At 45.9% G+C, this 71,493-nt stretch overlaps 1 protein-coding gene across 5 annotated transcripts; it reads right to left on the bottom strand.

The window, feature by feature from the left end:
- Window positions 1-30,792: 30,792 nt before the first annotated feature.
- Window positions 30,793-51,139, bottom strand: Gata3 (GATA binding protein 3). 5 transcript variants are annotated; one of them, XM_051194837.1, is made up of 6 exons: window positions 50,953-51,139; window positions 49,896-50,219; window positions 47,027-47,563; window positions 41,386-41,531; window positions 36,036-36,161; window positions 30,793-31,602 (listed from the first exon to the last, which is right to left on the bottom strand). In XM_051194837.1, the coding sequence occupies exons 2-6, from the start codon at window positions 50,131-50,133 to the stop codon at window positions 31,318-31,320; spliced, it is 1,332 nt and encodes a 443-aa protein (XP_051050794.1). In that variant the 5' UTR covers window positions 50,134-50,219; window positions 50,953-51,139; the 3' UTR covers window positions 30,793-31,317. The 5 variants fall into 5 exon arrangements, with proteins under 5 accessions (XP_051050794.1, XP_051050793.1, XP_051050795.1 ...); XM_051194836.1 differs by lacking the exon at window positions 50,953-51,139 and having other exon boundaries at window positions 49,896-50,315; XM_051194838.1 differs by lacking the exon at window positions 50,953-51,139 and having other exon boundaries at window positions 41,386-41,528; window positions 49,896-50,315.
- Window positions 51,140-71,493: the final 20,354 nt, after the last annotated feature.

Here is a 71,493-nt window from a genome sequence, read left to right as displayed (position 1 = left end):
CAGAAAATGACTAAATACTTTCCTGGCAGCATTTGCTGCATGCATGGTGGGAGAGGAAGCAGCAATATTCAAAGGACTTGAGATGCTGGTGCTTTGTCACTTAAATCTAATGGCAAACCCACTAAACACCTAGCACACACCCCATAACACTCTCCCAAAGCTTCACCTGCCATGGGATTTCCACATCACATGCCTCCCACCATAGACAAAAAGATCTGCATGCCATTCTTTGAAGCCTCTCTAATACCTGGGACTTTGGAAAACATACCTAAGAAAGTACAAAACTCTATGATGAGCTGGTGGCATGGGTCTGAAATCCCATCCACTTGGAGGCTGAGATTGGCAGACCACAAGCTTAAGACCATCCCAGGCTGCAGAGTGAGTTCAAGGCAACTGAGGGCAGCTTAGTAGACCCTGTCTCAAGATAAGAAGTGAAAACAGGCCTGTCAGGTGTAGCTCAGTGGTAAAGCATTAGGCGAGCATACATCAGGCCCTAGTTTCAATTCCCAGTCCTAGAAATAAAAATAAAATAAAGACTTAAATGATAAGGTATAGTTGTTTGTTTCACAATCATCCTCAAACATGGGAGAGGTACGAGAGAAGATTGCTCAGGTTCCTGTTCAAAGCCAGGAGCAACAAGAAGGGCTGGTGTTTGCTGTTCTGCAAGTGGGTGTTTTTCCTAGAGAAAACAAATCTAGAGCAGCCAAAGCTACCAAGACAACCGGACATCTGAAAGCTGTCACTCAAAACGAGCAACTTTCATCTCAGCTTTGCTTCTTCACAAGCCACATCTGAGTGGGAGGAACTGAAGGAGTTATCTCCCAAGGTCAGAGTTGGGGTCCACTGCTAGCAGCCCCCTTTCCTCTGTGATGGTGCAGACCCAAGACTGGAGAGAAAGACATTGAGATGGGGAGCAGTGGCTGCCTTTGCTAATGAAAAGCCCAACTGCCCATTCAGCACAGTGATAAATTCCCAGAGCAGTATGGGGAATGCCCCAAGTCATTCTCAGGGGAGTCAGCCCAAGATGCCCCTTGCCAGCATCAGATAACAGATAGATGATAACTTGCAGGTACCTGGGCTGGAGCCGCATGCTGTATTTGATCCTGGTGAGGCATCTGATGCCTTCCTAATGTAAGTTCTCTTTGATGTCTGAGATTCTGAGGTGGATAAGGCAGAGTCTTCAGAGGTGACTCCTCGCTCCTCGCCAGCTTTGTACCCAGCCTGGTTCCTTTGGGACAGACTCTCTTGCAGCTCACAGGACTTCCTCCTACCCTGGAAGCCCCAGTCTCAAGCAGCCTCCTGCCCAGGATCCACACCAGTTTTTAGAACAAGCACCCCATGGAGGCCTTTCTCTCTGTGTGTTAAGAAGATGAGTCTTTGGCCACAAATAAAAGTTTGTCATTGTTTCTGCTGTTGTTGCTCTGAGTCTCCTATAGCCCAAGCTAGCATCAGACTCACTACATTTCCTGAGATGATTTCGAACCCATGGTTCTCTTGCCTCTACTTCCCAACTTTCCAAGTTTTGGATTGCAAGCATGTGGTGGTACCCTGATATGAATGCACAAATCACCAAGTTTGTCAGGTGCTGGTGATCGAACCCAGGCCTTACAACTCTACCAATTGAACTACCTCCCTAACATGCTTTGTTGTTATTGATCTTTTTAGAGGTACTGGAAACCAAACCCAGGGTCTTACAGCTGCTAGTGAGTGTGTTACTATTCCCTCACCCCTTATCATTACTGTCAGCTTGAGACAATCATGCTAAGTTATTCAAACTAGCCTTGAGCTTACCATAATGGGAGTCCACACAGGCCTTGAGCTTGCAATCCCCCTGCCTCGGCCTCCCAAGTAGCTAGGACTGCAGACCGGAACCACTATGCTCAACAAGAGTCTTTTTTAGGTGATAGATTGAGAAGGTGAGACACAGGGTTGTGTAGGTCAGGCTCAACTTGAGCCTGCAATGAAGCTGAGGCTGGCCTTAAATACCTGATGATTCTCCTGCTTCTACCTCCCCAGGGCTGGAATTACAGCTGTGCCCACCAAGCATGGCTGAGAAGGACTTCATGTTTTAAGAAGACAAAGGTGCAATGTGGTGAAGACTCTGGCTTCTAGAAGCTTCTTTGGATTCTCCCTCTTCTCTTCGCTGAACAGGATGTCTATTCCTCAAGTGGCTTTCACTAACTAATTCAGCATTGTGTGGTTTAGGCTGTAAACTCGATATCCTATTTAGTATTCAATCACAAATATTTATGAGTTGGCCCGCCCAGGAGCTCCTTTTCCATTGCTAGCAGATAACTGGGAGCTGGCCAAGTCTCTTAAGAAGGGGAAGGAGGTTGGCGGAATTCGGGGCTGCAGAACTAAGCCTGGCCTCTTCCTTGTGGAGTCACTGAAAATCCCCAAACTTTCAGCACAGGGTGGGAAACTCAAGAACAAATACTCTTAAACTTCTGGTCCTCCTGCTTCCACCTCCTGATCTACAGGTGTCCCCACCACACCCTGTTTCTTCAGGGCTGGAGATGGAACGCCTGGCCTTGTGAATATTAACCAAGTGCTCTCTCTACCAAAGGATTACATGCTCTGCCCTGATCCCTTTGAATGCACAGCTACTGTTACAGCTGCTGTTAGAGGGAATGTGGTTAACTCTAAGTGTCCAACTCTTAGACTAAAAAAATTAGCTTCTACAGTAATCATATTTACATGTATGCACCCAACACACACACACACACACACACACACACACACACACACACAAAGAACAACTGATAGCTTGAATCTGAAAATAAGATCATTTAACTGAGTCTGATAAACCAGTGTGGGCTAAACTGCTTAGATTGGGCATCAGATACCAGGTGTAAGTCGTGCAGCATCCCTGGGCATTCCTAACCACCATAATAGAAATGAGGGATTTTTGTCAGCCTGGTGACCCATTTTTTCCCTAGCAGGTAGGTCAGGAAGTTTAGATGGGCCAAACTAGATGAATCCTCTCTTTTTTCCTGTTCTAGAGTGATGGCTCAGTGGTTAAGGTTACTGACTGCTCTAACAGAGCACCCAGGTTCAATTCCCAGCACCCACATGACAGCTAACAGCTGTCTGTAACTCCAAAATCTGAGACTCTCACACGTATATACATGCAGGCAAAACACCAATGCAAATAAAATAATGCAAATAAAAAGGCTTCCTTTCTTGAAGAATGACATTATTCTCAGGACACTGTTTAAAGCAAAGACAACTGCAACAACCAAGACATTCCAGACCAGCAACTGGAGATAAAGGCGGTAGTAAAGTAACTGCCTAGCATGAGTGAGATCCTTGGTTCAATCCCTGACACTGGAAGATAAAAAAAAAAAAAAAAAAAAAAAAAAAAAGTCTTGAATATCTGAGTATGGTTGTTATCACAACATGGACATCTTGGCTACCCAGCAAGTTTGAGGCCACCCTGGGCTACATGACACTCTGACTCAAATGAGAAAAACATCCTGGAAGAGTTTCCCCAGGGAAATAGTTAGCACCCTAAGGTCTCTACGCCACTTCTTTAAACCTTGGCAAACATCTTTCGGTTCCCAGCTCCCTTCCTGGGGCGGGCATGCAGCGGCTCGAGATAGCCCCTCCCTCCTGCTTCTGGGGGGTGAAGCCGTCCCAGCAGGTGTCTCTGGCTTTTCTCCTGAGGCAAGACACAAATGCAGGTGCTCTGGCCTCTCCCTTCTTTCTCCAAGTGGGAGTGGGTGGCTAGGGAGGTGCCCAGACACTCCCTTCTGCCCCCCAGGCCTGGTGGCCTCAGGAGAACCCTCTGCTAACAGCTCTTAGAGCAGAAGCCTGGAGTCCAGAACGCAAGCTGTGCCCTCCTTGCTGCCTTCCCCAAACCCCATTTTGATGAGAAGAATCATCCTTGCGACCTCTCAGGAATTTCCTAGAAAATTAAAATGCTCCCTTAGATGTGGAAGTCTCTGAATTCTTTCCACACTTTAGCAGCTAAGTACCCAGGCCAGTTGATGTTCCTCCTGCAGTTGACCACAGAGGTCCATGTCCAGCACCCAGCTGGACTAGGACAGTACCAACACAGGCAGGGACAGCCTTGGTCTCCTGGAGCTGGCAGCCTGACTCTGGAAGTTTGTGCCAACTTGAAAAACTCTCAGAGCCTTAGCCAATCAGAACCACAGTAACACTTTGGGAGAGCAAATGCCTTCCTTTCCAAAACCGGGATGGAGCAGAAAATCAAGTTCTCCAAGGACCTTCAGAGACGTGGAGGAGGGTGGCAAACAGAGTTCTCCTCAATGAAAAGAAGAACTTCAGCAGCTAGGCATGGTGGCTTTTAATCCCTCCACCCAGAAGGCTGAGACAAGAATATTTCCAGGAGTTCAAGGCCAGCTTTAACTACACAGCAAAACCCTCTCTCGGTAGAAAATAAATACAGACCAGGAAGATGGCTCAGCAGGTAAAAGTGCTCATCTCTCAGCCTAATGAGCTGAGTCCAATCTCTAGAACACACTCTAAAGTTTTCCTGAAGTTCATATGTGCACTGTAGTGAACACACACACACACACACACACACACACACACACATACACACTGTCATTTGTAAGTAAATAAATAAGTAAATAAAAGAGTTTTCTATCTAGAATCTTCCTCAAGTGGCAGCAGAAGAATAAGCTAACATAAAAACCAGGGAGCCCCTCAGGAAATCGCTACTGTAGATGTCCTTAGACTCTTACCTTTTTTTTTTTTTTTTTTTTTTTTTTTTTTTGTTTGTTTATTTAACAATATCAAAAACAAGCCAGGAGTGGTTACTCACACTTGTAATTTTAGCACTCAGGAGGTGAAGTCAGGGGGATCAGGAATTTAAGTCCACTCACTCTCAGCTACCCAGTATAAAGCCAGCGTGCATTTACACAATATGCTACCCAAATAAATAAATAAATAACAACTAAATGTATAAACAAACCCAAGCCACATCAGGTGCACTGAGGTAAATGCACTACAGGCCTCTCTACCACTTCAAACCTAGGCCCTCTGGAAATGCCCATGGCCCTGGGATACAGTATGTTCCCTTACCAGGAAACATCTGGACATAACAGGGACAAAATGTTTGAACGAGAATCCCAGAGAGTCAAAGCTCCTACCTTTGCCTTGGAAACCTGGAGGAAAGGGAGATGGGGGACAAAGAGAGTGGGGGGAAAGTCCAGGTAAAAAGGTGAGAGTCAGGCTTCCTGGCAGGTTGGGAGGCTGAAGCAGTAATGTGCACATTCAAGGTTTCCTGGAGCTACACAGTAAGATGGTGAGTTCAAAGCAAGATTACACAAGGTAGGAAGACCTTGCCTCAAAATAGAAGGTCTTACAAGAAAAACTAGGGATAGAACTCTGTGACAGAGCCCTTGCATAGCAGTGTGCCTAGTCCTCAGCTCAATGCCAGCAATGAAAAATAAGGAACCGGGGAGGAGCTTGGGGTGTGGCTCTGTGGTAGAGTGTTCGAGGAGCACAGTCAAGGGCCTAGGTTCAACTCCATCTGCAACACCAAACCAGAAGCAAAGAAAACAGCAAGGCTAAGAAGACTGAGCGGCAACAACAAAATGACCCAACTAAGTACATCTGTCCCCAAAAAAGGATACTAAAGCTTAATTTGCACTCTTCTTTCTTTCTTTCTTTCTTTCTTTCTTTTTTTTTTTTTTTTTTTTTTTTTTTGGTGGGGGGGGTGGGTAGATCTTTTCTAAATAAGCAATTATAATTGTGGTGAGGAGCGGATGTGCACACACATGAAGACATCAGATGTCTGAGTCAGGCTCTCACTGAACCTGAAGCTCACCAGTCTGTTTAAGACAGAGCATCACTGTGTAGTCCTGACTGGACTCGAATTCTATGTAGATCAGGGTGACCTTAAAGTCACAGAGGTCTACCTAACTCTGTCTCCCAAGTGTTGGAATTAAAGGGGTACACTTCTGTACCCAGAACAAATAGTTGATTTTAATCCTGATTAGTGACTTGTGGTCTCTGAGGCTGGGATGAAATTTAAGCAGGCTGTTGGAGCAGTGAAGTGACTGAGCAGGTAAAGGGCAAAAGCAACTGCTGCCAAATCTGATGATCTGAGTTCAATCCCGGGGACCTACACGGTCAAAAGAGAAAACCAACTCCCCACACTTATCCTATGCCCCAAAGTACACACACACACACACACACACACACACACACACACACACACACACACACAACTAAATTAAAATAAAATTACATTTTTTTTAATTGAGCCAGACCTGTTTCTTGCCTGACCAACTACACAAATTGAGAGAGGGAAAGAGAAGAGAGCCATGGGCCACAGGACTGGGGCTGAAGCACAAAGTAGGAGAGAAGGAACACGTAGAAACAGACAATGGGCATGCTCTATTTTTGCTCTGTTCTCAGTGGGGAAGAACCAACCCAGTCAGGCTGAGCTTGGCTGAAGTTCTAAAGGGCCCCAGCCACTTTCTGCAGGTATTCTGAGCACTGGATACTTGGGTAGGGGGGCATTTTGCCAGAAACCATTGATGTTGAACACTTTGGAATTATGCCTAAGAACAATCACTTTCATTAAGCCCCCAGATGCCTCCCTTCTTCTAATATCTGCCCAGCAGTTTGAATTTCTCCATGATGAAAGTGGCATCTTTTTGGCTTTTCATCTAGTGCATCTTCCCAGCACAGTTAATAATTATCTACTTTGTACAACTATTCAGACAGGCAAGTTAACAACTGACAGATGATGGTGGAAGTCGTAAAAAAGAAGATTCCTCATCTCTAGGAGACTGCATGTTCTGATATCACCAGAAACGAGGACCTAGGGAATGAAGACTTCCACTGCCCTCCAGCTCCTATAGGAAGAATGAGGATGTCTGTGATCTTTTCTCTTGGCACAATTCAGAATGAGTTTTGAATATCCTTCCTGAAAGGGTGTCACCATCAAACACTGTTATCTTGAAGGTATGTTGCTTGTTACCTCACTTCCTGTGACATTCCTTAAAAGCAATGGAACTAGATAAAATGAAATTCCAAGAGTCTTGCACAGCTTCCAAGAGGTTCTTAGCTTCTTCTACACACGAGTAAATGAGAAAAATTAGATCTAGAAAGACATTCAGAGATTCTGCTTAAGCAGGAAAACAAAGGGTATCCAAGGGCATAGAATAAACCATCTGAGAATTCCAGGCTCCTGGTTTCCAGTTCATTACCACAATCAGATAGCCCCTTGCTACTGCATTACACAGGAAAAAACTACAAGACAGTGCTTATCAACCTGACCTCATAGCTACAATCTGAGTGATTTGATACAATCAGCACTATCACCTTGAAGTAAAATAAATAAATAAATAACACTCCAAAAGTCTCAAAAAAAAAAAAACATGGAATACAATGAGGCATGCCTTTAATCTCAACACTTAGGAGGAAGAGACAAGGAGAGTTTAAGGCCAGCCTGGTCTCTATAGTAAATCCAAGGCCAACCAGGGCAACACAATGAAATGCTGTCTCAAAAACAAACAAACAAAAACAGAAAGGAAGGAAGGGAGAGGGAAGGAAGGAGGGAGGAAGGAATGAAAAAGGAAGGACAATAAAAGGAAGGAAGGAAGGATAAAGCTGGTATAGTAAACTGTGTGTGGTCGTGCATGACTTTAATTCCAGCGCTTGAAAGGCAGAGGCAGGCAGATCTCTGTGAGTTTGAGGCCAGCCTTATCTACAAATAGAGTTTTAGGACAGCCAGAGCTGTCATACAGAGAAACCCTATCACCAAACCAACCAAACAAAAATCTGGTATAGTAGCAACACCTATAATTCCAGCTTCTCTGGTGCCGCAGGCAGGAGGACTGACAAGATTTGGGGCCAATCTGCTACAGAGAGTTCCAGATCAATTTGGGCCACAAAGTGAGATTCTGTCACAATCAAACAAACATTACACTGAAGTTTATAATAACATCAGCTGTTTCGTGGTGTTGAATGCTGTAACAGCAGCAACACAAAGGCTAAGTAGGGATCACAAGTTCAAAGTCAGATTTGGCAGCATCATAAGTCTTATGTCAAGTTAAAAGATAAGATAAAAGCAAAACAAACAAAACCAAATGCAGATACACTTTCTTCCCACAAAGAATTCTACCCTGTTGAATTGGTGCTGCATTTTGTGATGATAAGATTTGCATGCACTAGGGAGCAACTGCAAGCAAGGAATCCTTTGGATTAGCAAGGAGTCTTTTCACAGAGCCGGTAATTCCTTCTGCTGTTCATGAATCAGTCATACTCAAACTGCAACATGTATGGGTCCTGAAAATGCCTATTATCACAAGCTCAGCTCAGAGTCTGCAAAGGATCTAGGAAAGCAGCTGGAAGAGAAAGCATCAGAGTTGGGAAAATCCCAGAGATGATCAATCTGCTTCCTTCCTTGAGTCTCCTGTCTTCATCCATGTTACTCATTACCAGGACACAGCCCCAAGCACAAACTAAGATCTTATAGGAGAAAACCAATGGCTAGCAGGGTACATAAGGAAACCTGTCCTAGCGAAGAATGGGTGGTATCTACCAGGGATGTAGTCCAGTGGCAGAGCACTTGCCCAGTATGCACAATGCCATGGGTTTGCTCTACAACACTACAAGGAAAGAAATAAAAAAAAAAAAAAAAAAAAAAAAAAAAAAAACCAAAAAAAAAGAAACCAGAGGAACAAAACAGAACTAGTCACTAATTTTCATATATGTCAACAAAAAACAACATTAAACACAGGAGAATGAACCCAAGATAGACTCATGGAAGGTGGAAAAGGAATTATAAACACTTAGTTTCTCACTCTTTCCCAAAACTGCTGTGAGGAATCCCATGAGCTTTAAAAGGCTAAGGTTACAATAGAATTTTCTCCCAAGTCTATGGTTACTGAGGCAATCCATTTTCTTTACAGGGAATTTGACAAGGAGCACATTTAGAAATAGGAACCGGCATTGCCCCCACCACACAGGGCACAGAGTAGAGGTCCTTGTTCTCCAAAGTGGTACACAAGAGAGCCTATTCAGGGGCAGAACACCTCACTTCCGGTTCAAGAAAGCCAGGGCGCTCCACTAGTTCCTGCCATGTAAGACGTTGCATTCCATGTAGCGAGATGACTAAAGCCAGCACAGTGACCTGGAAAATAATAGCACACTCCCAGGGCCCCTTCCTGCAGAGGAACTAGGTCCTCCCCCTGGGAGCTGCAGCCCGGCTCAGGCTCCTCCTGGACTTACTGCAGTGAGTGACACCCTGTCCAGGTGAGGGTGGAGTACTCAGTACTGACAAATGGGAAAGCATCACCCTGGGGCACTCAGCTCCCAAATGGAGTTCTCGTTCAGGGAGGAAAAAAAAAAACCTGAGAGGAATTTTCCACTGCCCCATTAATCAAGAGAGCAGCAAGCATGGAGCAGGAAACTCCAGGACCCACATCCCAGGTCTTCTGACCCACCCAGGCCACTGTTCATTGCCCTTTCCTCAGTAGAATCACCTGGTGTGAGCCCTCATGGTTGTTCCTATGTATAATAGCTTAGACGTTCTTAAAACCCAACACATAAGCTGGATAGCAGGCTGGGTGACCTTGTCTCCACAGTGTTTCAGTAGAAGAAATAACCAGACCATTAGAGGTAGGGACTTCTGACCAAACCCCCTCCCCATCATTTCTTGGGGTGGACAGACAGACACTCCTGAGACTCCATTCTGATGAAGCCTTTTTCTGCCTATGTTTCTCTTTTGGAACAGCCCTGAAGAAGGGGTAAAAGGTCACTTGACCATGCAAACAACTTAACCTCTTTACAGGTTGTCTGTAATGAATATATTTTCCCTATAAAGTTGTTATGAAGATTAAGTGAGATAAAATATTTGCAGAACCTGGCACATTCAGAGTGAATGTAGTTACTCAAGTCCAACAGTCATTCATTCAGCAATTATCAGCAATTACCTTTTTTTTTTTTTTTTTTTTTTTTTTTTTGAGACAGGGTCTCCTATAGCTCAAGTTAGCCTTGAACCCTCATTGCAACCAAGGCAACCTTGGTTACTCCAAGATCTGTGCCACCAAACCTTCAGTGCTGGTGATCAATTTCAGGGCCTAATGCACTCTAGACATTCTGACAACAGAGATATATCCACAGCCTGATTCAACAGTTGTATTGATGACCACATGCCTCCTGGGACATGTGCTTTCTACCTTCAAGGCCATCCAGTGGGAGAAACAAATCCTAAAAACAATGATTATGTTGTAAAGTGTACATGACAATCACCCTTTTGCAAATTATCTTTGAATCATCCAGGCAATGTGACTTGGTAAATATTGGTGTGCCCAGTTTATAGTTGATGCTTCTGAGTTCTAGAGGTCATCTGGTAGACTTCAACTTGGATCTTTTGAGCCCAATCATAGTGATATCTTGTTTTTGTTTGTTTGTTTGTTTGCTTGCTTGCTTGCTTTGTTTTATTTTATGTTTTATTGAGATAGGGCCATACTAGGTAGCCCAGGCTAGCCTCAACCTCTTACTGTTATTATTAAAATAACAGCAGTTCCTATCTTAAAAGATATAAATAGCCTAAGCTGGTCTCAAACTCCCATGGAGCTGAGGCTGCCGTCAAACTTCTGATGTGGTTGCCTCAGACTCTCCAGTGCTGGGATCACAGTGTTACCAGGAGAGGCCTCAAGAATGTTGCTCTTAATTCAGATCTCACCAGCCCATCCCCTTTCTGTCTTGGGGATTCTCTCTTAAAGTATCCACCGAACCTTCTACTAGCTTCCTTGTTGTGACTCACACCACCTGCTGCTGACCACAGCCTCAAAGCTGCACATAAATGCCCTCACCTATTATGTACAGAATTGACTCTTTCAGGTTAATGTAAAATAAGCTTCATCACTCATGGCTCATGCTGCTATTAAAGCCACCCTTTGCCTTGAGAGCATTGCAACCAGAATGCTACTCTGGGACATATGGCCCAGAGTTTGAACTGCCTTGAGGCCATCGCTGCTATCAGCTGCCTCTTGCAGCTTGACAGCGATGATGAAATACTGCTTCGTAAAGGAGCCATAAGGAAGCTGGGTGTCCTGTGTGGATGGGTAGAGGGCAGCTCAAACAATGAGCTAGATATCCTTCCCTGTCAGGAGCGATAACTCACTCATCTTTCCAAGAAAGAGAAAAAAGATCACTCTACAGGAATCTAGTAGAATAGTCTAATGGGCTCTTTGGGACAATCCAGAGAAATAGGCTACACACTGACATCTGCTCACTGACATGGAGGCCCCAGGTTCCTGCCAAAAGTTAAGAAGAAACAAATGTAGTCTTTTCTTTTCTTTTTTTTTTTTAGGTATTGGGAGTTGAACCTCTGGCCTCATGTATGTTAGACTGCCACTAAGGCACATTCTCAGCCCTCTGTTTGATCTTTATTTTGAAGCACTCTACTGGGTTTCCCCAGCTGGCATTGTACTTATGATCCTCCTGCCTCGAGTCTGAAGCAGTCAGGGTTACAGGCAGGCACCACCAAGCCACACTTAAGGAATCACAGCCCTAGAATAGCTACCTCAGCATTTCAGACTAAACTATAACCTCAGTCTAATTTCTCTGTTCCAGCCCAAGACCTGTGAGCCCCAAGTTCACGAAGGCCAACATTGCTGCTTAGAAAGCCTTTGGTAGAGTTGGCCCATGTCCCATACAATTCAAAAAGAACTCTTTGACCTGCCCACCACCTCTTCCTATGGATAGCTTGACTTTCTGCCTTACTGAGGATGTGGCTCCTGCCGCAAACTCCCCCAACTTCTCTGTCCCTCTTTCTACTTCTGACTCTTCTTTCCATTTCTCTCTTCTCATGGGAAAGCTAATTCTACCTCTGTGCCCCACCCCTTCTCCCCAAGCTCCCTCTTGCATCCTATAGGCTTTCTTCCCATCCCCATCTCCTGGGCACTGTGTTATTTTGGCTTCCTTCACTTCTCTTGAGTGTCTATTCAATCAAGTTTTTTCTAGAGTAAAGATTTTTATTGTGGCCATCTTGCTCAGCTTGACACCCTACTCCTTCACAAGTTTGCAAAGCTTGGGCTTCCCTTTCTCCAACACCCCACACTTCTGCCTCAGACACTACCACAGCTACCATGACATCTACTCCACCAACTCCAAGAGCTCATGATCTCTTCTCAAGTGCGGGTATGAGAGAGAGAAAGAGAGAGAGAGAGATTTTTAATGTCTTTTTTGAGTACACTCTGCCTTATTTTTAACATGATATTTTTAATATTTTTTAAGAATTTCTTACATATATACAATGTATTTTAATCATGTTCATCTCCTTCTCCTCCCCATAACTTCTCCTATCCCTTTACACACTCCTAAATTTGTATCAGGTTTTGTTTGTTTGTTTATAGTTTTTCTTATAACTCACTGATCCCAATTTGTGCTGCCCAATATTCATGGGTGAGAAACCATCCACTGGAGCATATAACCTACCAGGGACCACATCTGTAAAAAGTGACTCTCTCCTTTAGAAGCTACCAGCTGCCAATAGCTTCTCAGCTAGGGGTGGATGCTCATGAAGCTCTCTCCCTTCTATGCTGAAATATTGAGTAGCTTGATCCAGCTTCTGTTTAGAGATCTAGCCTCTCACTAAAACTAAAAGTCACTGATTTGGCCAGGCTGACTGGCTCAGTAAGATCTGGGCCTCTGTGTGGTCTCTGCAACCCCAGAGCTGAGGTTACTATTGCCCTTGTCATTTACATAGGTTCCAGAGATCTGAACCCAGGTCCTCACATTTGTGCAGCAGGCACTTTACTGTCTCAAAAAGTGGCCCTCAACCTGAAGGTCAAGACCCCTTTGGGGCTCAAATGACCCTTTCACAGGAGTCAAATATCAGATATCCTGCATATCAGATACGTATATTACAGTTCAAAACAGTAGCAAAATTACAATTGTGAAGTAGCAACAAAAGTAATTTCCTGGTTTGGGGTCACCACACATGAGGAACTGTATTAAAGGGTCCCAGCATTAGGAAGGTTGAGAACTACTGGTCTAAACCATTTCCCCAGTATTCTCTTCTCAGTCTTTAATCTTAATTTTACAACATTGTACTTCCTTTTACAGTGCTATGTATCAAACTCAGGGCCCCATCTATGCTAGGTAAACACTCACTCAACCATTGGAATATATCCCCAGCCATTCAGTCTCTCTCCCTTGGCTTCCAGGAGGTGGCCTCCCAAATGGCCTTTGCCACCTGCCTCTCCAGCCCCTGCTCCTTCTGTCTTCCATCTTCCAACCTGGGTCCTCATTTGTGAGTCAGGATTCGCCACCCTCATGCTTTGTCTTTGGATTCTTCTAGCCTTGACATGATTGCTAGGATTCTGCCGAGACAACCCCACCTGCTTGTCTTGCCTAACTTCCATCATCACCTGTTCAACACTGTGACTGGAACAATCCACCAACAATCCAGGATGTGTCATAGTAGCTTTATTATCTTTTCTTCAGATGTTGCCCCCTGCCACCTCCCATGTCTTTCCAAGAGGCATTTGGGAAAACAGAACAACCAGAAAGTTTAGGCCATTTTCATTGTCACCTGACACTTGCTTGGTTCTAGCTTAACCCCTTTCATCTTCCTAGTTTCTAGAGTCTATGTTTTTGGTTTTTGTTGTTGTTTTGTTTTGTTTTGTTTTGTTTTTCAAAATATCTTTCTATCCATCTCCATCTCTCCAAGTCAGTACCTTCTTTAAGTGCCTTCTGTTAGCCCCTGCCTGTACTCCTGTTGTGCCCCCCAATTGTTCCTCATTCTGTCCCCTAGCCCTCCCAATATCTATTGCCAAACATATGGCTGTGACTCCCTTTCATATTAGTTACTGAAGAAAACCCCAAATGTTTAACTGCTGTTATAATCTGGCCCCAAACTCTCAGCCCAGCTTCTCTGTCCATGTGGTCTGCACTCGATATTCTCATAACATTAGGTCAGGGGCTCCTTCATTACCACCTCCAGGCTACAACCTTGTCCTTTACTCTCATGCAAAGTCCTTGTTCTTCATGTCACACTCCCCAGCAAAACTCTGCTGAGTAAGCTAAAGGTGAAGCTCGCTCGTCAACTACTTTTCCTAGCATGCAAAAAAGCCCTGGGTTTGGTTCCCAGCCATGAAAAAAGAAGTTCTTCTTGCTAAAATACAAGTCAAATAGAGTCTTCCTGATCTTCCATGTTCTCTCTCCTCTTGACCCTATTAGTAGTGGTATTTGTGTGTGTGTGTGTGTGTGTGTGTATGAGCACACTGGGTGTCAGAAGACATGGCTCTCCCATGGAGGTCAGAGGACAACTTACAGAAGTCATTTTTTTTTTTCCTTCTACCATGCATGTCCCAAGAACTGAACTCAGGTTGTCACACCATTCATTTTTCCTGGTGGATTCTGAGCCTTCCGAAGGCAAGGGTTAGGCCTCTCACTTCTGAGAACACTGCCTGTAGTTTGGCATTATGTCTGCCATGATCAGACTCTTTGTCCTCTTGTTGATTCTACAGCTAGAGGGTATTTGACCATTAAGTGCACCCACAAAGCCATTGACTTAAGTGTCTCTGGTTACATGCATCTTTATCTTAAAGAAGTATACAGAGCAACATCATTTTCTTTTCTATTTATTTATTCACTTTGAAGTGGGGTAAGCATACATGCTAAATATCTCCACTGTGCCTCACCCTAAGTCTTCATGTCTAATTTGCATGGGCATCTCCAAGTGGCAGAGAAGAAGGGGTATGTCCTACCATCTGAGAACAAAGAAGGGATCTACGTACTCCTTCAGTGCCTATGCACTCTTCATTAAGCTCCGGCAGCAAAGGGAGTTAAATAGCAGTTAGCCTTGGTGCCTAACCTTAAGAATATCTGAGTCAGCCAGGTGGTGGTGGAGTACACCTTTGATCTCAGCACTTGGGAGGCAGAAGCATGTGGATCTCTGAGTTCAAGGCCAGCCTGGTGTACAGCTAACGCTACACAGAGAAACCCTGTCTGAAAAACAAAACACAAAACCCCAAAAGGAAAGACTCTGAGTCTACACAGCCACTGGCTCCTCATGAAGAGGCACTTGTGTGGCCTTTGCTGCTGTTATAAATCATCTGTAGCCACAAGTCAGTCTAGCAGGGGAGAAGAGAAGCAGTCAGACCTGTTTGTCCTAATGCATCTGAATCACTTCGTGCTCGGTGTTGGAAGATTTATGTATCATTCCTGTCACCACAAAGGGCACAGCACAAACAGTGACTGCATTGCACAGGGTGGGCATTTATACTTCCCTCTTAGGGTACAACTGAACAATTTTATATACCCAGCTGTAATACATAACCACATGTTTGCCCAACTCACATGGAATACATCTTCAAAGCGTGGTATACTTTTTTGTCTTCTATAGGATTCTGAGTCTTCCTCTTGGTCCAGGCCCCAAGGGGTCATGCTCCATAAGAAGCATGAGGCCAGCAGCTCTGCAATCAGAAACCTACGTGCAGAGAGCACAGCACACCCCTTCTGCCTGCCTCAGTGACTGAGAACAGCTTAGTCTTTATCAAGGCTGACCCCATTCCACACTCCAGAGACTCAGAATGGGTCTCACTGCCCCTTCTCCCCAATGACTTCAACCCTAGTTAAACAGAAGGCAACCTAAAAAGCCATTCTCTTTCCCATTCAAATATTGCACTTTGAGAATTTTTCTTTTTGTTCACTTGCTATTATTATTTAACCTTTTTGGTTTTTATCACTATGTGTTTTGTTTTATTTTATATTTTGGTGGTGATCTGTAACTCAGGTTTGGCCTCACTGTGTAGAACAGGCTTGTCTCAGTATGAGCCGACATACCTATCCTGCTGTGTATTTTGTCTGTTTTGGAATGGGGCTGTATATAGCCCAGGCTAGCCTTAAACTGTCTGCATAGCCAAAGATGGACCTTGAACACTTGAGCTTCCTGCCTTTAGTCCTCAGTGCTGGAATTACAGGCTTGCTGTACCATGCTTAGTTTATGTGATGCTGGGAATAAAACCCAAGAGGTTTTGCATTCTGTGAATTGAGTTTAATCCCCAGGTTAATTTTTTGTTTTGTTTTGTTTTTATCTTTTTGAGATAGAATCTTGCTATATAGCCCTGGCTGCCTTAAATTGTTGAGCCTCCTACCTCAGCTTCCCAAATGCTAAAATTGCAGATATGCACCACTACTTTAATATCTGCTCTGATAGAAGAGGAAAAACTCGTGATATTTCAAGATAATAATGAACCTCAACTCATTTGCATGAGGACTTGGCATGTCAGAATGAATGTACAAGTGTGGAAACATGGACACATCAGTCGAGAAAGATGTAGACATCCACACTCCCAGGGGTAGACAATCACTTTTCTGACTGTCCTCCATTACATTTGACTGGAGGTAACACTCTGATTTGTTATGTTTTGTGTTTTCCTTTTCTGGGGACCCCCTGAACATACCTGAGGCTTGTATCCAAGCTCAGGTCCACACAGGCAACATTTGTCCTGACTGTCAAGAGTGCCTTTGAACCCCAGGTCAAAGATCACATTGTGTTATAACAGTTTTCTATGTGGTCCAACTCTTTGACCTCATCCTGCGCTAGTTGCAACCCTTGGGAAAAAAAAAAACAAAATAAGCCACAGTGGAGCTGACAACACTTTCCAATCACTCCACCCTTCACCAAAGGACCTGGAAGCCATAAATCCGATGATATCTTATGGCCTTGAAATGAGGAAACTGGGACCAAAGGAGACTGAACCCCCTGCCTCTATCATGTGACAAGTGAAAGCTAAGGCAAAGGCTTAGGCTCTCTAGCACTCTGCATATTTTTCAACATGTCTATCAGAGACCTAGTAATTTCAAGAGGAAGAAATAAGAAGTTGAAGGATCAAGTCCAAGCCCTTGGCAGATATCTACTTCTCATAATTTAATTTTTTCCTTCTTGCCTTTTTATAGCACCAGAGAGAGAGGTACAAATGAAAATCTGACTTGTGTTTACCATAGCTATATCAGTTCTTAGAAATGCCTGTAATCCCAGAACTTGGTAGGCAGAAGCAGGAAAGTATCAAGTTTAAGGTCAGCCTAGTTTACACAGTAAGTTCCAGACAAGCCAGGGCCACATAAGAAGATGCCATATTAAAAAAAATAAACAAACAAACAACAACACATACACTGAAACATAAGAACTTTAGGGGCTTAAAAATGAATTTCAGTGTGAGAATAAGTGACTATGGAGTATAGAACCTCAGATGGGACATCTACATCACACCCTCTCCCTGCAGCCCATGCCTCATCTTAGAGTACGGGGCAGAAAGATTCTAAGAACCAGAAGCTGAGAAGGACTAGAGTGAAGCAGTGTCTTGTGGACATAACAGATCCTCTGCATTCATAACCTCACAGCAACTGTGGGTGGTTGCAGAAGACCTGCACAAGACTGAGCCAGTCAGCATCCTATCCTGGAGTAAGAAAGGGATTCATGGGTAGTTGATGGCTTCTTGAGGAGAAAGTCAATTTTCTTGAAGAGTATGGCTCTAGTTAGGTCTATCACACTCCAGTGCATGGCTCCACACCCAGAAGTATATCAACAGCACAAATTGGAGCTAATGCCATTTCTAATGACATGGCATTGAAAGGTCAATTCTGGGAATTGAACACAAGACCTCATACTTGCAAGGCAAGCATTCTTTCAACATCACCCAACCCTAGAACTGACAGACTAAAGACATAGTTGCAAACATAATTCTGAGGACACTGCCAAAAACATTTTACTTGATATTTGAAATTATATATATGTGTGTGTGTGTGTGTGTGTGTGTGTATGCCTCACCTCAGATGAAACAATGAAGCCTGGACAGGTTGATTAGTCACTGATGGAGCTAGCATTTGCATGCATGCCTCTTGATTCAGAGTATATATTCATTTTTACCATGCTACAGCCAGAGGTAAAAAAAAGAAGTTGAATGATTGCTCCATAGCCATCCCCAACCTTGACACTTTCAGTTTTCAGATCCAGTAGGTCTACTGGGCCTCCCTCATCTTCCATTTGATAGGTAGCTCTGGCAACATCGCCCCCAAAACCCATAATGTGAAGATGAAGCTTGTTATGTTACTTCTTTTTGAAAATTAAGAGCTAGGAGTGGTTGTATACATCTGTAATCCCAGCACCTAGAAAGTGGAAGAAAGCTGATGAGGTCATCATCAGTTACAAAAGCCGAGGCCAACCTAAGCTATATGAGACTTCATGTCAAAAACCCGAAGTGAAAAAGCCAGAAAGAGGAAAATTGGCCACATGCATGCTGGGCCCGCCCCATCAACTTCATTATCTTTGCCAAGTCAATAGCATCTATGATCTGTGTGTGTAAGAGCCCATTTCAAACTCTAGCCCAAACAGCCTCTAAGCTGAGTACAGCAAGCTTGATTTAGTAACAAAACACATGTAGCAGTGAAGTATGAAATATGAAAAGCCTTAAGGTAAAAACAGCCTTCTAAATTTCCATCTACCCATTAACTCTTTCCAACCCCCCAATGAAGAAAGGAATTGTGTCAAGCCCCCCACCTCCACCCTCTTACACCCCTACTCCTATAGGACAGAAAAACCAACATTCAATCCCCCAACAAAAGACAAACAAACCCTTTTCAGACCCATATGTATAGTTTAGTTTCAACAGGTCCAAATGATATTAATTAACAGTAGCCAGTCTCTCAGATCTGGGATGAAAGGCAAGAGGCCATGAAGTGTACCACTATTAATAATAATATTATTATTATAATTATATTTTATGGCCACTCTCTTAACCTCTACTGCTCAACCCTGGTTAATTTCTCCATTATGAGAAGAGGGTATTTTTATTGGATGGAGTGTTTGGTGATTAGTTTGGTTGAATTTTACCAGCCTAGATATAATTAAGGACAGCAAGTCCCCACATGGTGTCTGGAGTTCCGTTATATCTCAAGTGTGAGGCAAGCAAGCAATGGGGAGGAAAGGGATCATTCTCCAGAGGCTGCCCAGGAGGCAAACGTACCCTCCTTCAATCCTGGAAGGGAACCAATCTCCTTTATTTCTTCACTTGCCTCTTCTCAGAGCTCAGGATTGAACTCTGGGACTTTATTCGTGCTAGGCAAGTGCTGGATCACTGATCTATAGCTGCCCTGTCATCCCATTTTACTACTTCAATTTTAAGGTAGAGTCCCTGAATATACTCTATCCCAAGTGTCTTGGATTGTGACCATTCTGCTTCAGCTTCCCAAACCAGACATGTACCATGCAGCTTCAACTCTCTCTCTCTCTCTCTCTCTCTCTCTCTCTCTCTCTCTCTCTCTCTCTCTCTCTCTCTGTGGTGTGTGTGTGTGTGTGTGTGTGTGTGTGTGTCTGTCTGTCTGTCTGTCTCTCTGTCTCTCTATCATCTATCATCTATCTCTGTGTGTCTCATACACAAGAATCTTGCTGGGTATTCCTGGTTGACCTGGAGTTCAAATTCACTACATAAAACAGGCTAGCCTCAAACTCACAGAGGAGGTCTACTTGCCTTTACTTCCCAAGTGCTAGGCTGACAGCCATGCACCACCATTCCCCACTCAGGAATGGATTTTCTAGCCACAGTGTCGAAGTGGGAGATTAAACTGTGCTCCTGAAAATTGCTGATGACCACCAAGAAATCAAGTCTAAACATAACCCACCTCTGCCACGAACACTCCCTAAGGGACACACAGCCCTGAGCACTACACTTAGTTGTCAACCCAGCCTTGACCTTTGCCTGCCATGAGATGTTGGACAAGTAACTTAACCTTTTTTGGGAGGTGGGGGTTAAATGGTGATGTTACCTTATGAGGGAGAAACTGTACAACAGTCATTCATCAGAAAGAGCCATGGAGAAGCTGCCTAAGGAGAAGAACTGGAAAACCAGGGATGTAGGACTCAGAGTCCTTCCTCTTGCTTCTTGGCTTTGGCTTTTTAAAACAGAATCTTACTGTGTATCTCAAGCTGGTCCTGAAGTCATGGTCCTGCCTCACCCTCCCTTGTGCTGGGATTACCAGTATGCGCAACCACACCCAACTTGGCTTCTTTTTCTGACTGAGGCACAGCCTGAAAGTATAAGGTAGCCACACACAGTTCTGGGGTTGAAAGTGGAGCTAACAGCCTCTCCAAGCCTCCCGGTTCCCTGGATAAATCTGGGGTGAAATTAATGCATCACGGGACAGGCTGGGGAGTGGAGTGAGATACTATGTCTGTGTAAAGCACACACTAAATTCTCAATATTCAGGGTGGCCAGAGAGAGGGGTCCACAAATGGCTTACTAATATTAATTTCCTGCTACGGTTAAAAACTGTTTCCAGATCCTTTGTCACCCCACACACAACTGGTCAAATTATTACTTAACAAACTTCTTTGTGCCAACACACACCCATAATCTCAGCATTTAGGAAGCTGAGACAGGAGGATCATGAATTAGTAGTCAATGTGTGCTATATAGTAACACTCTTTCCCAAAATACCAGAGTAGTAAGATGGCTCAGCAGGTAAAAGCATTTGCCACCAACCTTGATGACATGAATTCAAATGTCCAAACCCACATAGAGGGAGGAGAAAAGTCATTCCTGAACATTGTCCTTTAGCCAACACACTTGTGGCACACACACACACACACACACACACACACATAATTGTGTGTGTACATTTTGGGGCTTTTGGGGCATTGGTTTTGGTTTTCAAGACAGGGTTTCTCTATGTAGCCCTGGCTGTCCTGGAACTCACTCTGTAGACCAGGCTGGCCTCAGACTCACAGAGAATCACCTGACTCTGCCTCCTCCCAAGTGCTGGGATTAAAGACATGCACCATCACTGCCCAGCTACCAGATTTCTTAAAGTGAAGAATTATAGTTCACTTTGTTCTTAGCATAAGTAGTCTTCTTTCTCTTTTCCTTCTTTCCTTCCTTGACAAGGTCTTTCCTGTGTAGCACAGGCTGACTTCTATGTAGCCAAGGATGACCTTGAACTTCTGATTCCCCACCTCCCAACTCCCAAGTGTTGAGATTATAAGTGCACATCAGTCATGCCTGGTCCCTGCAGTGCGAGATGAATTCAGGACTTCATGCATGCTAGGTAAATACTCTACCCTATGAACCCCATCCCCATGGCAGTCTGTTTGGACAGTGGAATGAGAAACACAATGGCAGAAACAAACAAAAATAAATAAATAAAACTAAAGTATCCTTGGGAACTAGTCTCCATGCAAACCTTCAGATGAGCTATGACTGACTGCCTTCTGTTCTGTCTTATTCCCTAAGACTCCTCTAAAATACTATCTAGAGGTACCAGCCAATCTTTTGACCACTTAATGCCATGCCTATCCTACAGTTACAGGCAGGGTGGTATCCACTATGAAGCTGGAGCCACAGTAATTAGAGGGCAAAAAGGTTGTGCTAGAAGGGTACATGTGGCTTCTGAATTAGACATTCCATATTTTGTGTGGACAGTTTGATCCTTTAAGCTCTGAAAACACCCAGAGGGCAAACTGTCAGCACCACGTACAAAAATTTTGCCCTCACCCAAATGACCTTTAAGTTCCTAACTGGTTTCATATTTTTTTTTTTTAGGTCTCTGTATACATATTCCTCTTTGGTCATCCCCTCACATCTTAAATGCATTTAGTTGCTGGTAGGATTTGCCCTCTCGGCCAAGAGCCACTGATTAACATCTAGTCTGCAAACCATGTAGAAACGTAATCCTTAACAAAATGGGACAAGTTTCCAGCTAGCCAACACACTGTATTGATTTGTAAGCTTCAGTCCAACTCAGGCATCCATTCTTGCCAAGTTACAGCTGTTTCCCCCCAGTGAAAATTCATGTTGGCCATTCAAAAACTGGGATCAGATTAGAATTCTCCTCTTACAGGGTGTGTGTGGAGTATGTGTGTACCTAAGCATGCATGTGTGCCCATGGGCAAATGGAGGCCAGAGGTCAACATTTGGGTGTCTTCTTAAATCATTTTCCACCTTGGTTTTTGAGACAAGAGTCTCAAATCTGGAGACTATCTGTTTAACTAGACTGACTGGCCAGCAAGTCCCAGGATCCTCCTGTCTCAGCCTCCCTTCTACTGGAATTACAAATAAATGCCACTATGCCAGCCTTTTTTTACATTGTTGCTTGAGATCCCAACTCAAACCCAACTGAGCCATCTCTCTAACCCTGTTGCCCTCCTCCCCCATTTTTGTTTTTTAGGGTTTTGCTGTTGTTGGTTTCAGTCCATGTCCTCAATAGGCAAATTCAGTGGCTGCAGCTGGGAGTGTAGTTCAGTTGGTAGAAAGCCTGCCAGCATTCAGGAAACCCTGGGTCCAATCCCTAGCACCACATAGACTAGGCATGAATACTTGTGCCTGTAGTCCTAGCACTTAGGAGACAAAGGCAGGAGGATTGGAAATTCAAGATCAACATCTGCATTGGAGATTTAAGATTAGCATGGCGTACATGAGATCCTGTCCAAAAGCCACAAAAACGTTAAGGACTGGTGGAGCAACCACAGTTCCACCATAGGGGCAGCACTGTCTCCTACTGAGATGAGAAAGCAAGGATACCAGTTCCTGGGCCATTTCTCTGTCTAGATCCTGACATCTTTTTCAGTGGTCAGCCAACTTGGGGTTTCCCTTAAGCTTAAGACTTGCACCACCGTGGATTTTTCTATTTTTTTATTGTTTAGAGCTGAGCTATACCAAAATCCCACAATCTAGGGCAGGACCCTGGAGACAGGACTTTCTGTGTCCTTGAGTAACTCAGATACATCCCCAGAGCTTCGGTTTCCCAAGTGGCAGCAGAGAGAACACAGGCCAACAGTACACCTTACAGAGCTGGGCTGATGGAAAAAGTGGATTAATGTGCACCTCTTTTTCTCTCTCCTCTCCTTTCACGTTTGCTCAGCCAGCTGGCTATGAAGGCAGACATTCCGCCAGCGCTCTTCTATCTGGGGTAATGGAAAGCAGAGACACCTTAGCCCTAAACTTCACCCTTGCCACGGCTGTAGTTTAAAACCTCCACCCTCACCCGAGCTGTGGGTGCTTAGCAAAGCGGGCCCACATGGACACTGAGGCCTTTAAAACCATCCTTACCTTCTGTAGATATGCTTGGGAGCTAGGAAGTGGTCTGGCTCTGGAATCCAGGAGACAAAGCTAAGGATGCAAAGGGCCTATCTAATCCACAAAGTGGATCATTGATTTCTGATAGGACAGAGGGTATGGTGTGCTGGGTGAGGGCAGCAATAACATGAAGGAAGCTCCCAACACAGTCTTGTCAACCACTTTCAAGTCTAAATGGCAACTTGGGACCCTCTGATCCAATTTTAGAGGCATGAACCTACTGCCCTCTCTGTAAAGTCAGGGTAGAGTGTCCAGACTTGCTCAAGTAGTGAGCCAGAGGATCATTCACAAGTTGATTGTTCCCAGGCACATATTGTTACCCAACAAGATAGTAACAACTTAAGGGAAGGCTAACACCAAGTGGGTTGGATTAGAGGCTTGTATTTAGTTCATTGTTGAAAGCTGAAGAAGAATGTCTTTTTTTTTTCCCTTGCCTTCCCCCTCCTTCCTCCTACTGCTTCTTTTTTCCAGTGCTGGATGTGGAACCCAGGGCCTTAAATATGGTAGCTAAGTGTTCTTCATCTGCAGCCCAGAACCCTGCCTCTCACCTCCTCCTCTTGCTAGGGTCTCTGAAATTCCATTCTGCAAAAACTGCAAGCCTGACGACCTGAGTTCAATCCCCAGCACCCACTAAAAAGCTGGGCCTAGCCAAACGCCTGAATTCTCAAGGTTTGGAAGTCAGGGACAGGAAGATTCCTGGATTTTGCTTCAGTGAGAGACCATGTCTCAAAAAATAAGGAAGTAAGAAATGATTGAAGAAGACACATAACATCAACCCCTGCTCTCCACAAGTGGCCATACACATATGCATACCAACACACAAACTTTCAGTTGAGTAAAATCTTGCCATGCAAAAGTCTCTATTCCATATATACACTTTTTTTCTCTCTCTCTCCTAAGGATTGAACCCAGGGCTTCGTGCCTATAAAGCAAGCTCTCTGTCACGGAGCTACCCCAGCCACCAGCCACCACTGTAATTTTCATTTTAAGACAAGGTCTCAGAAACTTGCCCAACTTGGCCCTGAACTCTTCCCAGGAATCCTCTTGTCTCAGCCTCCCCAGCATTGAGGTTACAGAGGCACACTGCCTTGCCAGCTCCGAAGTCAGGTCCTCATGCATTCCTGCCAGGCTCTGCTATCTGTGTGGCTTTTGTGACCTGTACCTGTATGCATTTGTTGCGCAACTACACGCGTGGAACATGTGGAAGCAGAGGACAAGCTCAGATATCATCCCTCAGGCACTGTTCACATGAGGCTGCTCTTAACTGGCTAGCCAGGCCAAGGATCTCCCTAGCTGTGCCACCAGGATTGGCTTTTTTACGTTAGTTCTGGTGATCAAACTCAGGTCTTTTTGCTACAAGGCAAGGGCTTTACCTACATAAGCTATCTCCCTAGCGTGGAAACCATTGTATTTGGTGGGTAATCTGGATGTCTCCTCTGGGAAAAGGAGGTAGAACACTAGCATTTGTATTTTTAACAAAACACAAGGAACAAGTGAGCTCTGAGCAGGCTTCAATGACTGGCATTAACACTATTGTTGAGGACAGACTCTGAGCCCAGCTGGTCCAGTTCTGTCCTCTTACACTTAACAGATGTGAGCCATTAGACAAATCATTTGCTTTTTCCGTAGAAACAAGAGCTTCACAGAGATTTTGTGGAAGAAATCAAGTGACAAAGTCCACTTGAGGGACCAACCGAACACCAGTTTCGGCACCTGAGATGTGCTGGGTGGAGGGTCAGCTACAGCCTTCCAGCAGGTCCTTATGGTGCCAGGTCTGTGTATTACCACAGAGTGTACAGCGTAGGATCAGCCTCACACCTAGTCCTGTCTGTCCCTTGTCCCTTCCACTGTGTGGTTTGAGCAATCCAAGTTTTAGCTAGTTAGTTAGTTAGTTAGTTAGTTATCTATCTATTTTGCATCCCAGCCACCATTTCTCCTCCTTCCTCTCCTCCCAGTCCCTCCCTGTAATCCAAGGTCATAAGGGATGAACGGAACAAATGATCAGTTTTCCTGTCTTTCTAGCTTTTTTATGGATTACACATCTCTCTCTCTCTCTCTTTTTCTCTCTCTCTCTCTCGTGTGTGTGCATTCATGCATGTGTGTTGGCACACATGTGCCTTAGTACCTGTGTGAAGGTCAGAGGACACAATGTGGAAGTGGACAGAAGTCCTGAGGCACTTGAAGGTGAATCCTATCAGTTGCCTATTGTAAACGTCCCTCCGAAGGAGGTGCAGGTGGCTGTAAGAGCTTACTCAGGGGGCTGTAGAGATAACTGAGTGGTTAAGAGCACTTGTTGCTCTTACAGAGGACCCAAGTTCAGCTTCCAGCACCCATGTGGTAGCCCACCCCCATCTGTCCATCATTCTAGAGGGTTCAACATCCTGTTCTTATCTTTAAGGGCACCAGGGATATACATGGTGCACATAAAAACACACACACAAAATGGGGTACACATAAAACAAAACAAGAAACACTCACTCAGCTGCAGCAAGGGACTGCTGAGGGTGTTCACTGTGATGAACAACATTCTCTTTTTCAAATTTAAGACAGGTCAAATTACAGGCTTTTATTTGACAACCCTTTCCAACTGAAATGGAGTTTTAGTAACCCTCAAATAGCAACTGCTAGGAGGCTCCCTGTGAATCCCAGGCCAGCCTGGGCTACAGAGTGAGGCCTTGTCTTAAAAATAAAATGAAGCAACTGTTATACTTAAGCCCCCACCCCCCAGGGAACAACTTATTCACAAAGGCATTTGAGGTCAGCTGTCTCAAAGACTGCCTACTTACTCCTGGCTAATTCAAAAGCAAGGGTAAGTACTGTCTCTACTCCTTTTAAAGATCATTTAATGTGCCAGGCAGTATTATCCCAGGACTCAGGAGACAGAGGCAGGCCGATCTCTGAGTTCCAGATCTGTCTGGCTACAGAGTTTCAGGACAGACAGGGCTACACAGAGAAACCCTATCTCAAAAAACAAAACAGAACAAACAAACAAACAAAAAATCTGAGGCTACACAGGGAATTCAGCTTAGAGGTGGGATACTTGATTATCATGGTGGAGGCCTTGGGTGCAACCCTCAACAATACAAGAATAAAAATAAATAATGTTTGGGGTCTTTACAAATTCAGTTCATCAGTATTAGCTAATTTTATCATCAGGGGAAAAGAGAGAGAGAGAACAAAACTTTCATTTTCTATTAGTTTCTTGTGCCCACAGGGCTTGCTTCCCTCCTTCCCCAGCCAAATAACCCAGATTAGCAGGTTCTTTGTGGCACCATTTCTATGGCTGCATCACCTTCAGAGCAAGTCCTAGAACCAGGTCACCTTTTAGGACCCACCCTGAGCTATAAAACCCACATCCCAAAGCTGCTTCCTCCTAACACAATGTCCCTTTCAGGTGTTGACACAATCTTTAGGCTCTTGCTAGTGACCAGGCCCCTCCTACAGGGCAGTGAGGCTGGTGTTTCCAAGGACATGGCTTCTGTCAGCTCCAGGCCTGTGGGTCAACAGGAGGGGTTGGGTGAGGGGGCCCACTCTCCAAATCCCCTCTCCAATGCTCAGCCTGACAAACCGTGCACACAGACATGACAGGGGATTGTCAAAATGCACCACAGACAATGTAGCTAATGTACCAGGGTCCCCTGCAAAGGAGCCAAGGGCCAGTCAGGAAGGGATGTGACCAAGGCACCCGGAAAGGAACCGCTTTTGTGAACATTAGTTTACTTCCTCTGTTTATCCCTTTCTCCAATGGGAAAGAAAGAGGGAGTGACGGCAAAAGCAAAGTTAGATGCTGGCTATACTCCTAGAACAGCCCGTAAGCCATTCAGGCAGAATTTTTTTTATAGGACGGATGAAAGAATGACGAGCCAGGCTGCCAAAATCAGCAGGGCAAGTAAGTCCTGTGTATTCAGCTCCAGAGGGGCCTGGACACAGTTCAGAAAGAGCAGAGAATCCAAAGACAGAGATGCTGACTCCTGGGTAGAACTGCCAGTCACAGAACACAAGTTAATTTATGAATTATAAGGTAGTGCACAGCACCATTGAGGGAGAAGCCAAGAGACTGTTCTGGAATCTTCTGGATCCTGTCCCTCCCAGAATTTCAAATGCCACTTTTCAAAATTCTAGACTGTACTAATAAAGAATTCTCAAAATAAGAATGGTAACTCATTCCTATTGTTAGTAGAGTGTTTTCTTAACTTCCACAAAACTCCCAGCACCATGAAAAACGGTAGCACTTGAGAAGCACAGGCGGGAAGATCAGAAGTTCACAGTCATCCTTGGCTACATAAGGAATTCCAAAACAGCCTGGGCTACATGAGACCTGGTGTCGGAGGGAAAGAACACAAAGCACTCATGATGAAGAATAACCTTTAAAAATCGTGTGTGTGTGTGTGTGTGTGTGTGTGTGTACCTGGGGACACACTCATCTGAAATCAACTTCAGCATCTGCCTATCCCCACCTCCCTATTGCTGAGATGACAACCATATGTCACCACTCTAGGCTTTTGGGAGGGAGGGAGGGGGGATGGGAGGGAGGGAGGGAGGGACTGGGGCTCTCCTCAGATTTATACAGTAGACAGCTTACTGACTGAGCTATCTCTGCAGTCCCCTAAACAATCATCTTAACCCTTAGAGAATAGATATTGACCTCAGAAGATTGGCTCTGAGTATACCCAGTCCTATTACAGCTGTCCACTGAAGGACAAACCCAGAGTGAGGCCCAGTCGTGAACTCACCACAACTTATGAAGCTCATTTTGAAGGGGAATAACAAGGTTAATGTCATAAAGTAAGAATGATAACACTAGTGTCTTAGTTCCTCTGTTTCCTGGTCTAGTTTTCTTTCTTTCTTTATTTTTCTTTTTTTCAGAATTTTGAGACAGAATCTTACACTATTACTCAGGCCAAGCTGGCCTCTAAATAAAAGCCACCACCACCTCCTTCAGTCTAGGATCACAGATGTAAACTACCATGTCTGGCTTATTTTCTCTTAAGTTTGGTTTTTTTAAAGATGGTTTTAAATCTTTTTTAAAGTTTTGTTTATTGGTTATGTGTGAGCTTGAATGTGTAGTACACAAGCACTCATCTGTGTGCATCCACATGACTCAGATGTGGAGCCCAGAGGACCACTTATTGGGTCTGTTCTTTCCTGCCCTATGCTTCCCAGTGATCCAGCTCAAAACACCAGGGTTAGCATCCTTGCATGCTGAGCCACTTCACCCAAAAGATAATTTTTAAATGAAATTCAACCTACATCCTTAATAGGTACTTGTTGAATACATAACAGAAGTTTATTTTTGTTTTGTTTGGAGGACAGAGTCTCACTTGGTTGCCCAGGCTGCTGAGGACTCACCAGGTAGCCCAGACAGGCCTCTTACTAAAGGCAGTATACCTGCCTGTGCCTCCCCAGTGCTGAGATTGGAGGCAGGTGGCCAGTACAACCTACTTCAAAGTGCTTAAATCCAGTGATATTTACTCCTTGAATTTCCCAAAGCCACTTGATGATGGTGGTGATGATGATGATGATGATGATGTCAGCATTTGAAATGTTTTAAAGAACTAACAAAGTCAGGCATGCTAGTTCATGCCCTTCACTCCAACACTGGGGTGGCTGAGTCAGGAGGATTGCTGAGAGTTTGAGACCCACCCAAGCTGTGAGTACCAACCCAACGCAGCCTACAGCTGGGACCCTGTTAAAAATTCACTTAAACCAAATCACTGAGTCTTGCCTTCTCCCAAGCCCTGTACTATGTCTCAAATATTCTTCTGTGGCAAAGCTGATACAGTTATCTTGAAAACTACAGTTTATTCAACACTTCAGCAGTTTCCTGGTTCTTGTCCTGTTTTTCCAGATTAAATCATCCATGTTGTTCTTCTGCTTGTTCACTCTTCTTTTTACTTTTTCTCTCTCTTCCTTCCTTTCTTTCCAAAGAACAAAAACTACTAGAGCAATGGCAATGTGGTGATATTCAATGGAACCCTGAGCCATTATCATCAGCCATATATTTTATAAGGCTTCTCCATCATCTTCTAGAAACAGCTTTGAAATTAAACCAAAGCAGTGCCTTGATGAAATGACAGAGAACCAACAAGATAGCTACCTTCCCTAAAACAAAGCAAAGCTCAGGCTTGTTAGCAGGGAGATTTTCATTTTCCTGTGTCTCCTACCCCTTCTCTCTCCAGGAATGTCAAGAATTTGAATTCCTTGTTCTTAAGGTGAAAGGGCTTTAATGCAAATGGTCTTATGAAGAGAAGTAAGGAATCCTGAGATGGGGAGCCAACCTGACAATAAAATCTCCCAGGTTCAACGTGACTTCGTTCCTAGGTGCTTCAGATGTGGTTGGAAAACAGTATCTTCGTCAATCAGGAGCCAGCCAGCTCTCCACCTCCTTAACAATTCTCTTGCCTTTGATTTCAACACTCAGCTAAGAAAGCAGGGATGATCAACAGATTTCGTGTGTGCCAGGGATGCACATTGTCAGGAGGGCAAAGGGAATACAACTACAGCGGCTTTCAAGTGGATTACTTCATGTGGAGGGGATGTTCTGGACAACTCTCTGTGGTGGAGTTACTCAACAATAGCTAAGGAGGTGGGAATGCTCTGAGGAGCGCCCAATTGGCTTGCAGTGTCAAAGAGGAAACCACCCATAGGCTGCCTCACCTGGAAAGCTGTGTGGAGTAGTTGGTCTACTCCTCTTTTAAGATTTTCTCCTGGAGGTGCCAAAGGAAAGCAGGCTATTCATAGGCTGACCCTGAAGCTGTGCCTGCCCAGGGGTACCTTTCTCTAAACAGAACAACTCAGAATTCTCCCATTCAAGGACTGGATGTCTCCCGGCTGGCCCTCACATGGTCTCCTGGTGAATACCAATGTGTTTGCTTTGGGATGCTTAAAGAGAAAACAACTCTGATATCAGATAGTACTACCAAATTCTGTAAGAGCTTGGCCATCACTTTGATACAATGTTACTTTGTTGTTTTAAAATATTTTAACTTTATTATTATTTTTATAGTATTATTCCAACAGACTGTTTAAAGGCAGTGATCACTAATACAGAACACACAGGGGCTAACAGTCAGCCAGGTTGCTCTCAGGACAAGGCCTGTGGTGGCCAGGTCACTGACATGCACGTGGGTAGCTAGTACGCTGCTACCTTCATAGCTTAGGCTGCAAGAGAAGTGACGGAAAAGACAGGTACCATTGGGCCCGTGGAAGCTATTTAATAAATATCATCCAAAAAAATAGAAGGGAAAACAAACCCTCCAGAGTACATCCACCTTAGGTCAACTGAAAGCAAGCTAGTTTATTCAACCAAAAATCCGAGAAAAAGGAAAACATTAAAACCGAAAAAAAAAAAAAAAAAAAAAAAAGAAAGAAAAAGAAAAGCAGTTCTTAAAGCTAGCAGTAAATAAATTTATACAACAATTCAGTCTGTATAATATGATGAAATAAATCTACATCTTTTCTTATTTTGGTGCTTCTGAATTATACATACAAACAACAATTACAGGGACTGGTTCACAGAGCATGGAGGCCTAGACATGACATTCTTAAATCCTCACTGGCAATTGGTGAGATTTCACACTGATTGCCCAGATCTGAGATTTCCTTTGCAAAGGCTCACAGCCCGGAACAAATGATTTGCCTACAACATTTTTTTTTTCTTGGATTTTTTTCTTTTCTTTTCTTTTTTTTTTTTTTTTTTTTTTTTTTAATTTTTTTCTTTCTTTTTTTTATTTTTTATTATTATTTTTTTTAATGCATCAAACAACTAAAGGGAAACAAAACTGACAGCGTGCCCATTTGGACATCAAGACTTAGTTTCTTCTGTCTCTCCCTCCATACTTTATCCTCCCTATATTCCTTAAAATTCTTGGCATCCTTCATGCCTTTCTTACAGCTATCCAGGTACAATAAAGTCTTCCTCAAATGTACAGTATTTCTTACAATATAAGTTATATGCAATGTTCAGCAATATTTTTTTTCACAGCACTAGAGACCCTGTTAAATAGGGAATATGAGTCTGAATGGCTTATTCACAAATGGGATCCGGATTCAGTGGTTGGAACACAGACACCACCGGGAGCTCCTTTGAAAAAAGAAGCAAACATTTTGCTTTCTGCCTTCAAAAACACAGATCTGTCGCTTTCGGGCTTCATGATACTGCTCCTGCAAAAACGCAAGTAGAAGGGGTCAGAGGGATTCTTTGTAGACTTGGAAACTCCTCGTGCATACGGAGCAGGGCTCTCCCTCTCTACCCCATGGCGGTGACCATGCTGGAAGGATGGTGAGGTCCAAAGGAGAGGCCAGAGGGCGGGTGCATGGGCGTCGGTGTGGTCAGCATGTGGCTGGAGTGGCTGAACGGGGAGATGTGACTCAAGGATGACATGTGTCTGGAGAGGGCAGCCGGGTTGAAGGAGCTGCTCTTGGGGAAGTCCTCCAGAGCGTCATGCACCTTTTTGCACTTTTTGGATTTGCTAGACATCTTCCGGTTTCGGGTCTGGATGCCTTCCTTCTTCATAGTCAGGGGTCTGTTAATCTAAACAAAGATCAATTTTTTTTTTTTTTTTTTACTTTTTGCTGCCTTTGAAATGGTACAGGCTTTTTGCACAGTGGCATGGGGCCCTGCCACCTGCCTTAGGCCAGGGGGGTGTTTTTCAAGGGACTATAGTGCTCCTGTAAGGGGCTTCCCACTCAGCTGCCACAGCTTTCAAAGCCCAGAGGTGCCAAGCATACCTCATAAAAGCTCATCATAATTCAAATGGGAAAGTTGGCATGTTCAGGACCCACCTAGTAGGAGTATTATATCTGGCAACTTAAAATACAATAACCTGTCTTACTTCCTTAAGATTTCCCTAAGTTATTTCATGAGGAAACGGGTTTTGAGACACTTTGGGGGGCACACACCATTTTGTTTACTTGTTTGATGAATCTAATCTGGTACTTCCCACATAGAAGGAGCCAGTGGGGGGTTGTGGGGTGTGTCCAGCCTCCAGTGTTGATGTCTACCTTTCTTGGAAATTAGGACTCCTGTACCTCACTGCAAAGGTCTGACTGCCACTCTTCCACCCAGCTTTTTCACAATGTAATATGGTGGAAAACCTTCCTCCGGGATGTGTGTTCTGAGACTTTTAGAAGGAAGAATGTTCTGGGGATGAAACCCAGGGCCTCACCACACTCATAGCTACTTACATAGCCCTGGAGCCTATCCAAAAGCAGTGTGCTCTTCCAAAGGATAACCCTGTGTCCACATCACCCAACAGCAACCATTGTGATTGGCAGCTGCTGCTGCCCCTAGCCTGCCTCTGCATCTTGAACAGGACAAGCAACTGAAACCAACCAATGAACCCAAAGTCCTTTGACAGTATGTAAGGAAATTGGCAGTCAAAATGAAAAACCAAGGATGCATCACATAAAGATGCAAGATCCTTCTCTGAAGATCGCTAGGCTTGCAGGACATGATGGCATATACCTAGAATGCAGGGATAGGAGGGCTAGGAGTTCCAGAATAGCCTGAGCTACTAGCAAGACCCCACTGAGAGAAAGAGACCACCCTCTTGGTTAAGTGATTAAGTGTCCTTTTAAAATCATGTACTTTGGGGACACAGAATCAAGGATGGGGCTTTACAAAGCTAACAGAGGCAAGTCAATGTCAACAGCACACATCTGTCACAATGAACCGACTGCATATCTAGCTGTGTTCCCAGGGATGCAACCAAGAATCTTGACAAGAGGGAACCAGGGCCCATTGCTGCCTGCCATGCTAAGAGCAAGCAGTCCCAGCTACCAGGCTTCTACAGTGTGGATAAAAAGACTGCCTTGGCTCTGGCCTGCTCTTCTCTGCTTCTGAGGCTGGAAATGACAGTTAAGGAAGGAAAGACTCAAATAGCCCAGAAGGACTAAATAAGAACATGACTTCCTGGTGTTGGCAAGTCACCTGAGAGGGATATCAAGTCCCACACCGGAGCCTCAGGACCTTATTAACCCCTATGATAGGAAGACGGGGTGAGTAAAAGCAGAAGAGCCAAAGTCAGTGCCAGAAAAATGTCTCAGGGCTCCTTCAGGTTGTCAGGAAGATAAAGATGCCACCCACAGAGATGACAGGTATCCACTCCCACGGCAGACCTTCCCTAAGATAATGTCTAGATACACCACTGTGTATACCAATCACTAGATGTACACAGCTAGATATCTAAATATAATATCTAGTTACACCAATAGCTACATGGCCACAGATAGCTAGTCACAACACACCTAGATATGCTGATGCCGAGATAGGTAATCATCTAAACACCTAGATAAGAAGACGGGAGCCCGTGGCGTACATGTGTAGGCACAGCATGGGCAGAAGAAATTGCACGCCAAGAAAATGGTCGTAGATTATTATCTTATTGTTAAACACACCTAAGTTGCCTCCTTTGATGAACCCCATACTAAGCTAGAAGGCAAGAAGAAGGAAAAAAAAATACACACATGAGAATGTAGGCTTATAACTACAGCACTTGGGGGCTGAAGCAGGGGACTGCTGGGTCAGGGAAGGAATGAGAGGAGTAAGCAATAGAGAAAATGTCAACAGGCTGAGGGTATGACAGCTTTGTGGCACTTCCCTCGCATGCATCAAAGCTCTGGGTCCATCCCTATCACCACCAGGGAAGAAACTATGCACACACGTACTTATGTGAGAAAGCACCTTCATCACAGCTCATCACTATTGTCTTAAAAATTAGAGGTAGCTAGTTTCCCATAATTCTATAACTCCATGGAGGTGTTAAAGAAATGCACACGTGTCAGCTCTTGGAGATCTTGTGGCCCTATAAGGTCAGACTGAGAACTTTCCAAGTCCTCTATCACTTCTGACACCCCGACCTCCATAGGAGGCCTCTGACACCCTGAATTCGGCCCTGACTTCTACTTGATTAGTTATGTGACCTTGCATACCTTAGGTGTGTGCCTTTCTGAGTCATAACTCCTTCAAATACAACTGAAATAAAGAGTCTTTGCCCTATCTACATCACAGGGCTATCTGAGGCTCACATGTCAAGTAACATGGACATTCTTAGAGAGTTGGAAACTGTAGCTCAGAAAACAACCATAAAGGCTGCAGGGATGCCTGGAGAGTTAATAAATGCTAATGTTCCAGTCCCCACCAGATCACAATCACAAATCTTTCTAGCTGCTCTGCCCCATATTTGAAAGCAGGGCTTGGTTTAGTTACTGATAAATCTGTATGGCCCCAGGAGTGTGGGGACAACAGCAGATCCTTCTTAGGAAGACTCTGGTTTCCTTATGCTGGACAACTCTGAGGGACTGCATCAAGAGGTGCGAGTTTAGACTCTTACAGTATCTCAGAAACTTTATCTCAGAGAGAAAGACAGAGACAGAGAGAAACAGAGACAAAGAGAAAGAGACAGAGACAGAGAGAGGGAGAGAGAGAGATGGAGACAGGGGTGGGGGAGAAGAGAGGGAAGAAAGTTTCTCCTTCTATTCCCAGGTATTCCTGGGTAAAGTGAGTTCCTGCCAGAATGGCCACAAGCAAAAATTCCTGCTTCTTCCTCATTCCTCCCAGACTCGGCCAAAGGCAAAAGAAACCAGGAAAATAATGTAAAGTTGAAGAATAGGCGAGAGGTGACAGTCTTTTTCTTTGGTGTGTGGGGAGGGGGGGGAGTGAGGAGCTTGGTATTAACCATATAGACATTTGAGGCTGTTTTCTGCTACATAGTGAGTTCAAGGCCAGCCTAGGCACTATGAAACCCTGTTGCAAAAATAAATAAAAAATAAAATAAGAACAAACAAAAGGTTGACTAGCAATTGCCATTCTGCCAATGAGGCCCAGAAGGAAGAAGTAACCATTTCTTTTCTCTAGTTCCAACCTCATATCTTCCCTCAGTTGCTTACATGGGAAAGCTGGTTGTGACAAGGACATCCAAAGAAATCTTTAGACATTTCTGTTCATGTTTGTCACACAGAGCATCATTTGAAGTTCATAGCACAGGGCAGCCAAGGCTTTTGCATCATCAGTAACCAAAACTTTGCTGGTTGGCCCGGAAATAGATGGCAGCACCACATATGCTTTACCCTTCCTCCTCCTGCAAGGTAGGAGCTCCTGGGCCCCACCCCGTGCAAGGGAACATGGACACAGAGTTGGTGATCTTCTGGCTTGTTTGATTTCTTGACACACAGTCTCTTTATGAAGCCCTGGCTGTCAGAGAATTCATGTAGACCAGGCTGGCCTGAAACTCACAACCATCTACCTGCATTTGTCTCCCAAGGGCCAGGGATGAAAGACATGTTGCACAACCTGACCTGGCTTGAGAACTGACCATTTTTCTGTTTTCCAAGAAGATAATTTTTTCCCCTTAAAAACTACACAGGTCCATGCTATTGTATGTCAGGTCTCAATCTCACATAAAAACTGTCCAAAACATACTAAGTGGGTAGTGGGCAGCATTCTTGTCCATCTTTTTGTTGTTTTTGAGGCCGGATCTTGCTATGTAGCCTTGGTTGGCCTAGTACTAGTTACGGCTTCCAACTCATGGTAGTTAGTCCTCCTGTCTCAACCTTCAAAGTGACAAGGTTATGGATATATTACCAAATCTGGGTTCCTCCTCTGTCTCTAACCCTTCCGTCTCAGCCCAGATGTTTTCAAAACTATGTCCAGCCACATGTGGTGACACTCATCTGTAATCCTAGCACTCTGGAAAAAGCTACAATAGGAAGACCAGGAGCCAAAGGCCAGCCCCCCTATCCATGTAAAGTAAAAAGCTAGCCTGGGCTATATAAAACATGTGTCTCAGAAAACCAAGAATTACAAATAATAAACTCAATCCTACTGTGTTGATTTCTGAACAAATTGCTTAGCTCCAAAGACATTGAATAAAACCCATCAGGAATCTGGGTGCTGGTGCTGGTGCTGTTTCTTCGGTATGTATGGTCAGGATCCCCACCACCCCAGCCAGGTCCAGTCCCACTTACATTGTGCAGCTTGTAGTAGAGTCCACAGGCATTGCAGACCGGGTCCCCGTTAGCGTTCCTTCTCCAGAGGGTGGTGGTGGTGGTCTGACAGTTCGCACAGGATGTCCCTGCTCTCCTTGCTGCTGACTGGGGGTGGGAGAGAAGAGAGGATGAAATCAGAACAAATAGTAAATGTGGTGGAGCTACAAAGACAGGCGTGGAGGCAAGAAAAAAAAAAAAAAAGATTGAAATCAAAACTAGCAAGTGGGCCACATGAAAGTCATGAAGATCCCAGGTCATCCCTGAGAAGAAAGATGCAGCCAATCCAGTGCTTAGGAGTTCATGGAGCCTCAGCAGGCAACCTTAGTGAGGGACTCGAGAGAAGCCATGCCACCTCCTTGGGGACATTACCCTCCCCCTTCCATCCCTATGAAGTACACCACAGAGTTCATTTTAAGGTGACAATTTCTAATTAGCCAGGCTAATTTTGGTACCAAGCTGTTAGTCATTTCCATTCATCATTCCCAGGCCACAAGAGTTCTTTTTCAAGAAAGACTACCAAATATGTTAATCTCGACGTCAGCTGCTGGATGCCAAGGCATACTAACAGCAAAATGAAAGTAAACCTGAGCTAGGAAACCCTCACTAGGCTCCCTAACTCAGGAAACATTGAATTGGGTGGGCAGAATGGTAGTTGCCTGGAAACTCTGGAATGCTGGGGCAGGAGAATTACTGCTAGCTGGCATTACATAGTAGGAGAAAGAAGCAAATGAGAAGGTATGTTAATACAGATGTATGAAGATAGCCTGGTGAAACCCAATACTTTGCATGCCAAACTAAAAATTGAATTTATATATAGATATGTAAATACAGATATTTTAAAGACTACAAAAAAACCCAGGTTGCCATGATTTAGGAAGAAGATGTCCTGAGTCAAAACCCTGCCTAGTCGCCATGCCAAATAGCTGATACTATTGGACTGGGCAGGTCACTTGCCATTCCCAGGACAGCCAGCCTCAATAGCTTTAGGTAGGCAGCCATCATGTAATGAGACAATTAAAAAAAAAAAAAAAGATATCTGAATCTTTAGTAGGAATCCTGGGCCCACCTGACTCTAGTCTCACACCTCCTGTGTGAGGTTCAATATTTCCTACTAGCTGTTCTCTAAGGGAGCACAGGAGTCATAGGCCAAATGTCAGCCTCATCTTGAATTTTAATTCCCTGGCTATGTGGGCTTAGTGGTTTACTCACAACTTTAATTCCTGCACTTGAAAACTTACAAGATTGCCACCAACTTAAGGCCAGCCTGGGCTACACAAGTTTCAGGACAGTATGGGTTACAAAGAGAGACCCTGTCTCAAAATTAAATCTAAATGTCCTTAGTTCTGCTTTCATTTTCTTTAACACACAGAGATTTCTTCTACCATTTGTATATTAAAACTTATCAGGCAGATTGTCTATGCACATGTTTGATGAAAAATTAACGTCAAAACTGTTGAAAGAAAATGGAACTGTGGGCCATCACAATGGCTCACAGATAAAAACACAATCAAGGTTGACTGGATCCCTGCAGCCTATGTGGCAGATGGAAAGAACCAACTCCTACAAGTTGTGCTTTGATCTACACACACAACACACACACACACACACACACAAATACACACATATATAAAATAAAAATGGATCTATCACTTTTAAATATTCTTTCTCACCTTGAAAAGAAAATGTTAACTCAAAAATTAGTCTGGATCCTGAGCTCAAAATTAATAGTAAAGAACAGAAAAAAAAGGCATTCAGGTAACATCAAGAAACTTCTAGTATGGAATCTGGAGATTCAGCTCAGTGGAAGAGCTGTTAATACAGCAGAAGGCCCGGGCTGGATCCCTAACCCCTGCCCCCCCCAAAAAAAAACTAGAAAAGGAGGAAGGGGTGGGGAATGGAGGGATGAAGGACAAAGGAAAGGAGAAGGAAGGAAAAGAGATTCTTCTATGACTTTAAGAACATGAAACTAAAACCTACAATGTCCCTAGCTTTATTCTCTATCAATATTTCATGAAGCACAAAGTTGCAGCAAACACTCCAAGCCGTGTTTGGAAACCCAGGGGCAATTTTGAATTCAGCAGACAGATTCCCTTCCTTTTAAAGTCCCTGGGTTGTCCCACAGATCTGTTCCCATGGGCTTTAAATAGCTCAGACTTTTTTTTTTTTCTTTCAGGGACTGTAAGGAAGTAAAATTAAAACCAGCCCTTGTCTATCACCGTGGAGAAGGTGCTGCTTTCTCGATGTCCATTCTGAAACTAAGTCACTAAGGCCCAAAGGCTGACTGGAGCCTTTGGCCACCTGCCTTTGTGAAATGTGATCATTTAATACTTAAAAACGATTTCCCCTCATGTGCTCTCTAGAAGAAAGTCCTACTGAAAACCAACACCTAATGATTTGTGACAATTATGTTACATGTGATTATTATCACCGCCCTATGGTGTTCCAGAAGAAATACTCAGATCAAGCCCAATAGTGTCCACTCAGGCAACCAGCTCTCCCAGTTCAATAATTTCAAATGAATAATGTAAATATATAAGGCTAATTAATACAATGAGTGCTCTAAATGAAGAATTCCGTGCACATGTAAATAATCCTTCACAGTAGATTGTAAAGATCAGAAATATACATGTGTGCCAGCTATGTCTCTGGTAAGACAGAGTTTAGGCAAACTTACAGCATTGCCCAGAACCACACTGCTGGGCTCCGTGGCCCAGGCATCAATAAGTCCTTCAACAAAGCAAGCCGCCCAACCCATTCTAGTTGTAAATCATAAGAAAATTCTGGAATACTAGTAGACAGGAAAGCTATGATCTAGCCACCGGTCTTCTTGTGCATGTCAGCATTTTATTTGTATCTCCTGGAGACGCTAGCTGCACGATGGGCTAAGGTGCTCATCAGTGAGTCTGCAAATATGTGAAACAAACCCATCAAACTGCAAAGGCTGAGGCACAGTGAAAAGAAGTGATAAGTAAGAAAGAAGAAAATATATCTCCAATGCCCTTACCATACATAAGCCTAGGTGTCTACACCCCAGCACAAAGATAAGAGAAGGAAAGAAAAGAGAACAAAAGGTTCTAGGTGTTTAGAAGTAGAATGTATCTAAAGGGGGTAGGAGAAAAGCTGGTGTGATGGCTCAGAGGGTAAAGGGGCTTGCCAGCAAGTCTAACGACCTGAGTTCAATCCCCAGTGGTGGGAGAACACTCACTCTTCCTGCATGTTATCTGCTGACACACACACACACACACACACACAGTAGCGTGCAGCGTACACACAAAAATAAATTAAAAGAAAATATCCATGTGTTTCCGTGTTTCATTCGAATTGTAATGGGATTGAAAATGTCAATACCACCCTGGGGTGGGAGGAAGGAGGGATGATTAACACAGACAGTTTAAATAGTGACAGCCTTTGAACTCTAGAATTAAAATCAATTATTACTCAGAGTGCCACAGACTTCATATGAAAGGTGAGTGGAAGCAAAGCTATACAAGATAGAAGTAGGGTCCTCCCCTGTGTTCTCTGTCCAGACAGAGAGAAATGCCAGATAAAGTCTCTCTCACCCATCAGACATCAGAGAGCCATGAGACTTCAGATCTTTATAACGTTTTTTTGTCTCTACAATTAAAAACTGTAACTGTACTATGATCTATTTCAACAAGAAGTTTTGTTGCTTTTTTTTTTTTTTTTTTTTTTTTTTTTGCCCTTTTTTCAGTAAGGCTGGGTTCTGGATGATTCATGGCATTCTTTTGTGGTGTGATCACACTCATTCTGAGCTAACACCTCCAGCATTTTTTTTTTTTTTTTTTTTTTTTTTTTTGTGCCTCTTGTTCTGATCCGTCTAAACATCTTGATGTTTAAGTTGGAGAAGCTGAGTTGTTGTTTATGAGTTATCTCTAGCACTCAGATATCCGGCAGCTTTTTCCTAGGAAGTTAGCTCTGCACATAAGAGAAAGGGAAAAAAATACCCTAAACTGCCTGAGAAGTGTGTGTGGTGGTGGGAGGGAGGGGGGTGTTGAGACAGTTGGAGAAAAGGGCAAAGATCAGATCGAATGAAGCCTAGAGATCTAAGATTGAAAAAAAAAAAAAAAAATTAAGTCGTGTGGGCACTTCCACCCCTAGAAAGTTTTCCTTTTTCTAAAGAGGAAGTAAAAGGTGTTAAACTGCACTGCTGTCTAGCAGGGAAGACAGATGACACCTTAAGGAAGAAATAGCGGGGATCTCATCTTTGTTTTGTTTTGTTTTTCTATCCACTCCCACCCGGTTGGAGTCTGCATGGAGAAGAAATTCTTCCCCTCCACTTGTGAGACTTAGCATTTTGATATCGCCTATGGGTATTGGCCCCTGCCAACTACTCTTATTCTCTTATATACAATTGCTCTTATATACAATCCAGCCCAAGGTTTCAGAGTCAAGTTTTCAAACAAATGCCTCCTGTTTGCTTTTTTTTTTTAATACATGTTCAATGGTTCGAGGTTTTTCTCGGGTATTCCTAATAACCAAAAGGTTCAAGAAATAAAAGAAAGTGTGTATGGTGGGAGCCAGAAGCAATCGCCCGATGGATAGTTGCTAATATACATAATAAATACATAAATAAAACCAAAGGCTAGATAAGCCCACAAGTCAAGACAGGAATCAAAAAACTTCCCCCAGGAATCACCTGTACAAAGTCCTCAAAGTCAAGAAGCAGAAAAATACCAAAGGCTGAGTCTGAAATTCAGTTTATTCAGGATCAATCCCATGGCCCAGGCCACCTTCAAACTCTACATGTGGCAGAGGCTGGCCTTGAACTCCTGATCTTGTAGCTCCAACCTCCTAAATTCTGGGATTATAGGAATGCACTACCACACTATCAGTCTTAAAGTGGTTCACCCACAGCTCTGGATCTAGAACTGCTTCCACGGAGCGTTAAGGACTTCCAGGTTATGTTCTAAATGGGATAGTTTGTTCCCACATTAAGTTTCCGTCTGTGGCACAGCAATTATTGAGTCGTCCTGACATTGCTGAGCTTATTCTATTGGGAAATAAGTTTCAAGTATAATAACCAGTAAGTTAGTATCCTTATAATTTAAGGAGTGACTTAAATATGAAAGACAAAAATACAGGTTGTTTTCTGTGTCTAATCTGAAAGAAAAAACAGGAGGAAAAGAGAAAGGGGGGATGGGGTAGGGTGGGGAGGCAGAAAAGGTAATAAAAAGAAAGGGAAGAAAAAGGAGATAAAACTGATATGGCTCTAAACTGTCCTGCCAATTCCTTGCAGAAAGCCATCCTTCCCAGAGACAACATGGAAAACACAAGCATTAAGATGAGTTCAGTTCTCCCAAGAACTTACCAGCCTTCGCTTGGGCTTGATAAGGGGCCGGTTCTGTCCATTCATTTTATGGTACAGTCCACAGGCGTTGCAAAGGTAGTGCCCAGTACCATCTCGCCGCCACAGTGGGGTGGAGGTTGCCCCACAGTTCACACACTCCCTGCCTTCTGGAAACAAGATCATGGATAAGTCACTTATGGAAGGAAAGCACACAAAAAGGAGATAACATTTAAAATTATGAGGAAGGGTTTGTGAAATCCCTCAGTGAGTAAAGGCACTTACTGCCAAACCTGGTTGTAAAGAGACAACCAACCCCCAGAAGTTGTTTTCCGTCCTCCACATATGTACACAGGCATACACACACACACACACACACACACACACACACACACACACACACACCACAATTCCAAACTCATTTAACAGTTCAACCCATCTCCAAAGTGCTCCAAAGTTATGACTCTGTGTCTGACATAAGTCTTCCTGTTACACACGTCAGGTGAGTAAAGAGTAGCAGAACCTTGACTTTGACATGTCCCACTTGGTGAGGAAGATAGAGCCAAAAGGAAGGAGGGAGACTTAAAACATTTCCCTAAGAGGATGCTGAGTGTGAAACAGTCCATATGCAAAGCAAAAGATTTCTTTCATTTTCCTCAAAAGGAAAAGTAAATGAAGCAAGGAGTGGTGACCCAGTTGGTCACCGGGCTGTCTGTATAAATTGGCTCAATAATGAAGATTAGGATGGGGAGAAAGGAAAGATTAATCGATGGCTAGATAGATAAACAGATAATAGATGGATGTGTAGATTGATCAATTGGCTGACTGATTGAGTAGCTAGAATTTCACATTTTTTACTGCCAATAAAACTGTAAGTGCCCCTAGTTGCAAAGTCATCAATTCAGGCCCAACAGGACTGACTCAACCTCTTATTCTCAGAGCCTCCCCTCCAGAAAATAGCACATTTCCTGTAGGTTTCCAGCCACTATTAGAAGGATTGAAGTTAGACTCTTGCCCCAGCCTGGACAGCGAAGGGGCTGATATGGGGAAATACAGTATAAGCCTTTAGGCAGGAAATCTTCAAGAGCAAGCGGAAAAGCCAGAAGAAAGAGTAGAAGGGATAGACTGAAAGTCAGATAAAGATTGGGAAGAGAACTAGTTAAGGAGATCCACTCATTAACTGAGGCCAGACTGCAGCTTCTCTTCTTCCGAAACCACAAATAAACAAACAGAAAACCAGCCCAGCCAGGTTTGTTCACTTCCAGAACCAGGGCTGAATCAGGACAGGCACCCACTCCCAGAAAGTTCCTCGGTAGAAATGGATCCCCAGGAAGTGGACAGACAGACTTCTTTGCACCTTCTGAAACCAGAGAAGAGCCTTTTAGAAGGACCTCCTCCACTTTGGGGAGTGTAGAGAAATACACTAGCATTCTTAGTTCCTCAGAGAGGAAGTGGAGGGCCCTGTCATCCACAAGAACATGCAGCTCAACCGGGCCTGTGGCAGAGTAATGAGAGGGAGACACAGTGAATAGTGTGTGTGTGTGTGTGTGTGTGTGTGTGTGTGTGTGTGTGTGTGTGTGTAAAGAATAGCTCTAAAGAGTTCTTCAAAGGGGCTGAAACTATAGTGTGATGCAATAGTAGAGTATTTGCCTAGCATGTACAGGCACTGGATTTGCTCCTCAGCACTTAAAAAGGGGATCCCTTTGCCTTGAAAGATTAATCAATGACAAATGAAGTAAAGGAAGAAACTCCAGAAGAGCCATTTGAAATTCCCACTTTCCAGGAAAGAAACAAAGTCTACCTTGGTAGATAGAAGACCTAAGGATTTTTGGAAAGCTCCAGATCAAAACCAACAAGAGGTGTTCACACCTGTGGGCTTGTCACCTTCTCTAGGGACAAAATTTTGCAAGTTACCATCACCACAATTTAACTCCAATTCTCTCTAACAGTAGCCAAAAAAAAAAAAAAAAAAAAAAAAAAAAAAATTAGAAACATCATTTTCATCTTCTCCATTACTTGGGGGCTGTGTGTAAACTTGCTTTTTCAAAAATTGATTTGAGCAATTTTTTTCTAGATTACAAAAAGGCTCTTAACGTGGGGTCTGTAGAGAACTCTTCCTTGCTGTCTCTGGGACTAGATATGAAACCTTATACATATAGCGAAAGGCACTTCGATAGGAACTCGATTCTCTATTAACTTTTCCTGATTCCTCAAAGGTCCTGGAGTGTGTCGTATTCAGACAATTTTCACGTGGGGTCAAACTTTGATGGGATATTGCCAGTGGATGTGGAGAAGCAGAAGAGGTGAGTGGGTGTTAAGGAAGTACCAGCTGTAGAGCCATGGCCAGGAGGCCTTCCTGTTTTGGCTTCCCAAGTATCTACTGCATTCACAGCTCAAATACTGGGAGATACTATGGCCATGGCCCAGCCAAGGCCTGCTTTTTATCCTGTCTGCACAGGGTTCACTTAGGTCCCCTTCTCTGTGTAAGCAGCACTGAGCAGAAAGGCATAGTGATACTTGCTGCTTATATGTTGCCTGCACCAGGCCAGCAGAAAGATAGCAAGTTGCTACCCTGAACAGGGTGAATGCCTAGGTACCCTGGTTGGTGCTGAGGGGATCTCCCAGCCTGTGGCCAGGTTGATTTCCTTTCCATTGTCAGGTAGGAGGGAGACAGCTTCCTTTTTAGAGGGCCCTGAAAGCAGATAGCACCACGATGGTTGCTCTCAGGCAGAACCCTGCACACTAGAGCAATTTTCTGTCTTGATTCACTCCCCAAGTTTCTACTGCCTTGCCTTGCTTGGGCTTTTCTCTTTTCGTTTCTCCCTGCCTCTACTGTGACTTCAGCTCACAGCCAATTTTCCTAATGGAGGGCCTGACTCTCCTGCTTTCTGTCTTCCTCTTACCTCTCCCCCAGCTGCTGTGAGCTGCCAGGCAGACACCTCTCTTAGGTGACAAGAACCACAGAGCAGTGAGGCCTCTTGACATTCAACAGCCATTTTCAAATGCCCCTTGGGTTTCGGACTGAAACCCTGAGACTGGACTGTGTAGGAGCAGGAGGCGGGTCAGCTATTTTTCTCAGGAGAGTGAAAGGAGGTACCCACATCCAAAAAGTGATCAGGGAAACAGAAAAATGACCCTTTGGGGAAAAATAAAAGCAACAGCAGCAGCTTTGTCTTTTGTTCACAAAGATAGATCCCAGACCGAAAGCAAAGACATCAAGAAAGCAATGCAAGCGCTGACCACAGCCTCAACGGTTTCTCCCAAGCACAGCAGCAGCCCTGATCTGCATCTCTTTTCTATATCGCCCCATAAATGCCATCTGCAAAGAGGAAAGAAAGGACAGGGCAAAGAGGAAAAGGAAGAGAAGGGGGCGGAAGGGGGAAGGGGAAGGGATGGGAAACAAACCTAAGAGAATACCTGCTACAAGAATTCCCTCTAGTCTACCCTCTGCATACTGAGAGCTTCTAGAAACTTCCCTCTACACTCCAAAAGTCCCAGGTCCTTTGCAGACCAGGTATGCCACTCTTGGTTTTTATGACTGTGAGAAAGGAGTAAGAAGGAGGAAGTAAAATGTCAGATTTCTCTCCTTCACCACAGACATAGGTATTCCTGGCTCTGGGTCAGAGAAAACTTAGTACTGTCCTGTTTCTCTCCACCCTCACCCCACCACCCACAAGCTTAAGGAAAGAGTTGAGAGAAAGAAGCAGATCAGACCAAGAACAGAAAGTGTGCAAACCTAAGGAGATGGAACAGAAACGTGGAAATGAGGGCACAGACTTAAGTGTTCTGGAAAGTCAGAGCCCCCCCCCTTCCGCGCTCTAGCCTCAGACCTGGCACTTCCCTGACCTCAGAGCCCCACCAGTACAGAGAATTTTCATTTTTCTTTGTTTTTAAACCCCATTGCAACCTCAAAACACATAGCCTTCTTTCCTTGACTTTAGCCCTCCAGCAGCACATATTGGAGGCAACCAGTCCTTTTACCTCTCTCTAGGCCAGTGCCTACACTCCCCACAAGCCCCGTTCTTGGTTCTTGCCCAAGCACCTTAGCAGACCACATTACTCCCTCAGCCCTCTCTTCCTCTAGCTTTCTTTTTGACTCTACCAACGAGCCTACCTCCTTCTCCCTCCTGCCTACTTTCATGTACTGAACATGCAGGTCTGAGTTTTTCTGTCAGCCTAACCGCATCCGGACTCTATTAAAGTTCCTGGCCCAGGATAAACAATGCAACTGTCGCGTGCAGCCGTCTGAAAATAATTGGATTAGCTAAAACATATCAACTAAATAGAGACAGTCCTGCTCAGGCAGTCAGAGTGAATGTCACCCTGGGAAAAAGGAAAAAGAAAGGAAGAAAGAGAGAAAGGAAAGCCCTGAAAACTGATCTCCTGGTCACTGGGCTCGCTGTACCCTCCTCCCTCTGAAGTCTTCCAAACCTAAGTGTAGTCTGAAGACTGCTCAACCAGCCCTTTATAGACAACTGATTATTTTTTTAACCTTTGCTTTTTTTTTTTTTTTAATGCAATCTATTTAGCTGGAATGGCCCACTCTGAAATGAGCACACCTTAGGAGACATAAGAACCTTCATAAAACCCTTCTAAAAATACACTTCAGTCTGATCACTCTCTTTTGACTGAAATGCTTCGAGTAGCCACAGACTGAGAATGAATTGGTCTTATTTCTAAAGCAAAGAAAAATTCTGCCTGTGTATGCTCTCTCTGCAATGACCTTGATAGAATAAATCTCTCAGTGTGCTGGAAAATACAGTTTGCTTTTGAGGGAAAAGGTAGCCGCAGAGGAAGCAGAAGCACATACCCACAGAATCTTTTTCAGCCTTGCTATCTACCGGGCCTGGCTTCCAACCAACTCCAAGAGTTAGAGGTCCTGTTCACACTGAATACTCCAAAATACACTGCAGACCAGGGACTATGCAAGGGACACTTGATGCTTCTTTAGCTCTACATCCCACTAGAAGCTACCTCATGCCCTCAGAAGTTCAGCTAAGAGTCCCTTTTCCATTTGAAGCCTGAGGATTTTACAAAGTGTCTGCCTCTTCCCAAATGACAGAGTCACACGCTTTATTTATATGTGCCTCTGTAAAGGACAGTCCTTGGCTATAGCCCCAGTGACCCTCTCTAAGGGGAGGGAAGAGGAACAGTCCGACTGACAGAGGCCAAAGGGGTCATAGGAGGGACCTGTGTTTGTTTAGGTTGGAGGAGGTTTCGTTTTAGCTTTAGACACTACAGATTTATTCCTGGGGCCTTCCATTTGGTCTTGGAAACTAAAGGTTGGCGGTAGAATCCAGAAGTCCCTCAGCAGGCAGGAGGAAAGGGCATCCATTTGTTTGTGTTAGTCTTTTTTCCTTTCCCAGCTCACTTGGATTGTGGGGCGGGGGGGGGGGGGGGGGGGTTACAAGCAGATCACACTTCCCCTCTGCAGCCTAAGTCAATAGGAGGTAAGACACATCACTTTGTTCCCAGGCTGGAAGAATGGAAGAAAATAGAGCTCCCAAGGGCTGAGGGATACCTGTAAACCTCCCAAAACACCTCTCCCCCCCCACACACACACACAAAAAAAGGGAAGGCCCTTTTTTGCCTTGACATGGATGTAGAGGAAGTAGGAGGGTGCAAAAGAGATTCCCAAGGGTGTAAGGGTGGAGATGGCGCTTACCTGTGCTGGATCGTGCCTTGGGCCTCGACTTACACCCGAACCCGGTAGGGGATCCTCCCAGCAGGCTGCTAGGTGGGAAGAGTCCGGAGCTGTACTCGGGCACGTAGGGCGGATAGGTGGTGATAGGGTGATGGGCTGAGGACGAGGCCCCTCCCAAGGTGGTCATGCTGCCTCGGGAATGGGACGTCTCCAGCTTCATGCTCTCGGGCAGCGGCACCTGATACTTGAGGCACTCTTTCTCATCTTGCCTGGCGGAGCCGGCCGATCCTGGGGTGGACAGCGACGGGTCTGGGGAGACATCCTTCGGAGGGGTGGGCGGGAAGGTGAAGAGATGCGGACTGGAGTGGCCTGCGGCCAGAGAAGAAGATGAGGCCGGAGGGTAGACGGACAGTGGCCCTGGGGAGCCGTGGTGGATGGACGTCTTGGAGAAGGGACTGAGATTCCAGGGCGAGGCGGTGTGGTGGCTGCTCAGGGCTTTGCCGCCATCCAGCCAGGGCAGGGATCCATGCAGCAGAGGTGGGCGGCATACCTGGCTCCCTGCAATGACAGGGGAAGAGGAGAGAAAAGAGAACAGCATTGAGATCAGCCCTCAGACACACCTGGAAATTCTGCCCCTGGGGCCCCCAGCTTCCCGGTCAGCATACCTCTAAACCCAACCGTGAAAGAGCTCAAAACTACTCTAATCTCCGTAGTTTCAGGAGTACCCGGCCCACACGCCTCCGGGTAGAAGCAGACCATGTCCACACCCATCAAATCTAAAACGAAAGGCCTGCTCCTAATACTCCAGAGGAGTTGCGAAGACATGGAGAAAGGTTCCATGGCTTATTTGTCCTGTCCAAATACACTCTGAACCAGATTTCCTGGGGTCTCTCTCTAGAACCTGCCTTGATTTATTGGTTTCTTTCAATGGTCCTGATTCTCCCACCACAGTCTTAATCCCAACCAGGCTGATAAGAGAGTCAGCTTGAATGATGGGGCCTGGAGGATGAAGTGAGGCCACTCCACTCTTCGACCCTAGGGAGAGGCCCAGCTCCCAAAACCCAATGCAAGGAAGGCAGGGTGCATTTAAAAGTTAATTTCAGAAAAGATTAATGCTTGCTCAGAACTGGCAAAGCTGCTTCCAAAAAGCCTGAAATGGAAATCTTTAAGGAAATTTTCATTGTCCAAGCCCTTGAGGGCTCCCCCCCCCCCGTTCTTTCCTCACTCTGCTCAATCATAGAGGAAAAGAAAATAAAACAAGTCCCTTGGCCCTGGAGACTTTCCTATTCACTGGGGCAGTATGTGAATTTTCACCTGAGACACCAAATTCCAGCTTATGTGTTTAGTTTAAACGGCATACAGGGTGACTCACTTGTATACAGAGTTCAGCCTTCACTTAAAATACACAATTTTAAGGCGTTCATAAGTTACCCATGCCCATACTCTCGGATAGGGAACCCTTCAAACTACAAGGGCTCATCTATACTCTTATTGATCTTTCAATCCCGTATGCCTCACCATTTGCTGTTCTTGTCAACCATTAAGAACAATACTGAAACTAAAATCTTGAGTGAGAGGAAGGGGAGGGGAGTCAAGAGAGATGGAGAATTCTCTTGAACGCCAAGGGTTAAGGCTCTTTTTATGCAGGAAGTAGTATAGTAAATAACATTAGGTCTGATCTACCTCATTTCCACTTAACTGCTAATCTGCACACAACCCGTGCAAAGAGCGCCCCATCCGCAGAAATGACTGTTTAAACCCCCCACCCCTCAGGCTCTAAAGTGGAGGATGCCTGCTGCCAGAGGGCCTATGAGTTGGGAGACCTGAGCAGACCTAGCTGACTGAGAAAAGCCTCACATCGTCCACCCTTCAGTTTTTTGCTCTGAGCACAAAACTTAACAACTGGGAAGTGTTAAAGGTCCCCTTTCCCAACCACATAAGGCTGGGTTTCTTCCTTTCTTTTTTAAACACCTTAGAACTCCCCTAAACTTCTCAAGGTAAGTGGTTTAGGGGAGGCAACTGGAAAGGCTCCTACTTAAAAAGAACCTTTGGTGTATCCTACATCTCCGAGGAGCCTATAGGAAGTACTGTAGGCCGGAGGAGAAAATAAGGTCAGGGTTGCTGGCAATGAAGCAACCTAAAAGCAAAAAAAAAAAAAAAAAAAAAAAAAAAGGCAGGAAAATTCTGTGTAACCGGGAGTCTAAGCGAACCTGACTTCTCTTCAACTTAAGGCTTTGCCCCCTTTATATCATGCCAACCACCAGATTCTCTTCCTCAAGCCACCAGTAGGTAGGAAATCTGCCTAAAACTCAAATACACTAACTTTGGGGGAAAGCCAAAGAAAGTAAAAATAAACACATGTGTTTGGGCCTTTCTGAAAATATAAAAGGAGAAACAAATTTCAAGGCTCTAGAGAAAGACCCCTTCCACCAAATAGCTAGAAGCTGGAAGCCCTTCAGAGGAGCCCGGTTCCAGGCCGGCCTGGCCGGCACTGCTGGCCGATCTAAAAGGCTCGGCGCGGTGCCTGCAGGCACAGCTTGAGATGTCCTGGGCTGCAAAATCCACAGCGCGTGGACCAGGCTGCAAGTACGCGCCTGCCAGGTGAGTGCCTGGCCCAAACGACACCCGCTAAGAGGGGCGCCTGCTGCACTCTTTTTAAAAAACACTCTCCCAACGAGCGACACAGCTTTCCTCGCCCATTTCCGGGCCCCAATTTTTTTCTTTTCTTTTCTTTCTTTCTTTTTTTTTTTTTTTTTTTTTTTTTTTTTTTTGAACTAGTGACACACTTAGGGGCTTTCGCTGGCTCTGCCCAGCCTGAGTCTCTGGGAGTCTCCCAGACTCTGGAAAACATGAGCGGATCGAGAGGGTTCCTGCACCCAGGTGGACTCACCGTGGTGGGTCGGAGGATACCTCTGCACGGTAGCCCTGACGGAGTTTCCGTAGTAGGACGGGACGTGGTTGCCTTGACCATCGATGTTAAAAAGTACGTCCACCTCTTCCGTCAGTGGGTACTGAGCCTCCATGTACGAATGACCGAGGCCTGGGTGGTGAGTGTCCGGGTGCTGCCCGTTGAGGACCGCGGGGTGGTGGTGGCTCACCCAGCGCGGCTGGTCCGCAGTCACCTCCATGTCCTCGGCTATGCTCGCGCCCTCTCTCCGGCCCGGAACCCTCGCGGATAGAGGGAGGGCTGTCGGCCTGGGAGGTCCGAGGACTCCTGCCGTCGGAGGCCCGGGAAAGGGGTCGTTTAATGATTTGTTTGTAGTGAAGTGAATAGGAAAGATGAGCAAAAAAAGAGGGTTGGGGAGGAAAGAAAAATCTTTATGGGATAATTTGACAAAAAAAAAGAAAGAAAGAAAAAAGGAAGAAAGAAAAGAAAAGAAAGAAAGAAAAAGTAAGGGAGGGAGGAAGAGAGAGACCCCCCCGGAAAAAAAAAAGGTAGAAGCGACGGAGTAAAGAGGCCAAGAGGGGGGGAAAAAGAAAAGAAAAAAGAACGCTGGAATCCAAGTGTGGCCACACTGCTCACTGGTTCCTCGGCGCTCAGAGACGGTTGCTCCTCCGCTGCTCACCTGCAAAGGAGAGAAGAGGAGATCTGGGTGAGCTGTAAGTACTTTAACACCTGAGATTCTGGAGGACGCTAGGTCTCCTCGAGCTTCCCGCAGGGCCGACTCACCGGGAACGTGCACAAGCACGCGAAGACCCGGCGGGAGAGGAAGCCAAGCTCCTCAGCACATCTCGCAGGAGCCCGGGACTGACTAAGCAATTAAAACTTGGGGACAAGTCCTCCCTGGAGGACAGCGGCCCCGGGATCTTTCCAACCACTACAAATCCTCCCAAAGAATAAAGCTGAGCTTTAAGTTTACAGGGGGGAAAAAAAGGTTAAAAAAAAGGCCCTCGGCCCTCTAAGTGGAGAGAGGGAGATTAAAAAAAAAAAAAGTCACAATACTGACCTGAGTAACAAGGAGTGGAGAGGAGGAGGCGTGTGACCTGCCCAGTCAGATTGCGTAGCTCTCTATATCTTGCTCTCTCTCTCTCTCTCTCTCTCTCTCTCTCTCTCTCTCTCTCTCTCTCTCTCTCTCTCTCTCTCTTTCCCTCTCCCTCTCTCAGTATTTTTTTTTTTTTACAGGGAATGCATTCTTTCTGAAAGTATCAAGACGGCGCCAGGCAGCTCAGTGTTCGCAGACAGCTGTGGCGCGACGCAACTTAAGGAGGTTCTAGTGTCATCCGCGCCGAGGGGGAGGAGCCTGACTCTGGCAGGAGGGCACACGATCCCCAGCACAAGGAAACTGCAACCCAAACCCGCTCCAGGACTTCACCCCCACCCCACACCCCCACCCCCTCACACCGCCGCCCCTCCTCCCGCCCCTCCACTGACCGGAAAGGGGCGCCGCCAAGGCCGCCTAGGGCAGAGGGGCCGCGGGCAGGGTGGGCGAGGCCGGCCGGGGCTTGGGGCCGAGGGGACAGGCAGGAGGGAATTCGCGCTCTGGCCCTTTAAAAGTAGCAGAGCCGATTCATTCGGGCTCAGTAGATTATTCCGTACCAGTGAAACCCCGCCGCCCCATTCATAAAGCTAATTTCCAAGAGCAGGCTTTTCTTTTCCACATTCCTTAAAATTAGCGAAGTTTAAAAGTAGGATTCAAGCCACAGATTTTTTAGTTTATATCAACTTGGGGGGCAAGCTATGTGCATGTAAAACTGATAAGTTTCATGACAAAGTAACTGAAGATTTGTTTCCCGAACCAGTTTCCCCAGAGGCTGATGAATCGCGCAAAGAACCTGGGTTTGATTCGGACGCCCGCATTATTTTTGTTATGGTCTCCGCTTGCTTTCACAAATTCCACCAGTGTCAAAAGCATCAGCTATTGCAGCTGTCATTTTAACATCTAATTATATAATCGATGTGTGATTTTTGACTTGAGTGACAACATGAAGCATGGAAAGCCGGGAGGGCAAGAGCTAGGCTCACTGGTCCCCGAAGTTCGGTGTAGAACTGACTTGATCTTTACTCGGCTGGCCTAACTTTTCCCTTCGCCCAGCTCGGGGCCCTACTTATTCTGCCTTCCACCCGAGAAAAACGATCCCCTCCACAGACCCTAACCCTGACCTCCGAGGTGGCACCCACCAGAAACCTCCCTGGACTCTGTTGGTCTCAGGGCCCGGGTCTGCTGGGTGGGCAGTGAGGGAGCTACGGCGAGACGCCCTGTTGAGGGGCGGGGCTTAACGAAGGCGGGACCAATATAAGGACCAATCATTGGGCGAGACCATGACCGGGCCGCAGTCGCCCCGCCCCACGGGCTTCAACCTCTGCGGCCCTGTTCGGTCTTTTGAGTCACTGCATCCCCTAGTGGCGTTACAATTTCTGCAGCTTGGGTCCGAAAAACACAGCTGGTACCAGCAAGGTCCGGCGGGAAAAGACTTCTGGTGAACCCCAGGGCAGTGCACAAAAAGGTGATTGCATTCCACGCTCCTGGGCAAAGAGCTTCGCTTGGAGGGTTGCTGGAATTGAAGGAGTCATTCCCTCTTCACTATTTTACCCCTTAAAATCCCCCCCCAATACAAAACTTCGATTCCCGACAAGCCCTTCCTAAAAAGTTCTAAATGACTCCGGTCCTACTGTGGAGAAAAAGCATCGATGTCTACCTTAAAGCCGGTGTGCGGGGAGTGTGTTCTTTTTAAAGCACAACCCTTAAAGAAGACAAGCAAATTTTATTTGGAAATGTGTCCTGCGGGCTTGGTTTGGAACTTCTTTTGACTCCTCATTTTTTTTTTTTTTTTTTACATCTGATCTTTGTTCGAAATCAAGGCTGAATTTCTAAATACAAAACATGGAAATACCTACTTTTTAAAATAAATGTCCCTTCTGAGTTTATCCTGCACCTCTTGGTCTTGCGTTTATGAGGCGACCCAGTCTTAGAATATCGATTTTTACTTTCGCTCTTTGACCAACTCATCTCTCCTGGGCCAATCAAGCTGCCAGCATCCAGCTCACGGCACTCTCAAAACCTTTTAATTATTTAGTTGCTGTCTAACATTCACCGGAAACCACTCCATAAACAAGCAGAGAGGACCGCACACACATTTTTGCTAAGAGGCCTGGGATTAAGATTAAGGATGGGAGTTAAGAAGTTAAAAAAAGAAGAAGAATAGTGTTCCTGTGTGGGTAGTGAGTTGTGTGGGACACCAATCAGGTTGACCCTAGTTCACAGCTTCGAGGGAAAAAAAAAAAAAACCAAGTAAGCATTAACTCTTTGGTCCTGGGCACCGAGATTTGTAAGGGAAAAAAGAGCAAAAGAAATCCTTTTCGAGACAAGAAGAAAAGCTGCTGACGCCAAGACTTGAACGTGTTAATTTATGTGGCTTAGAACTTTCTTTAAAAGCCTGAAAAAGATAATGTTCCTGAAAAGGAAGGCTTCCCTAGTAAGGGCTCCTCTCTAGCAAGTTTGGTAGCGGGAATGCAGAGGATTATTCGTTTTAATTCAATCACCAGAGGAGCTACACTGGGATGCAGATGACAATCCCTCCCTTGGAAAAATAAAACATCTAGAAGGCCCCTCCTGGTCTGAGGTAGTTTAGAGCTGGCAGAAAGGGGTAGGGGGCCTGAGGCTGGATGCCCGGGGTAATGGAGCCAGCCTGTAGGGGGTATTTAACATGTAATTCCCAGCCGGTCCGCCCCTGTTCCCGGACTGACAGTGGGTAATTGGGAAAGAGGACGTTGCTCTTTTGATGGCCCGCGCCGGCCAGTCTCGCCGACGCCACACTGGGTTTGACGTCACGGGCCCAGCCCCAGAGTCAGAAACACAGAGCAGGGTAGGGGGAGGGAAAAGAGAGGAGAGGGATACCGGGGAGGGAGGGCCGAGGTCGGCTCCCGGACCCATCGGGAAGAAGGGGGAAGGGATCGTGGCCAGAGAGGCTGCAGCGCGCGTGGCCTGAGGCAGAGAGCCGGACTCCGGGGGTCTGGGCCAGGCCAGGCGCCGGTCTGACCCGCCTAGCTCGCAAACGCAGGCCGAGCTTCCTCCTCCCCTGGCGGGTGGCGGGGGAGGGGAGGGGGCTTGAGGCCGGGGGTTGGGGGGGTGAAGGAGGAGGGAAAGGGTGGTCCGAATCCTTCAGTTGCCAGAGCCTACAAAGCTGATCCGGGCCTCGTTAGGGGACGCCTCAGCGCCCTCATGAAGACCTAGGATGCCACCCAGGCACCCCGGGCCTGGGCTCCATGTGGCTCATTCCCCCTCTTCCCCTGGAGCATCTGGCGAGACTGGGGGAAAGGCAAGAGAAAGCCTTCTAGGAGTCTATTGTCGCTGCTGCCAAGAGCATTTGGCCTCCCTCAATTGGGTAAGGGGTTAACCAAAGATCTGGGTGCCTGGGTATCCAGCATCCTGGAGCGGAGCAGGCGAAGGTTCTGCTAGCGCCCTCCAAGGAGCCAAGACCTGGGATTGTGTGTGGGGTGACCGGAACCAATTTGGACTATCTGAAAACCCCAGACCTTGGGGCTAGTGCTGTAGGCGTCAAATTAATCAGGATATGTGTGCCCTCTTGGGGAAAGGGTTAGAAATAGATCTGACTTTCTCTATGCTTGAACTAAGCTGGAATACCTCCACCACACCCGCGCTCACACACACACACACACACACACACACACACACACTTACTTGCCCATCTTCAGGTTCCTCCCACTTGTCTCACTGGGGCGTTGAGACCCCATCCCTCTGGAAGAAGGCACAGTCTATCCCCTTCAGAATTTGGAAGCCCCGATTGCAAAGATGCTGAAGGTGACTGGGCCATAGATCCAGAAGGTAGAAATCCACACAACTTTCGTCACCCACCCGAGCCTGACTCCGAGAGAGGACAGGCGAGCTCCGCGGGGCCGAGATGCTGAAAGATGCAACCTTGGGGTTTGATCACCGCCCTCCAGAGAGTTGACCAGCAAAGCTGAAGCTTGGGGGTCGAAGTACTATAGTTACTAATCCTGGGCAGGGGTAGAGAGCGTACCTCGGAATGCCTAGGGCAGTCATTTGAGCATGTTTACTTAAGGACTTTGCAAGCGGAGCGCGAGCGGAATAGTAAGATTCTCCTAGAGGCAGCAAATATTTGCAGGCTGAAGAACGAAGCGGAGCGGAGCCGTACTGCTTTGTCCCTCCCCCCCACCCCCAAGAGAAGCGGCGCCGGCCTGGGCGGACCCGAGGGCGCGGTTACTGACTGAAGTAAAGCCCGGAACCTGAGGGGCTGGGAGGTCGGGGAAGAGCTAAGAGCAGCACCGAAAGCCAGAAACTGAATGCACAGCCTCGGGCCGGGCGAGGCGAGGATTAGGGAAAACGTCCCTTCCCATTCCAGCTCTACCAATCTTCCTTGGATGTGATCAATCAATAAAAACGAAGTAAAAAGACTGGTTGCTGTGCATCTGGGAAGGAAGTGGAGGCCAGAGGTATCCAGGCCAGCGCCGGCGCCACCTTACCAATCCTGTTTGCAACCTGGAGGTCTGCAACGCCTCGGACTAGGGAAGCAGGACGGTGGCGAGAACCCAGGGCGACGGCTTTGGGGCCTTTAATTGGGTATATCCGTTTTAACAGTGGCCATTGTTGAAGCAATTAGCGAGAGACAATAACCACCAAGATGCGTTTAATTCGATTCTGTGCACGCTGCAATCCCGACCCGGGCGCTGTGATAGACAGGCCGAGGATAACTGGGAGGGTCTGGTTGTGAAGGTACCGGTTCGGTTCCTTGATCATTTTGTCTTAGGCACGGGAGTTGTAAAAGAAAGGCGAGGGGAGCCAGATCTGCCCCAAGCAGGCCACGGAGGGAGACTCGTCCTTGGTCTTGTTAGTCCCCACTGGTCACCCCCTGACCACTGATCCTTCTTGGAGCGTGGGTTGGAGCTGCGGTCGTCGTGTCAATCCATAGTGCCTGTTTGAGGGGAAAAAAGCCGGGAAGGCTGGGACGTGAATCCACATCTCCTTTCTAAATCCTACATCCCCGCCTCGAGTCCTCGAACCAAATCCGAATTAGCTTCCCAATCGGGGGAGGAGCAAAGGAGAGACCCCTGCTTGGGTCGCGTAAAACACCTCCTTCTCTGGAGCCAGCCCCACTACCCCCTCCTTCGTTTTAGCCTCCAGATTAGGTTACCCTGGCCGGGCAAGGATTTTTACTGGATACGAGAATAGTACAGGTAAAGCTGTATAAACAGTTCTCCGGCTGTGGGGCAGGAGGGTTATGCCGGGGACACAGCCCCAAGGCGCCACCGACTAGCCTGGCTTGAGCGGACGAAACGGCTGGGGAGGCCGCTTCGCCTCGGCGACCCGGACCTCACAGGTTAAACACATATTACATATCACTGTAGCTTTCATTAAACACATATTACATATCACTGTAGCTTTCATCGTGTCCCCTTTTCTCCCCCGCCCCCTGCATGAGCTGAAATGCAGGGAGGGGGGCAAAATCAAAACATGGTGGGAAACGAGTCAGGTCAAGCTGGCCGAGGCTGCCTGCTCATCAACGGAGACCCTTTTCCAATTAAAATAGTGGACAGGGGTCTTTAGTGATGTAGAGAAAGGCCCTAAAAGTCACTGGCCACGAGAGGGTCTAGCAATAGAAGCCTCCGCAGGGGCGGGGAGGGGGAGGACCCATAGGAACTTGGATGAAAATGCTGTGCACCCACAGATCTCCCGACTCCCATGCCCACCCGCCCCGTGTTTGATTGAGGTCCATCTTCCAAGAAAAATGAGCCACTGTTTTGGTTTGTAGTTTGATTTTTCTTTTCTTTCTTTCCTTTCTGTCTTTCTTTTCTCTTTTTTCTTTACTTTGTTTCTTTCTTTTTCTTTTTGTCTTGTTTTGTTTTGTTTTTTGCTCATTCATCTATCACAGTTTAAAACACAGGAGGAAAGCGCCCCAGGGCTGGAGGAATAGCGAGCTTACGACGTGGAGAGTCTATGAGAGAAGAGGTGCTCTGGGCCATTACCCTTCTCCCCTTCTCGCACTCCGCCCCCAGCCTGCGCCTTCATTTTCGGTGGATTCTGGTCCTCCCTCAGCCACTACTATCTCCTCCCGCCCTTGAGAACACCCTTGATTACATTGTGATTTTTAAAAAATGGGTAGATAGGGGTGAAGAGGAAAGGGGCAGACTGACAAGAAGACCAGGGATTTCTGCTTTCGAATAGAACAAAGCACGCGTTAGGGGGATGGTGACCGGAGTGCCCTCACCTAGGGTAGGAAGAGAAAGAACTCACCCGGAATGGCTAAAGTGTGCACTTTTTTCTCGGGTCTTAGCCCTGGAGGCTTAGAGACCGTGGGAAAGAGGAAGGGATGCGGGTGACCCATGGGGAAGCGCAGGCCCCAGCAGCGGCTTCCCGGATCCGGAGCATCATTAATTTTTAGTGCAAGAATCAGTGCTTCTAAACCCAGCCTGCTCCCAGGAAAGCCCCAGGCCCCACGTTTGAAGCACGCAAGATTCTTCCCGGCATCCAAGAAATTCCAGAGTCAAGTGGGTTCGACCGCTTGAACACACAGACCTCTTGGTCTTAGGAAAGATATAGAAACGTGAGACCCAGGAGGGCCATCCTTAGTCACCTGCCTCATTTCAGTCCTGCCCGCCCCTCTCGATTCTCCCGACTGGTTGAAGCACCCGCCAGTCCCCAGCGTCTGCTTTAGCCTACTCTTTTCTTGCGCTTTGGCGGTTTCAAGAGGAGAAAATGGCCTATATCCTGGAGGTGTTGGGCTTTTGCGGCTCAAGATTAGCCTAAGGAATTGGAATGCTGATTGTTGGTGGACAATCCACCAAGGATGAGGTCTGAGGCGCAGGGAGGGCTGTGGGAAACTTACAGCAAATATAGGAAAGGGAGGGGGGAAACGGCGGAAAGGGATGCAATTCAGCTTTTAAAAAGCACGGAAGCCTTAGTATTATCATTGAAAGAGCTGGCAACCCTGAGCATGCCTGAATCAGAGGTGCAAAACCAAGACTTCCCTGGCATCACTGGCTCTTTGCCTGCTGACAACCAGCAACTCCAGGAGCCCAGGTCCCCGGCTTGCTGGGCACCCTCCCCCCCACACACAGCCTGCCACCTCGTGAACTTCAGTAATTTGTTGCATAAAATAAAACAACAAGCAGACACACGTGCTTACTGGTCACTAGCTGCTTGCAGACCCCCTCCTCCAGATAAACCTGGATCTCGGAGAGAGTGCCTGGCTACCCTTCCTCAGTCAAGTTGATTGTGCACTCATCCAACAGCACCCTAGTCCCCGTCGACACAGCTGGAAGTACAGGGTACTCCCTCCTCACAGTTAATAAATTTCACTGGGTATTCCAGCCATTAGTGGTGTGCAGAGGGAGTGATCAGAAATATTGAACTGGTACACAAAGACTTATCTGAAAAGGAACACATACTCAAGTGTGAAATGGCTTAGACAATCCTCCAGGGTAGCCTAGAGACTGTTAAAACAGCCCAGGGCTAAAGAACAGAAGGTTTCCCCCTTCTGTCCCACTCAGTGTTAGAATCTTTATTTCTCTATCTCAGTCTGCGCTATGGGGACACAAATTGCCGAAGGAGATGGAAGCCTTGGGACTCCCACATACCTGGGCATCTTCCCTGGGCCTTTCTGTGTGGCTTTGGGCTGTTGGCAAACCCACAGAAGGGAGCTATCTGCCCTGATGGCTTGAACCCATTCCTCCACTGCACCTCTGCCTGACACCCACCATATGCATCTCCTGCCAAGAAGGCAGAGTTAAAATAGTAAATAAAGGAAAGGAAAATGCAGATTGCCCTGCGTCCAGGCTTTGGATTATAACAGAAAACGACTGGACAATCAGGGGCTGCTGGTAATGACAGTTTATGTAGACTACCATCGTGCATGGCATTCTCTAAGCCCTGCAAGGAACCTTAGGCCTCACTGAGTCACTGGCTTGAACCTTGAAGCTGGGTCTTCTGCTAAACCCTAAGGTGAGAAGCAATCAACAATCAGAACTCATTGATACCTATATACCTATAGTCTTGGTCTATCAGAACAGAAAGTAAATCTAGACCTAGTTCAAACTGATGAAGAACATTGTTATTCTTGGGGGTGGTGCAACCATTTTATGGGAAGCTCTCTTCCCCACAACAGCAAATTGGGCAGCCAAGTATCATTTTAGAAATACCTGAATGCACTCAACCTGATTGACTGAGATTCCTTGGCCATCAATATGTTACTGGAGGAACAGCCTACCACTACCACCACTGAAGAGTGAATGGGCTGAAGAAAGGTTACCTTCATTCTTTGTCCCCTCAGAGTTCTAAGTTTCTCAAACCATGATTTCAGGGTCCTGATGTGTTCTACAAGGGGAGGAGAGGACCAAGAACTATGGGAAATAAATTCAAGCCAAGGAGGATGCAGCAGGCAAGGTTACTTCATTCTGACTGGACAGAATCACACTTGTCAGTTTGTCTATTAAAGAAATAACATTTTTTAGAGCAACTGCTCCACTCAGATCACCAGACTTTCCTTGCATTTTAACATTATTCATTGGAGGGGGGACATATATTTCTGAGTGGAATCTTGGAGGTCTGATGTCCCAGGAGAAACGCTAAATTGCCCCCCCTCCACCCATCTCACTCCATGCAACCCTGGCCACCCAGGCAGAAAACTGGTTTTCTCGACTACCTCAGGGTGCTTCTGTAAGCAAGCACACCTACCGACCACCAGCTACCCTGAGGGGATGCCAGATGCTAACACATCTGGGCTCCAACTTCATCTCACAGTGCACATCTGCTTCTTAAACAATATTCAGAGACAATGAGCCTAAACATGCGCTTGTAAATAGGAGAAAAACGAACATGGAGTTGACACTTGGACACTGCAGCCACCTTTAGTGAAGGCTCCTGAGCAGATGGGCTATTTCCTTTAGTTATCTGTCCTCCATGTAGTGAAAAGTACCTATCCAGAGCCCCTTCCCGAGCATCTCCACCAGCCTTTATTTTTCTGTTCAGTTTTTCTTTGCACCCCAAGTGCAACTACTAGCCCTTTCATCCAAACAAGGACATCCACATACTCCCACAGGATGATCACCCAAGGTCACTGCAGAAAGCCAAAGAATCTCAGTGACCAGAAAGAACAATAAAGGACTGGGGTCTAGTTCACTTTCTTCCTGAGGCAGCTGTCCCTAACGGGGGAGACCTCCTCTTAATTCTCTCCACGTGGAGCAGGGAGAAGGAGAACAGAAGAAAGGAAGAGAGCTATGTAGTCACTGACCTGGGCAGCTCTCTCCCGAGGGCCAGCTGTTTTTTATTTTTTCCACCCGACTTGCTGGAGATCTGAAGGTAGAAATGACGGGCAGACTTCACCGCTGTTGCCGAAGCTCCCGCCGCAGTCCCAGTCAGCAGCTGCTTCACTGCGAATCAGTCAGGCTTCCAGCCAGAGGTAAAACCTGGCTGATGTGAATCCTTGCTAAGAGCCCCCTCCCCTCTGCCTTCCTTGGCTCACTGTAGACGGCAGAGCTCTTCCGGGTTGCAAAGGGGTGGGAAGAGGGGGGAGGGAAGAAGAAAGAGGGAGGGAATGAATAGCATCCCCCTTTTGCAAACACGCAAACCGTACATCAGAGGTGTGTGAAACTGAGAGAGTTGGAAGGGGTGGAGTGGTGGAAGGGGTGGACAAGAAAGATCGCCTGAAACGTGACCTGCCTCTGGCGCCTACAAAGCCAGCCCACTGTCTTCTGGCAGGGATGGAATTAACACTATAAATGTCACTGTCCTGTTGACTGGGTTATTACCATAGGTATAAACATGTTCGAAGCATTTTCTTCTCACTTTTGGATAAATGGGGGGGTCAATGGGAGCTTCTAGGTGCGCAACCAGTAGTGACAGCTGCTGACCATCACACACAGCCAGCCAACTAGAGCCCAAGTCTTCAAAGTGCTTTTCTTCTCCTTAAGTTTGGATTTACACTGGCACCCCCAATCCCAAAAGCAGGCTCTTTGCCCTTACTTCACCCCACCTTGCCATCATCACCACTGCTTTAGTTGGGGGTCTAGTAAGTTAGCTGTCTAGTAAGTTAGAATTGGGGTGGTTTTTGACTGAGCTTGGCTGCTGATATTTGACTTGTATGTAGATGAATATTTACCGGTGGTACACAGATTAAAGGGTCCTATGGATCCCAATTCTCTTAAAGACTTCTAGAGGAAAGCTTTCCTTTGAGGAGAAACAAACAGGAACCAGAAGCATCCAGAAAGAAAATCTTTGCAGGAAATGATACCCTCTGCCCACCCAGAACCCAGGAAACTGCAGCGTTCCTCTTGGGGTTTCCCTCACGTTTCTCTCATCCTAATAGCGAGGAAACCGGGGGGGGGGGGGAAATCTGCCACGAATAAATTTCAGCTAGAGTGAAATGAAACTCTGTAAACACTGAGGTAGAAAAGGGTCAAGGCCCATTTGTTTTGACAGGTCGAGTTTTCCTTTCACAATATTTATACAAAAAGAATATGGAGACTGACTTTAAAAACAAATATATCTTTGGGGAGAAATAAAACAAAATTTTGGCCCTGGTTGAACCATGAAGTCAGTAAGTTTGGACTGCTCCAACCGGTTGGGTAGGAAGGGGTAGTGGTCCAATGTCCTAAGGTACGGTTTGGGGTGGTCAGTCCCTGGGAGTAGGGAAATGGTGAGAGCCAAAGAAACTGCTGGGTGGATGAAGGCAGAGACCAGGACAGAGGAAGAAAGAGAAAGGGGGGCCGGGGGAGGGGGCAAAAGTGTTAGCGTAGAAATGCGTGGGGACCCGTGAAGTGGAGAGAGGCACCGAGTGGTGGGTATCACATCGCAGGGTGGGTAATGCAACAGCAGGCAATCTTTTCCCCTCGATAGGGTAGGTAGCCTGTCTCTAGCTCCACAAACCAGAAATTCTTTCCATTTAGACACCAACCCGCCTGCCAGCCAGTCTGCGCCTCGGCCGGGTATCCTCTGGGGTGCGATGAAGCACCGAGCCGGGTAAGCTGAGAACACCATTTGCCAACCCAAGGAGAGTAGGTGGTCTTCTGGTCCTTTAGGGATCTCGGATGATCCATTCTCACCGAAGCAGCCCCGCCTCTGTCCCCAGTCTTGTGGCTCCAGCTCTCTGCCACCAAGTGGCGGAGTGAAGCTCTCCTGTAAGCTTTGAAGGCTCGGCGGGGACCACTCTCTAGACAGCCTGCGCCCAACCTGTTGCCCTGATGCACCCTGGGGAACTGTCCAGGAAAGCCCTGGGCCCGGAAAGATGTCGCTGGCTTCTGTGACCCATAGGAAACGCATGCAACCTTCATCTTTACACGCGACTGGGTGAAAGCTGTAGCAGAGACCTGACCCACGTGACTACAGTAGTCCGCATGCACCCAGCGGTATCTAGTTCTCAGTTCCAGGTCCAGTAGTAGAGTGGGGGCCATTTATGGCTTTCTGCAAGTTTCCCTCTTCTGCTTCTTTCCCCCTCTAAAGCTTCCTGATGTCCCGTCCCCCTTTTTCCTTATACTCAACAAGTTCGCCTCCAATTTGAAAGGCATTTTATTTTAAGAATTTATGTCCAGTCCTGACGCCTCTAATACTCAAGGCAGACTTTTCCTTCTCCCAGTCTTCCATTAAGGGTCCCTCCCGCGAGCACCAGTGATCTTCTCTCTCCAAGGTCTCCACCGGTCTGCTGGCCTGGCTGCACGCATTCTTTTCTGCCATTTCTGTGAACACCAGCTTTTGATCGCCCATAATTCCAAAGTGTAAAAAGGTGTGAAAATGTGATAGCATACTGACATCATCGCTCCCAAAAGCCTTACCTGAAGAAAGTTAGGTTGCCAAAGAAAAAAAGAAAATCCTAAGGATGGCAGTGATCGTACGGGGGGGGGGGGCTAAATGCATGTTCTGGCTTTCTTAATGGATAGAAGGATGGAAATGATATTGGGCAGTTTGGGGGTGCTAGTAATTGAAGATGGGGAGAAAGTGAGGTCAATAAAAGAGAGGTTCGCATGGTAGCATGCCTTAACATGCCTTAACAACTTCCCTCATTTCCAGAACTCTGGAGGCCGAGGGAGAAGCAAGTTGATCTGAGTTCGAGATCAGCCCAGTCTACAAAGCAAGTTCCAAAACAGCCAAAGCTGTCTTGCAAAACAAAACAAAAAGTGGGGGGCAGTGAAGAATTTGTTTTTCTGAGTAAATAAAGTGGGGGAAAGGCTCTGAGTCATTTCCTGGACAGAAGAATTGAAGATTTATTCCTGATCCCTGAACATCAGCTAGGCACTAGAAAGATAGCACTTTAATGAAGCCATGAGTCGCTTTTTTAAAAATGCAGTTGCACTTGCTCATTGACTCCTAAGAAATCTCTCTCTCTCTCTCTCTCTCTCTCTCTCTCTCTCTCTCTCTCTCTCTCTCTCTCTCTGTGTGTGTGTGTGTGTGTGTGTGTGTGTGTGTGTTTTCTGAACACCTAGATCACAAAGCACTGGACAGTCCACAGCCACTGAGCCCTGGAAGACTTCATTGTTGGTTACCTCTGCCTGTACCTCACTCCCTACCTCACTCTACTTCAGGTTTCTCCGACTCCACTTCCCCTGCTTGGAATAACCACTGCTGAACTTTTAATTACTTCACTTGCGGTTGAGGTGGGACTGGGGACAAGAGGCAGAGGTCCTTCTACTTGGGTAAGGTTGTGAACTTAGTTAGCAAGGGAGATGGTGTGTTTCACTAGACCTGGGGACAGGTCATAGCTTTGGGACATTCCTGGGGACCATTGCACTCTCCTAATGGCCACCATCACCATTTGGCTGCTCCCAATCCAGAGTTGAGTGCTATAACTTTTCTGGGGTGAGAATCTAAGGCATTGGGGTTTGAAATATAAAGGGAAGTCACCAAACACGTGGAAGAAGAAGATGGATCGGTTAACAGCTAAGGGATAAAAGAAACACCGAGTGCAGCTCTCTGGGATGGCCATGCAGACCATTTACCCACTGGATAAAGAAAAAAAGAGTCCCCAAATGGAGGAAATAATCTCTGACAAACCTCCAAGTCTTTCTAGGACTGTAATCAGTTAGTGCTGTGTGTAGGGAGGAAGAATCCATAGTCACCCTGCACCAGTGTGCTCCCATCATCCCATTTCTTTCCCCTAAAACCAGGAAGCAGTCTTCCACATCCTGCTTTTCTGCCTTCACTGTGAGATTACTTTAGGATTTCAACAGCACACAGCCAAAGGACAATATGCTGAACTATTACCCAGGGTTTAAAAGTTCTAATCCTTCAAGACAGGTTTGGTTGTGAACACCTGTAACTCCAGCATCTGAGAAACTGGGGCAGGAGACTCATGAGTTTGAAGAGATCTTTGGTCACAAAGTGAGACTGCCTAAGAACAAACAAAACAAAATAGAAAAACATGACAAAAATCTAATCTTTCAATCGAATTTATTGAAATTTAACTATGGAAGTGTAGAAAATGAGGACTTGACTTGTAAGAATGCAAAGTGTATACAGCATGGAACATAGTATTCTTGTTTTTACACCCCCCAACAAAACATTTATATTAAAATCACCAACCAGGGTTATGATTCTGAGTATGTTTTCCTGATTCAGTCCCATTGGGGAATGTGTTGCAGTAGGCATCTAGCTAATAGGGAGCTATGGATGCCTCAGATGAAAGTTTTGAAGAGGAGCCATTAGAAATTAAAACAACAACAACAAAACCCCTCAGACCCATTCCACCCAGGCATCCTAAATAAATAGCCCCATTTGCAAATTCCTATCAATTATTACGTGATGGGAAAAATCCTATCTGAAAATAAAGCACGTGGAGGGGGAGAATTTTAATTAAATCTTACTGTGGATATAATGGCATGGAAGTGATTTTTCATTCGGTGCTTGCCTGCTCACCAGTGTTTTATGGCGTTTTCTTGCCTCTGACTTTATTTTAAAATATTAGGCGAGGTGGAGAATTATAAACGACTCTTTCCTTATCTGTACTGCTCACATATCCAGGATCAGAGGAGCTGATTAAGAAAGAAGTCAGAGGCAACGCTGGATTCATAATGATTTGGATAATGAATCCTTATCTCTGCTTTCCAGATTATCTGCTTTTCAGCTCCCAATGTTTTGTTACATGGGATAATTTATTGCATCTAATACATCACAATGAATCTGATGGTGGAAAGTGATGGCCAACGTTGTGAAAAGGGGGCCCTTATTTTTTATCCCCAGGCAATGAAACTGCTTTTTGCAGTTTTTAATTGGGAAAATATAAGGTAGATCTGATAAAAAAAAAAAGGGGGGGGGAGCCTGGGTATAATCTTGCCTGGTCGTGCTTTACCACGCTGCTCTTTAATTAGTGTGTCAATTTCAGGCTGAAATTAACAAGATCGACCTGAAACCAGTGGCTTGCTTCTCCCCAGTGCCAAGATCCTAATTTTTAACATGATTTATTTTTTATGAAAAGGGAGATAATTAATCATAAACACTGACTAAAGCACGGGGCCAGGTTAAGATAAAATGCTGCTTGCATCTTTATATAGAAAGATACCAATAATGTTCTTTTTCCTAAGGTGAGATTTCCTCTCTCCTGCTCCATCTTTCTCACTCCCACACAGTTCACCTACCACTGGCCACTCCAGCCTCAACTCATGCAAACCAGAAAATAAAGATCAATTCCAGGTTCCTCCAGATAGTCATTGCTTTTGCAACGTACACACACACACACACACACAGCTTTCAGCTTGTCTGGCTTTGTCTGTTAACACATGCAGAATAGGCACAGGCTTGATTTTCTTAGACAGCAAGGGTGGACGGGTTCTCTCAGACCCCCATTACCCCACCTCACCCCTACTCTCATCAACTTCTTCACATTTTAGAGAGAGGGGGGCACACATCTCATTTAATGGCTAATTAGTTCCAATAATTGCCATTTTTGTTTTCTTTTGTCTCTCATGCTAACACCAGAAGAACAAAAGCCATGGAAATGCAACAGGCATAGCTGGCCTCTGAACAGGACAGATGTCAGAATCCAAGACTGAACCACAGTTCCCTCCCAGCGTCTGACATCAGGCTTAGGAAAGGGGCAAGTGTCCTCCATAATTCACTCTTTAAGCTTTCTGTGGCTGCTGATTACTTTCTTGGTGTTTGGATCAAATAATCCTTGGGAATATGTAAACGAATAAGAAGAGATTCATACATATTCGCTCTCCAATTGTTTCTCCTGACCTCAGGTGGTAATTTATTGGCAATTGGATGGCTTGCACCCGGAATACCGAATACCGCTTGTCTGCATTCCTGAACCCCCTCCTCCAGCTCTCTTTCTCTCTCTTTCTCTTTCTCTCGTGTATGTGGGGGGTGCATGCACACACATATACATGATAGTGCATGTGTTTCTTTAGGTTACAGAAGATTTTGTGGTGAAGATCTTTGTTTTTAAAGACTTAATTTCCATATTCCTATTGTTTTCTTTTCCCCTACTCTTAAAACAATGATTTACTTTTTACAGTGTGAGAATTTAAAGTTTGTTTCTAGGACTATAATTCCCTACATAGTTATTTAGGAGACTGAATCATTGGGGGTGTACATGGTCGCCTATGATGGGATGGAGTACACGGGGCTAACAATGATGAGAAAGATGTAGTACACAGGGGGGAGGCTGGAGCAGGGACAAAGCATCCTCCCATCTATCCCTGAAGGTCCTGCCTTTCCCATTCCGGGATTATCCAGGGTTCCCATCTACATCAAGTTCAAGTCACAATTCCTGAGGCTGCCCCCACCCTTAGGAAAAAGAGGCAATCAAATAATGATAGTCTCTCTAAAACTTGGGGTTTGGTTTTAAACAACTATCAGGTTTTAGGTTTATACATGGAGACCTGATTTTCTGGGCTAATTTTTCTTTATCTCTTAATTCACTTTGTTCCTTGTAACAGTGGACCTCAGACTCAAAGTTCTTAAGTCTGTGCTTAATATCTGGACGGTTTCCTCTCTTCCTTCTCCGTATTCTCCCTCCCTTCCCCTTTCTTCCTCTCCTTTCTTTGTGACATATCCCTCCAAGAATTTCAAGTATCAATTATAAGTAATATGAATTCCCAGTCTCAACCAGCGAAGTGCAGATGATCCGATAGGAGCCTGGAAACGGAGATTCCCTAGATGCGGCAGAGTGCTGGAGCCTACTGGGCCGTTTCCCATGCCCAGATGAACATTCAATTTTCCGGCATTATCTCCACACTTAAACTCGCTTTCTCCATCTCTGTGCCAAGATAAATTTGCATAATATTTGCAGCTGTAATTAGCTGATGAGCATCTCCCAGCTCCCCCTTTTGTTTCCCCCTGCATTTGGTCCTTCTATTGATGCCACGTTTGATCTTTAATATCACAGGATTCCCGATAGAGGGTTGACTATCTTATCTTCCCGGTTCCAAAATCTTCTAAAGAGGGAGAAAGGAAGGGGAGGGGAAACTGGGAGAGAATGGTGAGTGAGGAGAGCGAAGCTGGCAGTTATCAGAGTTGGAAAGGTTTTGTTGCAAGAATCTATAGGTACTGACAGAGCCAATAAGGCAGATGGAGAGTTGGGGTGCAACAGGGTTGGAGTGGAGACACCACTCCAGGAAGGGAGAACATCTATGATAAATCTGTTATTATTAATGCAGAGTGGGGGCAGAGTGGAACTGAGCCATGGACACCTTGTGGGGACTGTGGATTGGTCACCAGCCTCAACTGTAGGCCAAGACTCTGTTAAGGCAGAAGGCAAAAGCACTGAGTAGGAGCCTCTCTCTGTTCCCTTTAAGCTGAAATGGGAAGTTTCATGACCCCGCCCCTCATCTTCTCATCCTTTTGCGTCCTTTTGTAGAGAGCACAAGACTCCTGACTTACTAATACTCCTCTGCTTACAGCCTCTCCAGCCCCACTTCAAAGAAACAGGAACCCTAAGTGTTGAGAAGGAAAAAGAGAAGATACAGGGGAGTAGGAAGAAAACATGAAGGGTTGCCTCCAAAGTAGAACAAATCAAAAAATTACACGCCCGCCCCCCCCCCCTCGTTGTTATTTGTCTCCGATTTGGAAGTTTGGGAGTGGCAGCGCTGTAGGAGGGAAGGCGACGGCTTCAAGCCGCAGTCTGTAGTGGTGTCTGTGGGAATGGGGAGGGGGCAAGGAAAGGGAAGGAGAGAGAGAAAAAAGGGAGAGGACAAGAAAGAGTCGATTTTCATGGCAATCATCGGAACAAATAGCTAACATTTAACATTTACACCCGCACTGGCGGCGCCCTGGCGCTCTGCGGACCTGGAGCCGGGCTAAAATGTCCCGAAAGCCTTTGGAGAAAACGAGTTTCCAGCTATCAGGTTCTCCCCATCTCCTCTTTTCATAAGGCTTCGGTTTCAGGCTGGACTTGTCCAATGTCTGCGTTACCGCTGCAAGCTCCTAAATGAGTGTCAAAGAGGCAAATATCAAATAGCGCCGAGGTCAAGGCGATTTAGTTAACCGCGGGACGCTCAGGGCTTGAAATTTCTGTGGGACTCCGCGGGGGAGGGGAGAGCTCATGGGTGGGTGGATGGATACACCGCTGATGCATGCAGAGATGCATAGTGGGAAGTACACATTGAGGCAATGGCAGAGAGAGAGAGAGAGAGAGAGAGAGAGAGAGAGAGAGAGAGAGAGAGAGAGAGAGAGAGAGAAGGACTGAGGGAGGAGCCAGCCTTCACCTGGTCCAGGCCTTGCCTCTCATTTCCTTGCTCTTCACAGACTAACGGTAAAGCTCTCAGACAAAAGTTTCCTTATAACTTTTTTTTTCTTTTAAATGGGACCAATTTCAGAAATCCAGGCTCTTGCCACAACCCAGGCTGTAAAAGCTGTATCATCTCCAGGTCTCAGTTTCCCCTCATGGCAATTGGAGGGATTATACAAGGTGATAATAGCCAAGACCACTCATGCAGGCTATGGGGCTGGAAAAGAAAAGGGGAGTGATGTGTGGTTGACTCTATAGTCCCTCTTCTCATTGTCACATGAACAACCTGAACCCACCACCAGCCTGGCCTATAGACAAGACAGATTCTCAGAAGCCAAAGTCCCACAACCCCCTGGAACCATAGAAAGGCTTCATCCAAAAGCTCTGCCAGGTCGGTAGCCCACTGCGCTAGGAATTACTGCGGTATTACTAGCGCATAAATTTGCCTATCCAGATTCCTCTTGGCCTCTCAAGTGTTTGAAAAAAAAAAAAAAAAAAAAAAAAAAAAAAAACCTCTTTGGGAGGGGTGGCAACGAAACAGATTGAGGACGAGGATTCTTTCTTTCCAAATCCCTCTTTCAAGTGGCAAAACCGGAAGCTTATACGGATGCAGCCGCAAGACAGGGCCGGCTGCTGAGCCCCTTTTCACCAAGACTGCTCCCTAGCTCCGCATAGGGTCTCTTGTCTGTGTTGAGACCCGGGTGTCACGTGTATGAGAAGCTGAGCTGTGTGGGTGGGCGTGTGTGTTCCTATCCAGAGAAAAGGTCTCACAAACTGAGGGGCGGAGTGTGCAATACAATCGACTGTTTCCCCGGGTCACAGAACGGAAAACTAGCTAGGCGTCAGCTAGGGAGACCTTGCCTAGAAAGCCTTTGGCTTCTTAAAACAGAAGGATGATGGGAAATGCAGCTGGGCCTTCACCTCATCCTCAGTGCGATTTTTGCAAAGCCATATGCAAAGGCTGAGACCTGGGCTTCCTTCTCAGTCCAGAGGAGGCAAACTGCGGAGTCCGGGGTCTGTGAAGGAGGCAGGAGGGAGGGGCTGAAACCGAGAGTACCCAGGTGGGAAGGGATTGAGTTGGTAGGCACCTGTCTTCTTAACTCCTTTTTATAATAAAGCTCTTCCCTTCCCTCAATATAAAACTCTATGATAATCATGAGGAACCATCATGATCCTCTCCTCAAATTGAAAAAGTTGTGTATGTGTGTGCGAGAGACAGACAGAGAGAGAGAGAGAGAGAGAGAGAGAGAGAGAGAGAGAGAGAGAGAGAGAGAATATGCCAACCTCACTACCGTTTAGGTTCCGGAGAAATTCTCAAATAGAGAGTGTAATTTCTCAGTTGATTTTGATTGACATACTGTCCCTGGGATCATGTGTTAATCCCTTCTTCACTCAAGCCTTTTCATAACTCATTTCTCTCTTGCTAGATGGGGACTCTGATGGTTACCGAGGCAACGATGATAGCACTAAGCTATTTCCCTCTCTGCAAGGAGGCCATTATTCCGCATGCATAGGCCATTTGCAACAGAGGTCGCCACAAAGTCATCCACGACACAGCACACGTTTATTAAACTTTTATTCTCTCTTTTTACCCCAACACAGAAACTAGTTTGCACTTGCAGGCAAGGGGCGGTATCTTGTCCTGTTGTGTATTGGTAACAACTGTCCTGGAGTGGAGGAGCCCACACAGGTGCTCATTTGCACACAGACACAAACAGAGGTCTGAGTCACTGCATCTTTGCCCTCAGCATCAGTCTCCAACAAAAAAGGTCTTGCCGCCGTTTTGTTCACCCACTGGGTCATCTTCAAGATAAGAAGATAGAACCCACTTCTCAGGCCATCTTCACTTCTGCCTTCTCAGGCCATCTTCACTTCTGCCTCGAACACCCAGCTAACAGGAAGCCACCATCAGTCCCATTTTCTCAGCACCACCCCTTCCCCACACACTCCAGCAAGCCTCCCCTCTTGAATGGGGAAGCCCTCCTTGCTGGCTTAGTAGTATCTGCTGGTCTTGAGATGATGCACTGGAGCTCCGAAGTTAGGTTTCCTGCTCAGGTTTGGCCAGTGTGTAGGTCCTTGAACTATCCTCCACCAGTCCTGGAACTTTGGAAATGTGCAAGTTTGGTTCAGGTGGTTCAGAGGAGTGGTGGTGGTGGGTCAATGGGATATAATCAATGGGAACATCTATTGATAGTCGCCTAAATACATCACAGGAGCATTTACATTGCAGGAAACATGATGAACATTTCTGTTCTCAATCTTCAAGGCCACCAAATCTGACCTGTGAAGGTCACTGATGGTGGAGGCTTCTATTTCCCCTCCAGCACCTGCCAGCTCCTTCTCTCACACCCTTCCCTCGTGCCCTTCTCACTTCCTTTCCTTCCTTCCACACTGTGCTCCTCTTCTTTTGCTAAAGGAGGAAAAGAAATGGATCCACCTGGCCCTGGGGTGCACTTGTCCCCTTCAGTCTCCCGATATACTTGGATTGATTCCCGTCACCTCTCCCTTATTCTCCCCTAAAAAGGTCACTGTGGCCCTGTTCTTGTGTTGTTCAACAACCGGAAGAATGTCCCAAATGAACCCTCTTTGAGACCCAGGGAACAGATCTTGTTTTTCTCTTGGACCCTCAAGGCAGGACCAGGTCTCCCAGGAGACCTACTCCATAGCAACTGGGCAGGGCAACCTAAGGAAATGGCCCAGATTCTAAGTGGTAGGTAAAACTGACTCCAAAGCTCTCAGGGGTCAACATCCCCCCCCAGCACTCCCCCTCCTCAGCTGCTACTGGGATATAGTTGCTCTGAAGGTCAGACACCACCACCCCAGCCACACACATCAGAAACTCCCTCAGCACAGAA

The sequence above is a fragment of the Phodopus roborovskii genome, unplaced genomic scaffold (genome assembly GCF_943737965.1).
Source record: "Phodopus roborovskii unplaced genomic scaffold, PHOROB, whole genome shotgun sequence".
NCBI lineage: Eukaryota > Metazoa > Chordata > Mammalia > Rodentia > Cricetidae > Phodopus > Phodopus roborovskii.
This window is presented reverse-complemented; position numbering and strand designations above follow the sequence as displayed.

Bases quoted from the DNA above. Each gene is read 5' to 3' on its own strand.
- Gata3 (XM_051194837.1), bottom strand. From the start codon at position 50,133: ATGGAGGTGACTGCGGACCAGCCGCGCTGGGTGAGCCACCACCACCCC. The intron at 36,162-41,385 runs GTAAGTTCTTGG...TCCCACCCCCAG, and splicing joins TCAAGCCCAAGCGAAGGCTG to TCAGCAGCAAGGAGAGCAGG. The intron at 31,603-36,035 runs GTAAGTGGGACT...ATCTTTGTTTAG, and splicing joins TCTACTACAAGCTGCACAAT to ATTAACAGACCCCTGACTAT.